A 72,089-nucleotide genomic window follows, 5' to 3' on the forward strand; every position below is an offset into this window, starting at 1 on the left:
CTGTAATGTACTGTACAGTATATAGTGCTGCTCTGTAATGTACTGTACAGTATATAGTGCTGTTCTGTAATGTCCTGTACAGTATATAGTGCTGTTCTGTAATGTCCTGTACAGTATACAGTGCTGCTCTGTAATGTACTGTACAGTATATAGTGCTGTTCTGTAATGTACTGTACAGTATATAGTGCTGATCTGTAATGTACTGTACAGTATAGTGCTGCTCTGTAATGTACTGTACAGTATATAGTGCTGTTCTGTAATGTACTGTACAGTATATAGTGCTGCTCTGTAATGTCCTGTACAGTATATAGTGCTGCTCTGTAATGTACTGTACAGTATATAGTGCTGTTCTGTCCTGTTCTGTAGGGATTATAATGGGCACTGTACAATGTAATAAATGATACTGTAGGTAATGATTGGTTGGTGCTGGAACAAATTAAACACATTTACATTATTTCCTATGGGAAAACACTGCTCGGTTCTCAAACTGCCTTCCAGAACCAATTAAGTTTGAGAACCAAGGTACCACTGTATATTATTCACTCTAAAATGCTGTATCACTTCAGAGGAATCATAAAACACCTGGGAACAAAGCTCCATGTCATCCGAGAGGCCCGTTGTGACTTTTGCGATGATTAATATATCTATCCCAGTTTGGATATATGAAGAGATTTCGGGAAAAGTTTCTGATGGACCATGCTCCAATTTCCCCCCCCTGTTGGTTGTACAAAGAAAAGCCCTGTATTGCTTCATATGAAATGGAGGACTATAGAGAATTAGTATAGTACTTGTTAGGCAAACCACTTACATCTATTCTGCTGTATTCTTTCAATGAACTTCTCTTGACTACAGAACCTCCATTGTCCAGTCTACTATTGGAGCAGCACATTTTATTTAAGAAATCTTTTTTTATCAGGTTGAAAAAAATATTATTTGAGTGTCATCAACTAATGTCTAGAGTTGTGCTCTAGGATTTTCTCTGATGGTCTACTGAGAATCCTCCGCCATAACCAATAGGGGTCCAGTCACTAGTAATTCGTTTTTTCTTATATTGTAGTAGTATAGTAGTATAGTAGAGTAGTTTGCCAAATTAGAAACTGGAGTAGCTGTCAAAAAGAAAACATCTGTTGAAAACAAGTTTCTTATTGTAACTTTATTGTATTGTAGACGTCATGTTGTCAATATTTGTTTATGGCATTGTTTCCAGTTATACCTACACTACAGGAACCAAGCTTTAATTTAATGAAGTCACCAAATTGAGGCAGGATGCAAAAATTGCTCCAGTGTGAGAGTAGTTGACTTAGGAATAGAGACAGGCCCGGATTGGTAATCTGCCACAGCGGGCAAATGCCCGCTGGGCTGTTAAGATTACCGATCGGAGGGCCGCCAGTCCCTCCGCACATTTGCGTCGGCCCTCTGCAGAGGCAGAGTGAACAGCGCGCAGTGCCGTGCTGTTCACTCTGCCTCTGTCAGGGTTCACTCAGCCTTTATCTAAGGGCTGCTGGCCTGCTACCGCTTTGTGGCCGCACTGCCCCTTTAAAATCCTTTGTACAGCAGACGTGCCGCGCGCAGGCACGTCTGCTGAACTCTACCCCTAACGGCTGACGTCACTTCCGGGCCGAGGAGCAGAGGAGCCTGGAGATCAAAGAAGATGCCGCCGCGCTCCAGTCCCCAGCAGCAGAGGAGCCTGGAGATCAAAGGAGAAGATGCCTCCGCAGCGCTCCAGTAGATAATAACTGGAGCGCGTCGGCGGCATCTTCTTTGATCTCCAGGCTCCTCTGCTCCTCTGCCCGGAAGTGATGTCAGCCGTCAGGGGTAGAGTTCAGCAGACGGGCCTGCGTGCGGCACGTCTGCTGTACAAAGGATTTTAAAGGGGCAGAGCGGCCACAAAGCGGCAGCAGGAAGAAGATTCTGCTGGGGACCGGAGCCAGGAGGAAGAAGAGGCAGCTGGAGACTGAGCCAGAAGGAAGAGGTGAGTATACTTTTTGTTTTTGTTTTTTACATGGGAGCTGCATAGCAGGGAGGTGCCTATTTTATATGGCTATAGTACAAAGGGAGCCTGGCTGGCTATGTTGTGTAGGGACTGCACAGAGGGGCCAGTATAATGTAATAATGTACTGGCCTTTTACTATGTGGGTGTGCTGCACTGGGGGCTTATACTATATACTGTATTGGCATACTATACTGTATGTGGGTACAGTAGGGCCCTATGCAGGCTCAGAGGGGGGTTTAATACTATGTGGGGGTAGCGACGAGGAACTCAATATATGGGAGTACAGGGGCCCAAACTACTATAGAAGAGGGGCCTATTACTATGTGGGAACACAGCACAGAGGAGGTCTATATGGGATACAGAGGGGGCCTGATACTAAAATACTATATGGGGGGAGGGGTGCAGAGGGGCCAGACTACTATTTGGAGGCACAAACTGAGCCTAACTGCTTATACAGGGACACAGAGGAAGCACAGTTACAATTTGAAGCAATACACTTGGGGAATTTTTATATAGATGTGGGTGATGCTGGAGTGAGGAGCCTAAAATGTTTGTCTGGCAGATCCTGTGAAGACAAGTCATGGCCAGAGAGAACTTCATTGTAGCCGAGCCAGACGGAGAGGAAAAGTAAAAGTGAACAACTTGAGAAAAAACATCACTTGCAATCCATGCAGAGAAGACGCCTCATGTGAGTGACAGAATGTAACTGCACTATAATCACTTATATGGTCTGCAGAACCTTGGTACAGTTAGGATCTACTATTATATGGTCACTGCTTGTTGCTATTACTATTGGTAATATATAGTTTATATAGTGGATTTTATTCAGTATAAGTATGGTGGTATTAGTCATTATATGATGGTAATGGTCATGGTGCGGAGGTATTATTTGTTACTTGTATTCTGGTATTATTGGTAATATTGGTCTTTGTTTACTGGTTATGCTTAGTAACAGTGTGGAGGTAACATGTATGGTCATAATACTTCCTCCTTGTATACTGGTATTATTGGTAGTATTAGTCTCTGTATACTGGGTTTTGTCGGTAACATGTATTGTGATATTTGCTTCCTGTATACTGGTAGTATTTGGTAGCTGTGACTGTTATTTCAGAAATATACAGTGTTATCATGCAGAGAAAATTGTCTTATATAGGTTAATATTATATATTTCTTTTTTTTTTTTTGTATATCCCAAATTTTTCCCTGAGGCCCTACACTTGTGATCGCTGCTGTAGCTGCATTGATATATAGATATGCGAGAGATCGATTAGCGATAGTTATGTGATAGATGAATAGATATGATACAGATATATAGGAGATAGATAGATAGATAGGAGATAGATGATAAGGATGAGATAGGTAGGTAGAAAGATAGATACTGTATGAAACAGATATCCAGCAGCTCTTTGATATCTTTGATTGCATATAAATTTACGATCCCAATATGACAATACAACTCTTCCAAAAACAGCACCTGCCCTTAGGTTATGTGTGGCATTACAACTTGGCTCCATTCACTTCAATGGAACTGAGCTGCAATACCACACCCAAATTGAGGAGGAGAGTGGCATTATTTCTAGAAGTAAGCAGCCATGTTTTTTCCCATTTAAAGGGAATCTACGAGGTCCGTACCAGGTATGGAGTTGTAGATCCCGGAAAACAGGTGTGGGGGAGATAAAAGTGGCATGAGCTTTAGTGCAGTTTACACTTTTATAATAATCCTTTTAATTACCTGCTTAAGTGTCATGACTACAGCTGCAGTGCTGCCCTGTATTAGTCAGAACAGGAGGTGCTGCTGTGGCTCGCCTCCGCCTCTGTGACACTTCAGCTGGTAATAAAAAGAAGGATTTTAAAAGTTCAGACTGGACTAAAGGTCCTGTCACTTATATCTACCTACCCCCAACACACACCCCTAAAACAAAAACATCAAATTCACAGCAGATTATGTTATCTTTATTATTATGTGTTGATGGCGGGGTTCACATATTTAAGGGAGTAGTGAGGAACTTGGCCGATTGAAGCAGAATTCGCTGCAACGTGTATTCTACACCGCTATCCATAATATATCTGGGAGAATATGGTATGTGGGCTGCTGAGGTTAGAGTGCCAGGGCTGATTTTTAGTCCCAGTCCGGCCCTGAATAGAGATGAGCGAACCTGGAGCATGCTCGAGTCGATCCGAACCCGAATTTCGGCATTTGATAAGCGGTGGCTGCTGAACTTGGATAAAGCCCTAAGGCTATGTGGAAAACATGGATATAGTCATTGGCTGTATCCATGTTTTCCAGACAACGTTAGAGCTTTATCCAAGTTCTGCAGCCCCCGCTAATCAAATGCCGAATGTTCGGGTTCGGATTGACTCGAACCCGGTTCACTCATCTCTACTTAGGAACAATTTTATTATCAACCTTCCTATGACTGTGAGCACACAAGCAGATGTCATCTGAATATGCTCTTCCATGTAAAGGCAACATATTACAAGTTTCAGTTCTGGTTTTCTATTAAAGATGTACATCAGTGATTTTTTTTTTTCAAATTAACTGGTGTCAAAAAGTGCCAGAGATTTGTATTTTACATCTATTAAAAATCTCCAGTCTTCCAGTACTGATAAGCTGCTGTATGTCCTGCAGAAAGTGATGTATTCTTTCTAGTCTGACACACTGCTCTCTGCTGCCGCCTCTGTCCATGACAAGAATTGTCTAGAGCAGTAGCAAATCCCTATAGAAAACCTCTCCTGCTCTCCAGACTGGAAGAGCAGTTGTGAATGGAACGGCAAGTCATGCATGGTACCATGGTATAGCTCCATAGACAAATAATAGAGCAGTGGTGAAGAAGCGTATTCAAAACTAAGACTGGAGGTACTGCTCTCAGAGTCAGAAATAATCCATTAAAATGCAGCATTTATACAGGGCAGTACATTCAGAACATAGATCTGCTGTATGTCAGTTTATTGTTTCAGTTTTTAATTCTACTACCACAGTCCTATGTAGCTTAGGTAGTCTGCAGCTACCCTGAGTGTTATTTAGTACCACTGGCTAGTGGACTCAAAATAATGTTTTAGTGGTCTGTGGAGTAGTGTTTTTAACATCACAATCTCACAGTCTTTTTTACATGATATATTAAAAGTTACGTTTCACTTTCTACTCAGGGATATCCAGGCTCATTTGGGCTTTTGGCCCTTTGTGTTGCCAAGTTAATGTCAAATAAGAGTCAATTCCTATAGTTAGGTGGAATTGTTCTGTAAAATGTAAGTTTACAGCTCACATGCCTCACCCTATGTTCTTTTCATACACAGCAATACTCTTAGGGCTCGTTCACACAGAGCAAAAGCAGCTGAATTTCTGCACAGAAATTTCAGCCGTTAAAATAGATGCAGAGCTAATTTCCATTGTGTTGAATGGAAATTCTGCTCTGCAGTTCACACGGTGGAATTTCCGCACTAAATGCTTCACGGCTAATCTGCTTTCCACCAGAAGAATGAACATGTTCATTTTTCCGCTAGTGGAAGCCTATACAAATCAATGGGGCTCTGATTTTCTGTTTGAGCGTGGAATAAGCGCGTATTCAGCGCGTAATACAAGCGGAAATTATGCGCTGAATCAGCGCGGAAATGGGGGGGAAAAGGGTGGGGAAATCCCAAGATAACCCAAAGGAGGTGATACCAGGGGCCCACAAGAAAGAAATGACAATGTCAGCATGCACACAGCATATGACCACAGCAAAAGTTTCCCCCCCCGAAAAACATACATACATACAGTACATACATACATACCTCTGAAATTAGTGCATCTCCATCAATTGCAAAGCAGTGATGTTTTGCCATTTCTGGTCAGCTTCTCTCTGCTCAGCTCAGTTCCATCTCCTCTGCCAGCTCTGAGGTGATCTGTTCTAGAAAATTCAGGTACCATATAGTCTAGTCTCCAAAGTCTGCAAAATTGTTGTTGGCACCTCCCTCTATTATTACTCACCGAATACTCGCTGAATTTCAGTGCTGAATGCATGTGGAATCAGTGCGGATTCCTCGAGTATTCCGCGCTGAAATACGCAGGGATTCCGCTTACATTCTGCTTACATTCTGCTCGGAATTCAGTGTCAGTTGATTTCAGGCAGAAATATTTTCTTGCGTAATCCGCCCCTTTTGCTCTGTGTGAACGTAGCCTACACACCTTGTTGTCTTTTATTTTTAAAGACTCACATTCTTGTTTATGTCAACTTGTTAATGTTTATCTGTATGACACAGGAGAGAAATGTGGTGATAAAGCTTGTCATACACATTAAATGTTGCTTAAAATGGTACTAAATAATGGAAAAAAATGTTTTTAAATCAACTGATGCCAGGAAGTTATACAGATTTGTAAATTACTTCTATTAACAAAAACAAAGCTCAAGTATTCAGTACTTATCAGCTGCTGTATGTCATGCAGGAAGTGGTGTATTCTCTTTGGTCTGACGGAGTGCTCTCTGCTGCCACCTCTGCCCATGTTAGGAACTGTCCAGAGCAGGAGAGGTTATCTATAGTGATTTGCTACTGCTCTGGACAGTTCCTGCCTATGTGACATACAGTGTGGACCCAGCCTTACAAACAGGTAACTTCCAGGAAACACATATGAGTTAACATAATAGTGGCTATTATTTTAGACTTTTGGAATTAATAAAGTGGAATTTTTATATGAGCTGGAGGAATCAAGTTTCGTTTTTTGCCTATGAGTTAACACACCCGGATATAGTAAAACATATTACAAACCTCTACCTGACTGTACCACCTGCCCCTGCACACCATCTACAACCCTATCTAATATCACAAAATATGGTGCATCCTACATAATTATCTTATGATAAGCGTATGATATTTTCAAAACACATTTATTTTAGAGAACAAGCCGAATGTGTATTTCGCCGCACAGCTGTCATACCTGTGATCATTTCCTTTTGTACGTACTGTAGCTCATGGCACTTTTTGTGAATCCAAGTGATTAGAGACAATTTATTCCCTAGGCAACAAAACAAACACAATGCCAGGAACTCAATTAGCTAAAATGTCAATACATCAATCAAGATACATAAAAGACAAAACTGACCTGATAAAAGTTACTTTCAGTTTTTGTGGCATCTCCTTTGTTGGTTGAGAAGCATTCCTCTGCGGAATTAAACTCACTGGGTGTCTTCCTAATTAGTTGCCGACATACCACCTAAGTGCCTCAAATTCCTCCTTTTAATCTGTGCAGGAGGCGATTGGGATAAGTAGCAGCTCTCTTGGGCTCTTAATTAACAGTGCTATTCGTCTGCACGGTACTCATACACGGTGGAGAAGAAAACTTGTCGGAAAGTGTAGCAGAGGTATGCATCGCATTCTGTCTTTATAGAACAGGGAGATCTTTTTGGAATTGGTACACCAAGAGAGATTCGTAAAATACTGTGCAGCTGTGCATCACTCTCTAAACCGCTGCAGTGTGTGCCAAATTTATTAACATGAACCTTGCAGTGTTTTCGAGCAATTTATAAATAACAAATCTTACTGGGGCTTTACACGTTTCCGGCATCATATTGATCCATGATGCTGGGTGGTGACTTATTCCAATACACAGCAAAATTGAGGTGAGGCGTTTTATATAATATCAAGAGAAAAGATGAGGAGGGTATAAAGAGTTTTTATATGCAAAGCAATGAAATTATACAACGGTCACTCTCTACCACTTGTTTAGATGGTTACATATCATGACCAATACAAAATAAATATTTGATAGAAAAAACACTGCACAAATATTAAATATAAACATTGAAAAATAAAGTGTTTAATAATGATACAATGTAGATGTGTCAATGACCAACACTAAAGCCTGATTCACACGTTCAGTGATTTTTTTAGGTCCCCATATACGTCTGCTATTTTCACTACATTATCCGTGAAAAAATTCCTAATTGCATCCACATCGGCAAAGATGTTGAACTGGTAAAAAAAAAAAAATTTAACTAATTTGCTTAAATTTGATCTGTGTTTTTAATGGACGTCACAGATGAAACATCCATGAAAAACACTGATCCCATAGACTTCTATTGGCTTATTGTGATTCTTCATAGGACATATACTTTTTTTAACGGAACGGATTGCAGATCCGCATAATGTGTGAATAGCACAATAGAAATCAGTGGCCACTTACGTTGACCCATGAATGTGGATCCCCCTTGGGCCCAATAGATGTAACCTGGGTTATAATCCTATGGTTGTGCTATAATGAGGAATGCTTCATAATCTGGATCTCTCAGATCGTTTATGCACTGGATTATAGGAATTTCATTGCACTCAGATACAAAAAAATAATAAAAAAAAAGCAGAAAGTAGAGCTCTGCAATTGGGCAGAAGTATGAAGAGCTTGCTGTGACTCACACATGGGTGAGGAAGAGGCAGCGATAATGGTAAAGGCTCATTTACTCAAACAAATTTTTACTTTGGGTTTCCCTCTGTTTTTTTAAGCTGGAATAGAAAGAAAGAAAAAAATGTAAAACATCCCCCCTCCCTGCTGGGATCTGTAGTCAATTTTCAAAAAAAATATTGAGGGGAACTTAGCACTTGTGTAAACAAACCTGTAAGAATGTGGTACAGATATGTACATGGTGGGGAGCTAAGCAATCAGAATGGATTATGGTCATGATGACGGTTACAAAGAATAGGAGCCTAGAGTTTCACAAGAAAGGACATCAACAAAAGGCAAACATGAGTCAATGCAAGACCCCAATGGGAATAGGAGCCCGTGACTCTATATTTATCAGGCTGAAAAGTCATCTGACTATCACTCAAGATAGTCCATATTTACCTGTAGATAGCCCGGGTAGGATACATTTTGTTTGCACATTCACAGTAGTCAATGAGGCTAACAGAACTTGGAGTTTACATAAAACTCTAAATTGAAAAAGTGCCAAAAAAGATTTCTTTGTTGCACTACAGGAAATGATTCTGAGAGACCACATCCATCAATGAAGAACGCGCACATTCATTCTAAATTGCTGTTTAATCTTAGTTGTTATCATTGTGCACACAATATCAGCAATACAATCTAATTATAAGGCCATTTGTGAGGCCACCGCTTAGAAATATACCCTAGTGGCAAGTAAATGGCTCCAAGGTCAGTTCCAAATGGGCCTGTCTTCTAGACCTCTTTTTTTTTCCAGGTCTGCGGCCACCTGAGGACTGATAGAATTTTGATGGATGCAGTTAGGACTAGAGGTCATAATCACAACCAGGCCGCTCTTGTAGGCCCTAAGTCCCCCATGCTTTATGAAAAAACACTAACACTAATGTATCATACTAATTCCAGTGTGATCTAATCATGCCATACTGTTTAACTGTAAAGATGAATAGAGTGTTTTATAATGCATATCCATCCTATACAACATGATGTAATCATAGGAGAATGCAGAGTTGTTATTTGTTAAATGGATGGCCCATCTATAGCTCTGCTCCAGACTTTTAAACTATGTCACTTTAAAAAAAATAACATTTCTAGCTCTTACTTTTGAGCAAGTGATGTTGATGGCTATAGGAAAATAGATAAATTCAGATTACAAAGTGACCGTCTATACTATTTATGTTACAGGTCTGTATCTCATCAGGTTAAATGCCAGTCACAAGCACTTTTATGTCCTGGCAATATGCCACAATGGCAATCTGCATAAAACAGAGAGTGGATAACCCAACAAACAGAATACAGTTAAAGGGCTTTTCCAGGTAAAAAAAATAAATAAATCATATCCTATCTACAGGTTAGGCTATCAATAAGTAATTGATGGGGTGTCAGCTGTTGGATAGGAGCTGAGGCTGTTGTACCCTGATGCTGCCACTACATAGGGAGCAAAGCCAACTAGTTCCAGCTCTGTTCTCGGTGTACTGAGAACAGCAGGGGTACCAGATACCATATCCCACTAATCAACTAATGTTAGCCTATCTTGTCAGGTTAACAAATGTCCCCCCCTCCCTCCCGAAAAACCCTTTAGAGGGAACCTGTTACTATTTTTGTGCTCCCTGTCATAACGCTCTATCACTCGCACTGAATGGCTGTTCTATATTAGTGTAATTATGGTTTTATCGTTTTCTGGGAATAGGGCTCCAAGTAATAGGGACGGTCCCCAATCCTGATTGAGCTCTCTCCCTACATTAAAGTATATACAGTCAATTTAACATGCTGGATCCTGCTTACGCTGTACAGTAAACGACAAACTGCTGGCCACTCGCTTTTCCCATACACTATAGCATGACAGCAGCTGTCAAAATCTGAAGGATCTACAAAAACTTTTTAATGTTTATAGGCCACTTAATATATTATTACATTTCATAGATACAAGTGCTTCATTTTCTGTCCTAGAGGCCTAAATCCTATGAATAGTCATAGACTTAAAGGGGTACTTCGTAGAGTAACACTTTTTTTCAATACATCGCTTTATTAAAGATATGTTACTGTGTAATATGACTTCTTTAAAATAAATGTATTTATTTAATATATACATCATTTCACATTGAATGACAGCAGTAAGGGGCCATACAGGGCCCTTTACTATCACCAACGTTCATGTAGAAACTGCAAAGCTGCCCAGGTCCCTTCTTACATGCTCCGAACCAGTGCTGCCACATAGCACTGTTGTTACAGACAAGACCACCCCCCCCCCTCCGCCCCCTAAGTTGTATAGTCTTATTATAATATACAATAAATGGGGGGCCTGTCTGTGTGCTCAATAGTCTCTGCACAGCGATCAGTGATTACTTTCCCCGCTTGCATTGCTAGTAAATCTAGCAGAGCGAGAGCAGTGTTTTTTCCATACAGCCTGCAGCCAATCACTGGTCTATGCCAGGGCAGTTTCTAGGTCATTTTGACAACAGGGCGGACCTTACTTGGAGGAACATGATGAATAAGCGGAGTGAGGGGGTCAGCTGCTCACTAACTATTCATTTGTTATCTTAATCTTCCTTACAATAAAACTACAGAGGAAACACAAGTTCAGCGAGAATTTTCTGTTCTCTTTCACTATTCCCACAGCCTCATCCTGGTGTATGCGTGTCATGCACTGTCCGCTCTGATGTGCACGCAGTGACGCCGGCTCCGTGGCGAGGAACGGATTAAATGCAGTCACTTGTAGAACACGATTATATTACAAGCTGTCATTTAGAGCTCGATGTAAATGATATAAAGCAGCTGAATCTCAGCTCCTTCTGCAGCTTTTACCTTCATCTGTCAAAATTTATGCTGAATAAGGAAGAAAATAAAACAAACATAAGAGGTAACCAGCAAAGGCGAAACCAGCACTTAATGGGGGGGCGGTCATTCATCACCAGTCCAAGCTGCTGTGACCATCATACATTGCGAGATACTGCAGATAGATATTGAATAGACAGAGAGATATGTATGATAGACAGAGAGTGCTTCCTCGTCTCTTATAGGGATGGCGCTGTTTTTGCAAGAAAGTAGCAGTGTTTTTTTCTAACCCTTGACAACCCTTTTATTCTCTGTGTAGATGCCATAGCACACGATACTTAGATCACACTGTGTCACAGTATCTACAGTATACCAAGTCATCCAGGAGACCAGATCCAGAGACCTTCTGGAGAACCATTGCTAAAAGATTGCCCTTCCCTTGGGCTTAAAGGGTCAATACCAACCTCATCAAATAAAAATAGCTTAGTACATTGTATCAAAGATACAATGATATCATCTTCCAGTTCCTCTAGATAAGATTAAAAACATATCACACACACACAAAAACATTCCCCCTAAAACACCATCCTGCGGAGTATTTTTAAGTAATTTTTCTAGGGCTGCTATATATAAAAAATAAAAAAGACTATACTTACCTTCCCCACTCCCCTCACCACCACTGTCCTGACAGAACACTGTCCTACAGCACAGGACTGCCAGACGTTGGAGTATTAGGGTACTCGATGGTACAGTTCAGCCCTGGGGAAGGAAGGGGGGCTTTTATCAAGATTCAGACTACTAGGAAGAAGCAGTGTGTGTATTGCGCCATAGAGCAGTGTTGCACCCCTACTAAATAATGTTCTACTGAATACAAAAACATCATTCAGGGACTGACAGGTGATCTGAGGCGTCACTTTTCCTTTTCATCTGGCCCAGGCCTCCATGATGATTTCTTCCAGCTACAATTTTTCTCTTCAGAACCTGCCAGACAAACATCTCAGGTTCCACATCTAACATCTTCCTTCCCTTTTCCCACCCATTGTCTCCCAAACCGTAGTAATTCTGCTTTTTGGTGCACAAAAGTCAGTAGGTATGTAGGTTGCCCACTGTATGTAAGATCCCCTGCTGCGCCCCCATATAGGAATAATGTCTCCTGCTGTCCCCTCCATTTAGTAATAATGCCCCCTGCTGTACCCATATAGTAATAATACCCCTAATAATACCCCGGCCCAGATAGATCAGATAGGTCTAGAGGGAGGGATGGTGGGTTCCAGGGTCTGTTCTACTGCTGGGGTGGGGGGTGAGAAACGGCCGTGGTCTATGCAGTAGTTTGCATCCTGTGGGTTTGATGGTGTGGATTTTGTGCTGTGGATTTAACAATAGGAATATGCAGCATCAAATCCGCACCAGATTTAGTATTTGTGAACATACCATTAGGCTATGAACACACAGCCAAAGGCAGAAGTGGGTCCAGCTGGAAGAAGATATGTTAAAGGAGGTATTATACTTATAATTGGAATATTACGGGTCAGAGCTGCTAGATATTTTTTTTTTTTTTTTTTTTTTTTTTTTAGAAAAGAATTTATTAACAAATCGCTTATACATACAAAGATCCACATAAAATTATTAGAGGCTTGTGATGCCCATCCCCTCCAAGGTTACTTAAATTAGGTGTAGCTTAATTCACTTGTTTCCATCAATATTGCATTATACAGTATTTTACTATCCATGGGATGTATCTCCACCCAGCTCTAGACTGTGTACTTCTATCTTTTACCCTCTCTTCTATATTTGTCGTTCTTACACTAATAACCATCCTTCAATTGGATTGGAATAGAGTGCCCCAGTAGACACACGGTGTCGGCCCCACTGACCCATTCACGCCAGTCCCCAGACCAATACTCACGACCACCCAGAGTCAGTTCTCACCTGGAAAGGGAAATCTTTACCATTACGCCCTTACAATTACCAATAACATTATGTATAAAGTTTCAAAGAGACTGTGCAGATTTTTAGCATACTGAATCCATTGAGCGAGTCAGACCATTTACAGGCCTCCCTCCCTCTTGCAGATTCTTTCTCATTCACTCTAATGCTCTGGGCCACATTTATTATGCAATCCAAGAACATTTTCCTGGGGTAGACTAGAAACTACAGCGTCCATATACCATATTTTTTCTGTCTCACCCCAGCATCCATCCATCCATTCAGGAGAAACAGTCGTCTTTTGTATTTCACACTTTCTCATGTTGAACCACTAATTACTTCTTATTCATCTATTAATCTCTCTTTTAGTTACCCTTCCCAGGTGAGACCAGACCCCCAGGCCAACAAGCTCGCTCCAGGGGCTTGGATCAGGATCAGAGACCCCCCCGAGCTCTCCAGGGTCACTCCCAACCAATCCAAACCTGACTATTTCTAGACTCTAATGTTGTGATGGAAATCTCAATGCTCGGGGAGTACATCCCTAGGTAACAAATAACTGTTTAGATATATCAACCAAATTACAGTATTGGACCTCACTAACACCTAATATATAACACACTCTTTCTTTATACTCCTCAGAGAGCACAAGCCTCCAACCTACTCCTTTTCCCTTTTCCCCTTCCCTCTCTGTCCAACCCCCCAACACAAAAACCCCCCAAAACAAAACAAAAAAAAAAAAAAAAAAAAAAAAAAAAAAAAAAAAACGAAAGACAAAAACAAATATATCCTCACTACCTCACTTCTCCACCCACTCTCCACCAGAGCTGCTAGATATTAATTAGAGATAAGCCAGTGGGGTGTGGATTACAGGCCTACTCATTCACCCATGGATCACTTGCCATGAGAAGCATAACTGCTATTGGGGAATGCATCTTTACAAAGCTCTTCTTCCCCGTGTGCTGAGAAGAATGGTGCTCACTACCAAGACATAAAATATTCTATCTGTGACTATCAGCTGTTAGTGGCTCTCTTCCCAGAATAGAGCTCTTTCCATGCACTCCTTGCGCATCTAGTTACACACAGTTAGAATGTCACGTGCCAGACAGAGTGGAAAAAGCATACTGGGTTCATTTCACGGTAACTTAAAATAAGTACTTTGGAAACTAATGGGCCAGGTAGATCAAAATCCTTTTATAAAGGAAATCTGTAATACTTAATCTGAGGTCCCATAGGGCACAGCTGTAATACATTCTAATTATAAAGATTAAGGGTTTTTTTTTTCTATTTCCAATTATTTTTTGGGTGCTGTCTGAGTTTACTATTTTAGTACTTTTAGTACAATTATTATTATACAACCTACTTCTTCAAGGTATTAAAAAAAATCTGGTCTGGCCAGTCCATTGTAAATACAGCATTTTGCTTTCTTTTCAACATCAATCCACATCTCAAGTTTAGACTTTCACCATTCTCAGGCAGGCAATGTTGTATGCATATATCACTAAAATAATAGTATATTACTCTCTCCATCCGGATGAGGAGATAACCATTGATGAGAAGTGTATTATATATTGACTTAATATGCCATATGTGCAAACATGACCTGATAAAGTGGCTGCGCAAAGAGTTATATTTTTAAATCCTACCAAGCTTGGCAAAGTAATATATTTAAAGTGATCCTGACATGGGTCATTATTTTTCCATTTTGACTTCTCTAATTTTAGTGAAACATTCAGTAACAAAGCTATGGATGCTTAAAACGGCCCTACAATGCAGTATTCAGTATATACTACCGTGTTTCCCCAAAAATAAGACATATTATTTTCCACTCACAAATAGGCCCTATGGGAGAGATTTATCAAACTGGTGTAAAGTAGAATTGTCTTTGTTGCACCTAGCAACCAATCAGATTCCACCTTTCATTTTTCAAAAGCTCTGTGAGGAATAAAAAGTGGAATCTGATTGGTTGCTAGGGGCAACTAAGACAATTCTACTTTACACCAGTTTGATAAATTTCCCCCTATGTGTTATTTTTGGGGGATGTCTAATTTCTCTGCCCCTGGCTCTCAACCCCGGTTCAGTCCCCAGCTCTTACCTCGGCTCAGTGCCCGGCTCTCACCTCAGCTCTCACTCCGGCTCAGTCCCCAGCTCTCACCCCAGCTCAGTCCCCGGCTCTCACCTCAGCTCTTACCTCGCCTCAGTCCCCTGCTCTCACCCCAGCTCAGTCCCCGGCTCTCACCTCAGCTCTTACCTCGCCTCAGTCCCCTGCTCTCACCCCAGCTCAGTCCCCGGCTCTCACCTCAGCTCTTACCTCGCCTCAGTCCCCTGCTCTCACTCCGGCTCAGTCCCCGGCTCTCACCCCAGCTCAGTCCCCGGCTCTCACCTCAGCTCTTACCTCGCCTCAGTCCCCTGCTCTCACTCCGGCACAGTCCCCAGCTCTCACCCCGGCTCAGTCCCCGGCTCTCACCTCAGCTCTTACCTCGCCTCAGTCCCCGGCTCTCACCTCAGCTCTTACCTCGCCTCAGTCCCCTGCTCTCACCCCGGCTCAGTCCCCAGCTCTCACCCCAGCTCAGTCTCTGGCTTTCCCCTCCAGTTCACTCACCAACCTAGGAGAGGACCAGGAGTGTGCGGCGGGACGTGCAGCGGAGCGTGTGGTGGAACATACATTGGATTGTACGGCGGATGTACAGCAGAGCATGTGGCAGGATGTGTGGCGGGTGACATGCCGCTGGCCAGCGCGTTGTTGATGGTCCACAAGGGAATAAGGGAATTAGGTGAGTGGTGAGGGGTTGCGCCCTTATTTTTGGGGGTTGCATTAATTTAGGGGGGGGAGTTACTTAATTTCAGGGGCATGTCTTACTTTAGCCTAGTTGGTAGGATAGTGGGGGTGTCTTATTTTAGGAGGATGTCCTATTTTCAGAGAAACACGATATGGTTAAATTCACATGAAGCAGAAATCTGAGGGGCTATAGAGAAGTAATTTTGCCAACTGACAATACAATCTGCCTCAACATGTGTGACATCAAAGTAAAATTCCAAGTTGAATTGCTATTTAAAGGTTTTCTTTAAAACAGACATACAGTACTGTACACCTATGGCGTGTCCCTAATGTATCTTTATAAAAGTAATATCAAGTGCTATTTCTTAACATGCATCAGATAAATCATTCATTATTTTTTTAATTACGTGAATAACGTAAATAAATCAAATATTTCAATACCTGTCATACAAAAAGGATTCCACCCTTTAGTTAACAATAGTAAATTGATACATGTACGTAAATGCTTTTTACACTGGACAGTGTGACAGATGAGTACACAAGCACTTACAAGAGCACTTCTGTGAACCTGCTAAATAATCCAAATACATCAGAAATGTATAAGTGGTGCTTCAGTTACTAGAATGGCAAACTCAAGTACACTCCAGTGCTGAGCAATACTGTGTGGTCTACTCACACCTGCACAAAGTCACTGTACATTGTTGTGTGCTGCAGACTCCTAAAGGAGTGATTCCTTCAAACCTCTAACCTTAGTTTATTTTGGATGACTGCATAAAGTGACTATTATTACTGATTTTAAAGGATATTATACTGATATATGCAAGAAGTGATGCTGTGAGGTCTACTCACACCTTTAAGGCTATGTTCCCACAACGTGAACACCCGGCCGTTCCGTGACCCCGGGCGGGTCACGGAACGGCCGGTCTAAGCCCGGATCATCCCAGACGGTACTTAAGTATCTTTCTGGTCACGGAGCTCTGATGCAGGGGCTTCAGCGCGCTCCCGCATCAGAGCTTCCCACAGCCCACAGTGAAGCAAGCGGCCGGAGCCGCTTGCTTCACTTTGTGAACTGACAGGTCTTTCTGCGGCCGGAATTCACTGAATTCCAGCTGCAGAAAACTGACATGTCATTTTTTTTCCGGCGCCGCATGGGATCCCGGCCGGAGTGCATACGATGTGTGTACGCTCCGGCCGGGATCCCATTGAAAATAAGGCTATGTTCCACCCCTCACAACTACGTCCGGAGTTCTGCGGCAAGAACTACGGCCATAGTTTAACGTAGTGTGAACATAGCCTAAAGGAGAAATCCGGCGGTGGGTGGGGGATCATTACGGGCAGGGGGTGGGGGGAAAAAAAAAAAAAAACTATGCTTACTGCTCCCCGAGCCCTCGGACCTCCCCGGCTGTAATCTTCTCCCGGGTTTTGGGCTCATCACAACCCGGGTTCGACGTAACAGATGTGTGGGATTTAGCCGCTTAGCATATTAGTGACTGCAGTGGTGTCCTGCCCCAGAGGGGAGCTTAGAAGATAGCTGGCAGGGACCAGGATCTGGACGTGGCTCTGTGCGGACACCAGGACAGGTGGCTATAACTTCTTTTTTTATTTTCCCCCCCACCACCTGCCTGTCACTGTATAATTCACTGATTTCTGATCTCCTCTGCATTAATCTAAAATGACCACCAATTTCTCAGAATACTCTATACATTGTGTGCATTAGTAGACCAAAACATGGTCCCATGGACCACTGATGATGATCATCAATTCTAGTCTCAGACTACTGAGGCTGTGAACAGGGTAGTATGAGAAAAAGGTTTAATTGTTTAAGTAAATGGCGGAGGAGCTGAAGTAACCAGACAAGACTACTATACAGTGAATGGATCCAGCTGTGGCAGTCCTATGGGATGACCAGCAGGGCATGCCATATCCTGAAGACAGGTCGAGACAGAGGAAGCTGTCTGAAATACCGGGTGACTGGTGGTGGTTGGCTGTGGAAGAAAGGGGAGGTGTGTGTACCCCATGGGCAGAGCCAGGGGCACCAACAAGAGCATGGCCAACCAATCAGACACTTGGCTTTCTTTATCTGGCCCTTTGTGTGGAATGGTGGGAAAACTCACATGTTTAACTCAGGGGCGGATTAACTTTACCATAGGCCCTGGGCTGTTCACCAAGCCCGGGCCCCCCACCCCACCCCAGCTGAGCTGTGATTGGTTGCTGTGGGCAGTTTAAACCAGGTGTATATTTATACCCTTTCATAAATCTCCCCCCAAATGAGGGCCATCCAAAAAAAAACATCCATCCAAATATAAGCTTGGTGTTTCCAGTAGTAAGTAATAGAAGAATTTCACTGCAGTATTGTAAATTGCAATGGAGCCTAATGTGTGTTTTTACCCCTAGGGTCTTCTGATGACTATATGCAGGTTGATAAATCACCTTGTAAACGTCATTTTCTTTCCTTTCCATATCCTTTTATTACTTGTTATTGCATGCAAGTTAGTTTCCATATCTCATGTATATTAAACTGCAGTATTTCAGAATACTGAGTAACTTTATAAATAATGACACTATCTGTAATAACCCCCCATACAGATACATGCAGATATCCTTCTTCCAAGGGCTGTTATGTTTGGAATTGCGTTCACCGCTTTCTGTTGGCAAGTAAAAGTTATACACTGTAAGAACAAAGCTTCCCTTATAATGTTGGTCTTTTATTTCTTCATTATAAAAGGAAACCATACACTATGGACAATAATAAAATGATCTTGTGTTCTGGACAGGGAAGTGATACCACTGCTGGTCTCTGGAGCTTTGCTATAAAGTTCTATCCCCTGGTTTCATGTTCATTGAAATGCAGCTGAGAATGATATTAAACATGAAGGATGATATTGAGGGTTTGCATTCAAACACAATGGCCTAGTCAGCTTTTCTTGTGCTAAATCTTATGCTGAATACAAAACCATCTCCTTAGTGCCTATTCTGTAACACACTCGGTATCCTGATTTCATGGTAATTATATTATTCAGCAAGTTTAGCATTTCCTATGCCTATTAAGAGCCCTGCTGTACTGTCCAAATAAATATGTTCTATTATTCCATTATACTTTGTTTTTATTGCATTTCCAAGAAGTGGATCAGACAAATCACTGGAATATGAAGATGCTGATTGTCATTGCATTGTAGTAAAGATGGCAATTTGGGTTTCATTGACTTAATTGCATTGGTTTTTTTATATGATTTTTTTTTACTGGCAGTTTATTAGACTATACCAGTGCAGTAACTGGGATGTCAGAAGTTCATCAGCTGCTCAGTCCTCTGAGGCCAGTAAAAGTCTAACACCATAAGGCTATGTTCCCACTAGGTAAAAAAAAAACAGCGGGCGTTATTAATGATCATAATCATTAAAACCGGTCGTTGATTTGCATCACTGGCCATTAATTACCTTTATTTTTACCAAGTGTGAACATAGCCTAATACTCAGTTACAGTCAGCCTTCAGGTTATCCCATTATATATATTTATTGCACACACATTTATATATATATATATATATATATATATATATATATATATATATATATATATAAAACACCAGGGTGGGTCAGCGGAAAACACTTGCCAGATGCACAGTCCTCACGAGGTCCGGCTCAACACCTCCATAGATAAGTGAAGAAATGGGTTGAAGACAGCATCAATCTCAGGTTAAGATTAGAACTTTATTGTGCCAGTTCGCATATACAAAAAAGTGCAACGTTTCAGCTCATATCCTGAGCCTTCCTCAAGCATGATATATATATCTGAAATCCAGGTCCAGTCTGCTGAAGCTTTTTATTCTTGTCCTGGTTGAAAAAAAGAGACTAAACGCAGGAATTCTGGCCAGTACAGAGAGTCACGGCTCAATGTGTCCATCAATCACATGACTGCCTTCTCTGTGAGCCTTTAGATGACCAGGACTTCCTGCGTTTAGTCTCTTTTTTTAGTCTTATTATATGACACCTTCATGAACAAGTGAACCGGGGCATCTGCATGCAGTCACACATGAGGTAATATCATAGTGTAGTGTCACAGTATGGGGCCATTAAGCTTTTCGTCAGGTGCCACACCAAGAGCTGGGAGCTGTGATTTTAGGCTCCAACCACTAGGTGTCTCACTCACCCCTGTGCACTTATTATGGGAAATGCGCATAAAGGGGGACATTATGAAACGTCCACCCAAGGCGTAAACCAGGGAGAAGGTGCAGATTCGCCCTTTCTCCCTGGCGTACGCCTGCTGTATGCCCCGCTCACCCGATGGGAGGGCTGGGGGAGCTTGGGGGGGTGTGACAGGCGTAAATCATGATCCAAATCTACACCTGCTGGAAGCAGGTGTAGATTTAGTATGCTGGGCGCAGGTTCGTTTGTATTGCACTGAAGTTTCTCGAGTTAAAGAGGACCTGTCACCCCCCGTGTTGGGGTGACAGGCTCCCCACCCCCTGTTAGATCCCCTATACTTACGTGATCCCGCCGGGTCCCGCTTCCTGATGCGGTCGGGTCCCGGAGATATCAGCTCCCGAAGCCCGGCGCGCGCGCTGAGAGATGAGTCCGATGCCCATAAAGAATGACGGAGCATCGGACTCCCCATTCATTCTCTATGGGCATCTGACTCTGCTGTCAGCGCGCGCGCCGGGCTTCGCGCGCTGAAATCTCCGTGACCCGACCACATCAGGAAGCGGGACCCAGCGGGATCACGTAAGTATAGGGGGATCTAACAGGGGGTCTGGAGCCTGTCACCCCGGCACGGGGGGTGACAGGTGTCCTTTAAGCATCAATTCTTGGTTAGGTGCTAGACTCTGTCACCTCTTTTGCAGCGCACCTGCACTCTCACACCTCACTATTGTTCTACCAAAGGACCTGTGCCTGTGTGTCCCAGGGTGGTAATCACCACCCCTGGCCACTGTGACAAAACCAACTCCAAACACTAGAAGTCCCCCAGCAGCCACAACACCAGTGTGCAGCACCCGGGCCACAGCAACTGTCTTAACTTCACAGTGTATCATGATTATGTTCAATATGGTTCACTGGACGTGCACTTTGCAATAGAGTATCAGACTATGTAATAGCAAACTCATTGGAGACTTGCTGTCCATTAGCAGGGGTTACAGGGGTAGTTCACCAAAACAAAACAAAATCTTTTAAATCAGCTGGTGCCAGAAAGTGCCAGATATTTCCAATTTCCTTCTATTAAAAAAAAATGTTCCAGTACTTATCAGCTGCTGTATGTCCTGCAGGAAGTAGTATTCTTTCCAGTCTGGAGAGCAGTAGAGGTTTTCTATGGGGATTTGCTACTGCTCTGGACAGTTTCTTACACAGACAGAGGTGTCGGTGCGGAGCACTATGTCAGACTGGAAAGATCACACTACTTCCTTTAGAGCATACAGCAGCTGATAAGTACTGGAAGACTGAAGATTTTTTATTAGAAGTAAATTACAAATCTCTGGCACCAGTTGATCTAAAAGAAATTTCTTTGGGTGAACTACCCCTTTAATAAAGCATTGATAATATTTCTGAAGTATTGTGTTGCTTGGGCAGAGGAACAGCATACATAGGGCCCTTAGGTGGGCATATGGTCATTATAGGATTATATTAAGGGACTTGGTGTATGGTGTATTTGCTTTAAGCAACCCCCCCCCCCCCCCCCCTCAAAAAAAAAAAAAAAAAAATTGTGAACTTTACACCCGTCATAGAAAAATAATGTCTATTATAAAAACCACAGAAGTTATTTTGCCTAAAAAGACATTGCGGGAACATAGCTTGTAGAAGGCCCTGCACTGCCATAACAATAATTCTCATATGATTGGAGCGTGGGGAACCAGACTAGCATCCCCCAATGGCACCTAAATTTGCTGTTTAAATGCTGCTGTCACGTTTAAACCATCCAGCATTTAACTGGTATTTCCCCAGTTTCAGTAGTCTTGTACAGGCTATTAAATACCAACCAGCATAACAGTTCAGGACTATTCAAAGTTTTGCCCAGTTGGAGGGCAGTATAGATGGCTGGTTGGTTTGCAAGTGTTCATTATATGGTAAGAAAACAGGATCTGGTTTCAGCCATTAAATATCTGGCTTCTACTCTGACATACAGAAAGATAATTGCTTTTGCAGTGAATTCGATAGATTATTATGGCTGAATATTTTGGCACAGGACACAGTAATATATTATGTTTCTAACAAGCAAAAGACAAGATGCACAAGATGTGCTTGCAGCCTGACTACAGTACAGTAATCCCGATCCACTCAGCCAAGTGAGAAGTGACTTGGGGGATATTAGTGTCCAAAGGATCTCATTTTTACATTGTATCATTGAAATCCAGGGAGCAGGAACGGGAATTCTATGACCTAATCTTAGGATGGCTCCAAGACAAAGTTCAATGCCAAATGTCTGTACACGTGGAAATAATAGATCATAAAAGGGTCCCCCCCACCTATAAAAAAAAAAAAGCTTAGGTGGGAGGTTTATCAAGCAGTTTACAGTAAGATTTTCTGCATTGCCCAGAGCAACACCAACCTTTAACCCCTGCAAGACAGAGCCCTTTCATGCCTGGATGTCCTGGTCAGATTAATGCAATGTTTCTCCTCACCTTCTAAGAGCCATAGCGCTTTTATTTTTCCACTGTAACGAATGGGGTAGTGGATCCTCTGTACCGTCACCAGCGATGGCTTAAACCGCACCAGGGAGCGGAGTCTAAGGCGGGATGGGCTTGCTGCGGCAGGTGACCGCCAGGTCGCTAACCCTGGCTTGGTTTGCTAGTGACGGCGGGCAAGGTGAAGCAGGAGCAGTAGGCAGGAGAACGTGCAGACAGTGGTCTTAGGCGAGACCGCAGGAGGCAGAGCCAATGGACAGGAACTACGGACAAGGGCAGAGGACAGGAACAACGGACATAGGCAGCGGACAGGAACAACGGGGAGCTGGGCCAAAACGCTATGGGAAGCATATAGAGGCTCCAACATGAGGGACAGGGCATGCTGGGATTTATAGGGAGTGATTATGTGCAACTACCAATTAGGGGCAGACTGGCCCAGTTAATCTGTGACAACCGGCGCGCACGCCGGCCGGGACAGACGGAGACAAGAGCGTTGTGAGGTAAGACGCCCCCGGGGGGCGAACTAGTCGCAGCGCCGGGTCACTGCATCTTGACACCGGCGGCTGCTGAACACAAGGAGGGGGTGCGGCCGCAGCCCTGACATCCACCTACAGGGCTGGTTGGGGTGTCATTTTTTGCGCCATGACCTCTAGTTTTTATTAATATCATATTGGTGTACCAAAAAATTTTGATTGCTTTTTTATTAATTTTTTTCTGATATATAATTTAATAAAATCAGCAATCCTGGTGTGTGTTTTTTTTCCCTTCCATTTACGCCATTCACCGTGCGGGAACAATAATGTTATATTTTAGTAGATCGGACAATTCCACACGCTACGATATGTAATATATTTATTTATTCAAATAAATGGTGGTGGGGTTAAAAGAGTTCTTCAGGATTAGATCCCCCACCACCACCACCACATTAAGTGCTTTTGATGTATATTTCAATATCAATTTTTGTTGACTGGCAGCAGCAAGAGCTAATGTGGGCCTCTCTGCTCCCTCCAATGTTTGTGTTCAGAACTGCAGGAGAAAAATACAAAACTAATCTGTCTCTTTGTGAAGTGTGCACTTTAATTACATGGGTACTTTTAAAATAGAACCATCTTCTCAGTGTGGTCTTTGTAACCTTCTAACTCCACACAATGCAGTGATACATCGTGTATGCAGTTCAGATGTAGATAGGAGATGGGTACAGGGACACTGCAGAAAGTTTTGTGTTTTCCTGATTGTGGCTTAAAAAAGATGTACCACCAGGTAAATCCTCTTAATCTGAACCGAGGGATCGAACGGCGCTTTCACGGGGAAACCGGTGCCACGGTCTGTTTTTCGGACCGCGGCCCGGTTCCCGTGCACGGCGCCGTTCTATGCACCGGAACCGCCCAGGGCTCAAGCACAGGAGGTAGGCCGGCCTGCCCCCAGTGGGAGGGAATTCCCTCACCTCCATGACATGGCTCCATTCATTCTAATAGAGCCACGTCATACAGGGGAGGGAATTCCCTCCCACTGGGGGCTCCCCGGCCTACCTCCAGTGCTTGAGCACCGGCCGGTGTATAGAACGGCGCCGTGCACGGGAACCGTTTTTCGGACCGCGGCACCGGCTTTCCCGCGACTGCGCCATTTGATCCGTCACTTCAGATTACAGAGGATGTACCTGGTGGTACATCCTCTTTAAAATATGGCCCAAAAGACTATGTACAAACAGACTTTAGTCATTGAGAACTCAGTAGTAAGTTCCCATATGTCAATAGGAGTTGATAAATCAATTACCAACTGACCGCATGGTACTGCCTCCAGTATATATCATAAGGTCACTGAGCACTTACCAGGGCAGATCCTACTCCTTATTACTAGGTCAACATGGTATACACCGAAGTGATCTAATTGTTCTTAAATACCTACATTGTGTTAATTTTCTCTTTTATCAAAAGTAGTTCAATTGACTTTTCATTGTAATGGATCTTTAATGGAGATGAGCGCAACTTAAGCACGCTCGGGTCCAATTGTACGGCATTTGAAGGCTAGTGGCTAAAAAAGTTAGATGCCTCCCTAGGGATGCCTGGATAACATGGATACAGCCTATATCCATGTTTCATTTATTTATTTTTTTCAGAACTCCCTAGGGATGCATCCATCTTCTTCAGCCACCGGTAGATCAAATGGCGAACAATTGGACCGAGCATGCTCCTGTTGTGCTCAACGCTAATCCTTTCCTTTAACATATTCATTTATTTACCACAATATACTGTAATGTCTGCACTGCCTACCACTCACCATATGGCCAATTGACAAAAACTGTTAACTGTAAGATTTTTAATTCATAGTTATAAAAGTCTCCAGGGTGATGTCACCTTTCCAGCTACTTCTCAGCTTTATCATTTCCTGCCAGAACATTAGTATTTACAGAGCAGAAGTCTGATAGGTGTGATATCTGAGGGTGAGACCTGAAAGTGTCAAATGTAACAGGATTTTTGAAGATATGCTGGTGCAAGGAAGATTGTACTATGGATTTCTTACAGTTGGTCGAAGAATTTCCCAGGCTTAGACCGAATACAGGGAGTTTTGGAAAATGTACGACCAATTCTTACACCACTGTATGCCACAAAAATATTATTCAGGCTCCTTTCTTCCCACTCATCTCAACTCTCTAATATATTATTGATCATTATCCCTCTGCTATCCCCACCCCTGTAGGCATTCCCGCTTTGTAAAACACAAAAAGCAACAAACACATATACTTATCTGGTTCTCAGGACAGCCCCCCACGACTACCTTCTTCTTCAAGCTCTGTGAGCGTGCAAATGACATAACTTGTGCTACGATAAGCTGGGGGAAGGAACAGCTTCTTGTGACCATAGGCATAATGATGTCATCTGCCACAAAGGTGGCTGGCCCTAGGCATAATGATGTCATCTGCCACAAAGGTGGCTGGCCCTAGGCATAATGATGTCATCTGCCACAAAGGTGGCTGGCCCTAGGCATAATGATGTCATCTGCCACAAAGGTGGCTGGCCCTAGGCATAATGATGTCATCTGCCACAAAGGTGGCTGGCCCTAGGCATAATGATGTCATCTGCCACAAAGGTGGCTGGCCCTAGGCATCTACTGGGAGACTGGCTTGAGGACAAATCTGATGCTGGTGATGTGCAGAACAATAGCACATTATCAGGGGACAGACCAGACCGGCCCATCTGGCATTATTCCAAAATGCCAGATGGCCAGTTCAGACCTGCAGTCAGTTCTTTATACACTGTCATGGCACAAATAAAAGCTGCTATTGTCACAACTACATCCATTATAAGTTGTCTGTAATTATAATTATATAAGCTGTAATATGCAACTTATAAACTATGCACCTATGGGGATAGAAGATTGGGTTTGCCAGGTCACAAAACGGCGGTGTTAGTGAAGATCATCCGTACCAGCCGGATGATCTTCATTTGTGCTGAATTGGGATGTGGGCACATCCGTGTGCACCCCCATCCCAATTTACCATTGAACACAATGGAGAGTATGGCTGCTAGCGATCCCGGCTGGAGTGTATACTAAATGTATACACTCCGGACGGGATTCCCTCAGAATGCAGTGCACGTATGTTGTGTATTAATCATCGCCGTTGTTGCACATCAGCAACAACGGCCGTGATTAATACACAACTTACGTAGTGTGAACATGACACTGTTAGACATGGGTACTTACTGGCCCAAACTACGCAGATTCCTGAAACGGCACATGTTGTTCCCAGTCATTTACTCACTTACTTTCTGTGAATTGCAACCACAATAATATAGGCAAGATGTACAACTGCATCTACGATTCACAGGGAGTAAGTACTTCACAAGAGACACTCACCACTCTGGGAATCTGCCCACCTGTGAGTTCGGGCTTCATATGAACAGTGTAATTGCCACAGCTACTGTCAGGGGAGGGTGGCACATTTTATAATGGGGGCAGTGGCACAATATATAAAGAGGACAGTGGCACAGTATATAAAAGGGACAGTAGCAAAGTATATAATGTGGATAGTGGAACAGTAAATCAGGGGGCAGTAGCACAGTATATAACTGGGGCCGTAGCACAGTGTATAAGGGGACAATAGCACTGTGCATACCTATATTATTATATACATATGCAAGCACTCAAGCTAAAAATCAAATAATATAAAATAATACCCAAATAATACATTAAATGTATCCATGTTTTCACTCAATGCTTACTGTCTCTCCTTTATTTTTCCACTTGCCATGGCTTTGTCTGAGCCATGTTTACCAAGATTATCCTGAGAACAATAGAACTGTCATTCGGATCCCCACCCATTATTACAATGTTACTTTACAGATAGCATCTTCTTACAGCAGTAGTAAAGTGACAAGAGTTTCCTCTGCTACTTAGTGGATTAAAGCCTGACTGGTGGGTGTCTGAATAACTACATATGTATATTAGGGTATAAAAGAGTAAAAAGAAATCCTGGGATCCCAATGTAATATTAACTCAACTCCTTATAAATGCCATGTAACACAACACCTAGGGGACATTGATCATCAGTCTTGATACATGTCCCCCCTGGAGTACAGGATTCCGTTTTGAGCTCCACACTGTAAAAAAAAGATATAGGAAAGCTGATTAGGTTTTAATGGTGGGAACTATTTAAGGGAATGTGTCACCTAAATTTTCTTTTACTGATTAGAGTCAGATACTACAACATGTTCTTTTATTCTAATCTGTTTCTATTTTCTGAGTTTATTTTTTTTCACTCACTTTTTGTATATTGCCTGGTCTGTTCTTAACAGCATTTAGTGACATGGTTTACAGCAAGACTCATGGACATAGACTCATAGACTCATGGGCTCTGTCCCCTTGAGATGAATGTAAAACATCATTGAGCATGCTCTGTGACCTTTGAAAAGGTCATTCCACAGGGAGCTTCTATTGTCTTGTATTGATGCTATCTACCTACTGGTGTCACATAATGCTGCAATGCTGAACAGATCACTTTACAGCAACCTCCTCTTATCACTACAGATAGAACAGGAAGTCTCAGCTTAGTTTTGGCCCCAGTGGTGAGAATGAAAACTTGAAGATTTCCAGATTATTTTATAATATAGATAGAAAAATGGAAAATTGGAAAGGAAAAAAAAATCACCAAAAAATTCTTTAAAAATATGTTTAACATAAAAACATTATATGTATAACTATAAGTGGGCAATACAAGGATTGGCATATGATTTATTTTCCCCAGAGAATTTACAAAGGATCAGGGGGCATTTACTATGTGTGGTGGTAAAGAGATGTAGAAATCAATGTTGGAAATGATTCTTATAGTTAATAGGGAATAATATGGAATGTCCAACCCTAATAAGTTATAATGGCACATACTATGTCAGCATGCAAGAAGGGCAAATTTATCTAAAAACAAATTACAATTAGGGTTGTAGGTACTAATAATAATATATAAATGATAATTGATAATGTATAAATGATCAACACAAACAAACAAAAAATAACCAATAGATTGTATTGCAAAAATTGGAAAGGGTCCCTTTTTTATTTTTTATGTCCCATCAGTAAGTGTACCGTACCTCATTTTGGAGATGGGCCTTCTTAGTTGTTGGGTCCATAGCGAATGTTGTGCCAGTTACCCTGATAGTTAGATATTACTGTTGTATTTATATATCTAAATGTGTGACAATTCCACAAGTATTTTCACATTATTGTAACAATCAACTGATGCATGCAAATCCTATAAACATATAAACAATTAGCAACATTTGAATGAGTTTTTCATTTTGATCGGGTTCTGTGTAGGTCAATTATTTGAACTGTGGGGTAGTTGTTCATTTCTAATAATAATTATGAATCAGATTTAAGTTTATTCTATCTGTCCTGCTTTCCTTGGCTGCTTTCACATTATTTGTGCTCCGTACGTAGTTATTATTAGGAGGACTCAGAAATAACTTTTTTAGGATAAAATTTTAAAAATAATTTTTTTTAGGATAATACTGTTAATAGAAGCCAATTAATTCTCAAATAGTCCTTTTTTCCTGCTTCAGGAAAAAAAGGCTTTTGGTTTGAAAAAAAAAGTAGATGCAAAATATAGTAGTTGCACAGTTTCTGTTTTTTCAACCAACTCTTCACTCTACGTTTTGGTTAAAAAAAAAAAAAAAGACTGACCAAAAGACTGATGGAAATACTATGAACCTAGCCATAGGGGGAGATTTATTAAGGGGTGTAAAATATACACTGGTGCAAACTGCCCACAGCAACCAATCACAGCTCAGCTTTCATTTTACCAGAGCTAAAAACTGAGCTGTGATTGGTTGCTGTAGGCACCACTGTATATTTTACACCCTTTGATAAATCTGGGCCATAGTCTGCACTTAAGGTGCCTTTCCAATAATAAAAAAGACATGCAAAACAAAGAAGAAATGTAAACCTGTCTGATTCTTAGGCAGTGTATACTTAAAGTGATATTGTCCCCTCCCTTTCCATATAAGGAGTTCTCAGCAACATTCTTAAGCTAATATTCACATCTTACCGTATAAAGGATTTCTTGGTTGTTTCTCCCCTCAAAAATGCATGTTATGTTGGTGGACCGTCATTGCTAAACAAATTTTGAAAGTGGAAGATAGTTTACCTGGAAGAAGGTGAAAGGGAACATGGTTGATAACATAAGAAGGAAGTGGTTTTGTCTGATAAGATATAATACAAATTTTCCTAGATTCACTTTTACTATTAATCTAGGAAAAAGTTTGCTGAAACAACAGTGTTTATTTTAGACATGCTCCATTTCAATTAAGTCTCGGCCCTTGAAAAAATAATTATTGATATTGGTACATGCAATTTTATTTATCTTCCCATGACTCACAGTAATAAAATATAGCATTGTTGCAGTTCACAAATGGCCTCAGTGTTTCTAATTTGTAAAAGAATTATTAGTAAGAAAAATATTTTAGAATTACTGCAATCATTCTTAGCCACAGCCCACAGGAACACTGCAATTTTACCATGATCACCCCTTTAAATATCCTTGTTTACAAGTGATCACATTTCATCGGTTGATATTCTTGCCTATCTTACTGTTATAAATTGTGTGCGAGTAGTGTTTGTCTTAGTCTTTCTATGCTGTATTGTTTGCATTGTATAGATCATAAAGTACTGTTTTAATGTTTGAGGAGCTAAGTACTAAAGAATACTTATCAGTGGACAAAAAACCTTTGTAGATTATTAGTTGTTAAATGTAGCAACGTACATGATATAAGAGACAGCCAGAAAACTGAAACAGCAGGTAAAGCTGGCTGGCCATGATAAAAGAGCTCATATATGAAATGGTGATAAGTCATATCATATTACTATGTTTGTGTTGGATAGTGCTGTGAACACTGTGTATTAGTCCACAATGACACCTCAGAAACTGATGTGCACGCCTCTGTAATTCAACTGGGACATCAGGGGAGGCATGCCTGGGTGCATCTAACACGTCCAAGTCGCAATATTATGCCGCTCCAGCCTCTCCAACAATACACTCCAAACACAATATAACCTCTATTTAGGCTACGTTCACACTACGTAAGTTTCCGGCCGTAGCGCGTCCTGTGAATAAGCGGCCGGAAACTTACGTAGTTTGCGTACAATGGAAAGTATACGATCTACGGGCGCACAGTTCACACTACGTACGAACTTACACCCGGATCGTATGCGGCACTGTAAAAAATGAACCAGACCATTGTTTCCGGACGGAAATGCCGTAACTTACGCCCGTAGCGTAACATGCGGTCCCGTACGTAGTGGTGATTTCTTCATTTTGCCAGCTTTTTGTTCCAATCCAAAAGGTTCTGTGGGGTGTCCGGGGCTGGGTGAAGATTTCCAAGTAAAAGACCGCTGTTAGATCGCTACGAAGAGCGCTCGGGAAGCGTAAGTACGCTACAGGCGTAAGTTCGCGGTCCGTACGTATCCAGCCGCAACTTGCGTACAGTCCCGGCCGGAGTTTCATACGTATATGTCCGACCGCAAAAAATATTTTTCGCGGCCGGACATATACGTAGTGTGAACCTAGCCTTAAAGTGGAAAAAAATAGAAGGAAATCTCCTTTCCTCTACATTAGCATGGACAGAAAGCCAAACTGTAAGCAAAAGAAAGATTTTCCTGCACCCCTTTAAATTACATGCCTATGATAACCATAGATGTATATCTCAACATTTACGTGTGGCAACAGGCGTCAGGTGTGTTACTGCTTTCATTGAGGCGCATAGTGCAAAAAAAGATCTGCAACACTTTATTTTTTTTTTTTGGCTCAACTGTGCCTACACAGGCGTATATAATATATCCCAACATTTACGCGCGCCAACAGGCGACAGGTGCCAGGTGTTTTACTGTTTTTAATGATTATCCACAGATAAATGCTGTGCTGTGTATAATTGTAACCCTAAAAGGGCTTTCTTGCCTTCAATCAGCTAAATTCTCTGCAATCTCTCTCCCTGACTATCTGCAAGATAGCATCAGACGACGAGCAGGAAAAGGCAAGTTCTTATACTCTGTAGGCCACATAAGTAAGCCAATGAATGTAGATGCTGTTCTTGCAATGCCAGTGTGCTCCTAGGGCCTGTCACACACACCCTTTGTAGTTATTGGCTAGAAAAAGGCGCCATAGTGTATTAATTGATCGAATAGCTACACGATCAAGAACTACTCACTCATCTCTACTGCCGGTTATGATAACTAAGCATCTTCTTCCATTGTGTGCTGAATTTTCTTAGATTCAAACTACAACAACCAACTTTACTAATAATGGCTAATCTTAACTTCTTTAAAATCGCCAAGAAAGGTATTCGATATTGTACTCTAAAAGCAATTCATCACAAGAAACCACTCATATCAGTGTTTAACCTTGGAGACAAATTTTGTCTTTTCAGTGTTTCATCCTCATCCTTTAAGACAAGTATGGGGAACCTTCAGTTTTGCAACAGGTGGAGGGCCTAAAGTCTTCCATTCCTATTCTATTAGCTAAACTTTTTTTTATTTTTCCACTTCCATAGTCATATGAGAAATAGAATATTTATTATCCAGTATAAAACTACAATGGAAACATGAATGGGTTAAACCAATTTAATACCTACAAAGGAATAATAAAGTACAGTCATTTTCTCATCATGGAGCTCCATTAGCTTTTTGCCTGTATGGTGGTCATTCATCTTTATATGCTATTTTGAGAATCATTATATAAATCAATGTTCATCTTAAGGAACATTACATATATCATTTCATTAAAAGCACTTTCTGCAAAATAAAAGTAATTTCTGTAAAATACTCCCATAATTTCTCTCTATTACAGATCCCCTTCCACCAGCCCTTTGATCATACTCCTATAATAACATGATCTGTCTTTTTTTAGTTGTTTGTTATCTGTAATCTTCGAGATTAGAGAGACAAGACATTGACTGCTTAGAGAAGATACTCAAAATAATGTGGGTCTTGAGGTCAACCTTATTACGAAGTAATGCTTTTTTCCATGAATAATGTATTTTCGTCACAGAAAACTCCATATCTGGTAACAAAGCCGTGGGGCCCAGGACAGGCTGATTATAAAAATAACCATTTGATATCATGGAAATATCTTTCAAACAAAACTCTACACTTTATTATTTTTAACTCTCCACGGCTTATAACAATGAGTAGCTGACAATTTATCATTTCTATATATTTTATAGTTTATGGGGCACATATAGGGCACCATTACATGGAACGATAGTCAGCCGAATCGGCCCTATCCGGCCGATTATCATTCCATGTAATAAACACGATGATCAGCCAATGACAACGATCATCGGCTGATCGTAGATATAGCTTAAACCTATAATTGTCGGACGCCGATGGCTGACGATTTGCAAAGTGCATACATTACCTATCCATGGTCCAGGCCTCCTCCTGCGCTCTGCTTCTCCCCGGGTCCTGCACGCTGCAGCTTTAGAGCGGCCTGTCTTAGTTGACAGGCCTCTTAGCCAATCACTGGCCGGGACTGAAGCTGGACCATGGATAGGTAATGTATGCAGTTTAAGCAAGGGCTGCAAGGACATCGGTAACGATGTCCATGTAGCCCTTGTTAAACGATTATCGGGCTGTGTAATAGGCCCACTAAACGAGCACCGACCTAGCAGATCAGCGCTTGTTTACAGTTATTATCGGGCCCCCATCAGGACATGTAATAGTACCCATAGTTAATAGTAATAGTACCCATAGTGCCGAGTCTTGGATGTTTAGGGTGCGGTAAATAGCAAGGAATAATAATAATAATAATAATAATAGTAGCAGAGAAAAGAAATAAGCAAAGTTAAGGTGTCTGATCCAATCACCATGTTCTCTGACAGGTCCAGTATGATTAGATTTTACAGAACCACTAACTTCACAGCCCTAGTAACAGTCAGCTGACCAGGTCCCTGCCACTGGGTGGCTGAGCATCAGCCAATCAGGACCTGACTTATGCTCCGCCCCCACCTGCTCAACACAAGCTGCAGGAGGGGTAAGAAGATGCACAGGGCATGTGTGCCCACTACAGAGGCGGGAATAAAGTAGAGGGGGAGGTATACAGTATGGGGGAACAACTACAGAGGAGGGAGGAAGGTATACAGTATGGGGAACAACTACAGAGGAGGGAGGGAGGTATACAGTATGGGGAACAACTACAGAGGAGGGAGGGAGGTATACAGTATGGGGAACAACTACAGAGGAGGGAGGGAGGTATACAGTATGGGGAACAACTACAGAGGAGGGAGGGAGGTATACAGTATGGGGAACAACTACAGAGGGGAAGGTATACAGTATGGGGAACAACTACAGAGGAGGGAGGGAGGTATACAGTATGGGGAACAACTACAGAGGAGGGAGGGAGGTATACAGTATGGGGGGCATCTACAGAGGCGGGAATAAAGTATGGGGACTACCTGCAGAGGGAGAGGTATACAGTATGGGGGAACAACTACAGAGGAGGGAGGGAGGTATACAGTATGGGGGAACAACTACAGAGGAGGGAGGAAGGTATACAGTATGGGGAACAACTACAGAGGAGGGAGGGAGGTATACAGTATGGGGAACAACTACAGAGGAGGGAGGGAGGTATACAGTATGGGGAACAACTACAGAGGAGGGAGGGAGGTATACAGTATGGGGAACAACTACAGAGGAGGGAGGGAGGTATACAGTATGGGGAACAACTACAGAGGGGAAGGTATACAGTATGGGGGAACAACTACAGAGGAGGGAGGGAGGTATACAGTATGGGGAACAACTACAGAGGAGGGAGGGAGGTATACAGTATGGGGGGCATCTACAGAGGCGGGAATAAAGTATGGGGACTACCTGCAGAGGGAGAGGTATACAGTATGGGGGAACAACTACAGAGGGGGGAGGTATACAGTATGGGGGAACAACTACAGAGGAGGGAGGAAGGTATACAGTAAAAGGACTACCTGCAGCGGGGGAGGTATACAGTATGTGGGAACTACAGAAGGGGAGGAAGATATACAGTATGATGACTACCTGCAGAGGGGGAGGTATACAGTATGGGGGAACTACAGAGGGGGAGGAAGGTATACAGTATGGGGACTACCTGAAGAGGGGGGATGTATACAGTATGGGGGAACTACAGATGGGGAGGAAGATATACAGTATGTGGACTACCTTCAGAGGGGGAGGTATACAGTATGGGGGAACAACTACAGAAGGGGGAGGTAGGTATACAGTATGGGGACTACCTGCAGGGGGGATGTATACAGTATGAGGGAACAACTACAGAGGGGGCGGGAGGTATACAGTATGTGGACTACCTGCAGAGGGGGAGGTATACAGTATGGGGGAGCAACTACAGAGGGGGAGGAAGATATACAGTATAAGGACTACCTGCAGAGGGGGATGTATAAAGTATGGGGGAGCTACTACAGAGAGGAAGATATACAGTATGGAGGGCCTTACTGCAGAGGGGGGATGTATACAGTATGGAGGGCCTTACTGCAGAGGGGGGATGTATACAGTATGGAGGGCCTTACTGCAGAGGGGGGATGTATACAGTATGAGGGAGCAACTACAGAGGAGGGGGAGGTATACAGTATGCAAGACCTTACTGCAGAGGGGGTTGTATACAGTATGTGGGAAGAACTACAGAGGGGTGGAGGGAGGTATACAGTATTTGGGGGTGCTTACTGCAGAGGGGGGATGTATACAGTATAAGAGAATAACTACCATATAGCTTGGCGCTGCAGTGTAGGGGTATACCATGTTTCTCTGAAAATAAGCCCTAGCCCCTTTTTCCAGAGAGAAAAATAATATAAGACTTTAGTATGTCATTCCTGTGCACTACAGTAAACACAGTGGTACTTATTCTAGAGCAGCATGTTTTTATAGTGCTGTAGAATAAGGGCTGGGTGTTTGGTGCCAGTTGGAAGGAGTTCTTGGATGTCTAGTGATACTAGAGCTGTAACAGCTAGGATTGGATTGGATTGATTAACCCCTTGTATGCAGAGGTCAGCAGTGACTGAGTGGTTTTACACAGGAAGGGGGCTCCTACTGTAAGCAGCAGAATGACTGCAGTGTGCCAATGGGTTGTCATAGGTGCCTAACAAAGCCCCTAGGTCTGCCATAAACATGAACCGATTAGGCTCTAGGCTGACTTTTAGTATAACATTCACAGAATTTTTGCAGTGTATAGCAGAAGTACAATACACTACAGTCCTATTCTGGGACCAGATATTATAGTATTATTGTACTGCATGGCAGGGGTGATCCTCCATCTGCTCCGTGCCGGGGTCCGCGCCGAAATGGCGCTGATCCCGACTCGGCATTCTATTGCTTTCGGCTGCAGCAGCTGAAAGCAATAGAACATAGATCTCATTGATCTATGCAGTATATCTATACTGCATAAATCTCAATGAGAGATCAGAGCAGTCATACTAGAAGTCCCCCAGGGGGACTTCTAGTATGTGTGTGTAAAAAAAAAGAGGGTTTTTTTTATTAATACAAAATCCCCTCCCCTAATAAAAGTCAGAATCGCCCCCCTTTCCCCATTTTATAAAAAAGAATAAATAAACATGTTTGGTACTGCCGCGTGCGTAATCGCCTGGGCTATTAAATTATCACATCCCCTATCTTGCACGGTAAACAGCAAGTTCTGCAACTCAGCATAAAAAAATGGAATAAAAGAGATTCCAATAATCCCGAAGCTTGTTTTTAGACCAATTTTATTTTATTAACTATCTTTACTAGGTGAGGTCTCCAGAACTGGACATCAGACATCATATTCCAGATGTAGTATCACTAAAGCTCCATACAGTGGATCACAAGATTTTTTGTACAAGTTTACAATATTGTGTGTATATCTGTGTTATGTCTATTGCTATTTGCATAGCATACCCAGATAGAGATTACATTGAGGACAGCTATACATTGCATACAATGTTAGGGCATTATAAGGAAGCAATGATCTTGCTAAATGTCTCCGATGACTTGCCATTCACTAAGATGTGGTCAACATTCACCGAGATGGGAAAATAAAGACAGAGGATACATATATAGAAGAAATCATACATAGTGACTAATTTACTATTCGAGTCCTGCTCAAATCCTGTCTGGGTGACACAAAAGGTAAAACGGGGGTTCAGAGGGGGTTAGCCGTGCCTGCTAATTAAGTATTTAGATGCAGCTGTAAAAGTTGACAGCTGCATCTGAATACTTGCTGTGTCCCAGGTGGTCTAGTGGGGGGGATCGCGTCGCGATTGCGGAGGGGTGATCCCTGCATCTGCTCCGTGCTGGGGTCCGCGCCATAATGCCGCTGATCCCGGCTCGACATTCTATTGCTCTCGGCTGCAGCAGCCGAAAGCAATATAACATAGATCTCATTGATCTATGCAGTATATCTATACTGCATAGATCTCAATGAGACATCAGAGCAGTCATACTAGAAATCCCTCAGGGGGACTTCTAGTATGTGTGTAAAAAAAAAAAAAAAAAAAGTTTTTTTATTAATACAAAATCCCCTCCCCTAATAAAAGTCAGAATCACCCCATTTCCTCATTTTATAAATAGAAATAAATAAATAAACATGTTTGGTACTGCCGCATGCGTAATTGCCTGAACTATTAAATTATCACATCCCCGATGTCACACGGTAAACAGCATAAGTGTAAAAAAAATTCCAAAGTGCAAAATTGCGCATTTTTGGTCACATCAAATCTCAAATTTTTTTTATAAAAAGCGATCAAAAACTTGCATATGCGCAAACAAGGTACCGATAGAAAGTACAGCTCATGGGACAAAACAAATGAAACCTCAAACAGCTATATAGACCAAAGGATAAAAGCATTATAAGCATGGTAATATTTTTTTTAAAAAGGTTTTAATTTTTTAAAAGCCATCAAATAAAATAAAAGTTATACAAGTTACATATCATTGTAATCGTACTAACTTGAGGAAAAAGTTTTACCCTAGAACGAACAGCGTAAAAACAAAACCTCCCCAAATAAAAAAATTGTGTTTTTTTTTTTTAATTTCTCCACACACATAATTTTTTTCTGGTTTCACTTCATATTTTAGTTAAAAATTACGTCTGCCATTAGTACAAGTTCAAGTACAAGTACAATTAATGGGGCAAAAATAAGGGCTCATCTGGGTCTCTAGGTGCAAAAATGTATGCGCTATGGCCTTATATACACAAAGAGGAAAAACGAAAGCGCAAAAATGAAAACTGGTTGTGTCCCCGCAGCCAGACAACTCTGGTGGCAGCATATCTTAGAACAAAGGGGTTGGGCAGTAACATCGACAATTTATACTGATGTTGGCAGTAGGTTCTGCCTTCAAAAGTTTACAATATGTGGAGACCTATAAGAATAGTGGAGTCAGTTGACACAATGTAAAAAAAGATGTATGATGAATTTATTTAAATATATAAATGACCCTTACAAGAAATATGGGACGAAATATGGGGAAAATATGTTACAGGTAAAACTGGCTAAAAGGAAAAGGGGGCACTGCCTCGACCTGGAAAAAAATAGGTTCAATCTTCGGGGGTGACAAGGCTTATTTACCATGAGAACAATGACTCTGTGGAACAGTCTACCCCAGGACCTGGTCACAGCAAAAACAGTAGAGGGCTTCGCTACAGGCTTAGACAAGTTCTTAGAACAAAATAACATTAATGTATATGCATAGAACCTACCCATCATCTGTCCCCCTTGCCTCCATCCATCCCTTCCTTGGTTGAATTTGATGGACATGTGTTTTGTTTTTGTTTTTTTTAACCGTACTATGTAACTGTAATATTAGGGCACACTTAGATGTTGAAAATTAATTTGATTATACAAGGGTAACACATTCCAGGAAAATCGAACAAGTTAAGTCTTGGAGACAGATGTAGGAAGTCTGCATTAAAGAGGTACTTCCATCTCAGTTTGTTATCTCTATCCACAGAGATCAACTGAAAATTCTCCCTAGAATGAACAGAGCCCTGCAATCTGATGGGCGGCCAGAACTCCAATCATTCTTCATAGGGACACCAAACACTTTTGAGCACTAAACTTGGAACTTCTGCAGCCCTATATAAAATGAATAGAGCTGTGATCCCAGGCACACAGTACACTCCTTTCAGGGGCGTAGCTAAAGGCTGATGGGCCCTGGTGCACAATTTTAGCTTGGGGCCCCCCCTATGCCATCTGATGAGGCACAGTCAGGCAGTGAAGTTTGTTGGTTTGGCTCACATAGTAACATAAGGCTTGATCAGCAATGTGGCTGACTATGTATCTATCTAAAAAACAAAGAGTGGTCAGCACTCACAACATAAAAGTCCCTTTAGATGGAATGTGGTGTTCTTATTATGGCTGTATGCCTCTCCACGAGCACGCGAGAAAAAAACCCCGGACCCAAGGGCATCCAACAAGGTATAAGCACGAAAGTACTCTCCAGCTCGCTTGATTACTTTTAAACCTTTATTGTATAATGTTTAAAAGGCCGACGCGTTTCGGGCTCTCTTGCCCTTATTCATGGCTCTCTGTCAGGAGGTCCCGAGACGACCCATGAATTAAGAAGTCGTCACCCAAAATATAAGGGGGGACTATTCCCTGTCCATGCCCTACAATGATAAAGGAGAAAGGTGAGCAGAGTGGCGTCAGTAGCCCCGCCACAAGAACTCTCTTGTGGCGGGGCTACTGACGCCACTCTGCTCACCTTTCTCCTTTATTATTGTAGGGCATGGACAGGGAATAGTCCCCCCTTATATTTTGGGTGACGACTTCTTAATTCATGGGTCGTCTCGGGACCTCCTGACAGAGAGCTATGTATCTATCTATCTATCTATGCTCATTATCATCATATTGTTAGGGCCTGTTCACACAGAGCAAAAGATGCAGAATTTCAAGCGGAGTCCCCACAGGAGACGCTGCTTGAAATTTCGCCTGTCCCATTGTCCTCTCAAAGAATTGACAATCAGGCATATATATATGTGTGTGTGTACAGAGTATATGTACTGTATATGTGTGTCTCTATGTGACTATGTCTTACACATACAGTCACATAAGTACATATGGTCAGGCACGTATATACCCATTTAGAGACGCATATGCTATACACACAAGCACATACATATTACAGTCACATATATACCAATACACATACATGCTGTACACAAAGGTACGTACATACAGTCCCATATACACATACGGACATAGATATACATAGAGACACATACAATTACATATACACAGGCACATATAGTCAAGCACATATATAAGCATACAGAGACACACAGACGCTGTATAACAGGCACTTACATACAGTCTTATGTACACATACAGTCAGGCATACCCATACAGGGGGGGGGGGCATGCATGCATACATACTGTACACAGAGGCACATACAGTCTTATGTACACATACAGTCAGCTTCATAAATACTCATACAGGGACAGAGAGAGAGACACACACAGCCACATTATATATATATATATATATATATATATATATATATATATATACTCATACAGACACACACACACAGCCACATATATATATATATATATACATACCTCCCAACTTTTGCGCAGAGGAAAGAGGGACAGTCACGGCAATGTGCCACGCCCCATAGCCACGCCCCTCATAACCGCATCACCTGTTACCATTAAATAAGAAACAAATAATATCACCAGATCTTCACCACATAGTGACTTATCCCCCCCCCATACTATTACTACATAACATCCACTATACACAGAGCAGTTCTCTCCCTCAGCACTGACCATATAGCGGTAGATGAGGCCGTACACCTGCTGACCTTATAGGTGATTGTATTGCAGGTATTCGGTGACTCACAGGGGACTAAGGGACACAGAATGTCCCTTAGAAGGCCCCTATGTTGTATGCCTCTTAGTATCCCTTTAGTATGCCCCTCAGTACCCTCTTAGTATGCCCCTTAGTATCCTCTTAGTACCCCCTTAGTATGCCCTTTAGTACCCCCTTAGTATGCCCCTTAGTACCTTCTTATTGCCCCCTTATTATGCCCCTTAGTACCTTCTTAGTACCCCCCTTAGTATGCTCCTTAGTACCCCTTTTAGTACCCCCTTAGTATGCCCCTTAGTACCTTCTTAGTATGCCCCTTAGTACCTTCTTAGTATGCCCCTTAGTATGCCCTTAAGTACCCCCTTAGTATGCCCTTTAGTACCTCCTTAGTATGCTCCTTAGTACCCCTCTTAGTACTTTCTTAGTACCCCCTTAGTATGTCCCTTAGTACCTTCTTAGTATGCCCCTTAGTACCTTCTTAGTATGCCCCTTAGTACCCCCTTAGTATGCCCCTTACTACTCAATCTCGTGGAGCTTCTGGTGCAGGCTTCCATAGCTACCAACAGTATGACCCGGTAAGCCCCGCCCCCATCGCGGTAAGCCCCGCCCCCGGCACCCACCGCAGGGCTAACTAACCAGCAGAGTACACAGGGCCAGAGGAGGAGAGACGCCATGGACAACTGGAAATATGGTAAGAGACTGACCCATTGTACTTACCATATTTCCTGTTGTCCATGGCGTCTCTCCTCTGGCCCGGTGTATTCTGCTGGTTAGTTAGCCGCGCGGTGGGCGCAGGGGGGCGGGGCTTACCGGGTCATACCTGTTAGCAGCTATGGGCTTCCTCTTCCAGCTCCACAGCGCGGGGCTGGAAGAGGAAGCCTGCACCAGAAGCCTGTGCATCACCTCCTCAGCGTCAGGAGGGACATACGCCCGGCCAGTAGGTGTCGCTGTGAGCGCTCATTAGGAGCGCTCACAGTGTAAGGGCTGCAGCTGCCGATACGAACGCCGGGGCAGGGGTGGGTGACAGCGGGACACATGGGGGCCGTTCCGGGACAGCGGGACATGACCCCAAAACCGGGACTGTCCCGCTGGATCCGGGACGGTTGGGAGGTATGATATATATACTCATACAGACACACACACACAGCCACATATATATATATACTCATACAGACACACACACAGCCACATATATATATATATACTCATACAGACACACACACACAGCCACATATATATATATACTCATACAGACACACACACCCATATATATATATATATATATATATATATATATACACTCATACAGACACACACACAGCCACATATATATATATATACTCATACAGACACACACACACACACACACACAGCCACATATATATATACTCATACAGACACACACACACAGCAACATATATATATATACTCATACAGACACACACACACAGCCACATATATATATATACTCATACAGACACACACACAGCCACATATATATATATACTCATACAGACACACACACCCATATATATATATATATATATATATATACTCATACAGACACACACACAGCCACATATATATATATATATACTCATACAGACACACACACACACAGCCACATATATATATATACTCATACAGACACACACACAGCCACATATATATACTCATACAGACACACACACCCATATATATATATATATATATATACTCATACAGACACACACACAGCCACATATATATATATATATATATACTCATACAGACACACACACACAGCCACATATATATATACTCATACAGACACACACACAGCCACATATATATATATACTCATACAGACACACACAGTTCTTTACACTGAACACTTACAAAGTCCTCCTCTCCTGTATTTTCTAGGTACTGTGTGGGAGGAGCTTCTTCTGCAGGGGACAGGACTGCTCTGTAACCCCCTGTATGCTGTATCCTGTCCTCTCCCCACCGATCAGCATGAGATATGCAGCAGCAGATTGTTCCTGTTCCTCCTCCTGGAGCATGTAACAGGGTCGGCCGGGGCCTCCTGCTGCTGCACAGTCAGTGGAAGAGTCTGTCAGGGCCCTCAGCATCTGCTTTAGAAAGCAGGGGGCCTGGGAGGGAGGGTGTCCGCTGCACTGCCTGTGAGTTTTTTAATATGCAGCCTGATTAATGCTGTTCTCAAAACCCGCCTGTTATTATCGCAGCTGATTGGGGAAAACTGTGAGTGACAGGGGGTGGGGAGGGGGAGTCGGCGGGCCCCCACCGGCGTCGGGCCTGGTCGCCATGGCGACCCTGGCGACCACTATAGCTACGCCACTGACTCCTTTCATTGCCAAGCACAACTTCCCTTTTTCCTCTTCATAGGTGGGGGTCCTCTATATATATTGATAGGGAATATCAAGCTGAGATCAGAATACCACTTTATGGAAAAAATTATGAGTTTTGTGGTGATTATTGCCTTACGTAAAAAAAAAAAAAAAACAGCAAATGGCCGAAAAGAACCAGTGCTCATTAGTTGGCTGGGATGCTATTCCCCCAAAAAATTACTGTCATAAGCATATCTCTCCTTGTAAACAGGATATTTGCAGCTGAAAATATTATAAATGAATGCCTGCTCGAAGGATTTATGATCCTTAACAACAGCAGAAGGCTAGAGGTCATACTTACATTTATAATCTTAATGACAGGTTATAACATCAAAGCACTGTTGACCCTTGTAATGTTTCGCTGATCTAATAGGATGGTGTACCTAAAAAAAAAAAAAAAAATTATGATAGTAATAAAAATTATCTCGCTCCATAAATGTACAAGTCTTAAGACTTTTTTTCAAAAGTTCTAGTCATTGACTTTAAAGGGAAACTCTGGATAAGAAAAACTTGTTTTCTATTAAAAGTACATTAAAAGTTAAATATATGTGTCTATACAGTGTATTACCGTACCTGTACAATTCTGCCATACTGGAAATTCAGGAAGTGAAAAAAAAAATGGCCGCTGTGCAAATCCACATTGTTTCCCCCCTTAGGAGACAAATCTTCCATGCCTCTGTCTCACATTGTGTGTTTGCTGAGATCAGGCTGATGATGCAGACGGGGGGGCAGGGCGTGATGTCACAGGAGGCTTGGCTGGATCCCCCAATCCCCTGAGTGATTCACCATCTCTGACCAGAAGCAGGTGTTGCACTGATTTCTCTGATTGTGCAGAATTGTGCAGTGAAATTAGGGCTGTGTTCACACATGTTGGAGTGTCATTGCAGTACTGCGCGTATTCACAAAAATGATGCAGTAACACAAGTAAATGATGCAAAACGGCAGAGGGGATCAATGCCTTATTGTGGGGCTAAACTTCAAAGATAACAGATGCTTGATCATAATATGTGCATGGAAATAAAAAGAAAAAAAAAATTCAAAAAGTTCTTTACTTTATTCCAATATCAGTGTTACAGGTAGAGAATACAGCGTGCTGTGTGGGGTTACAGACAGAGAATACAGTGTGCTGTGTGGTGTTACAGGTAGAGAATACAGCATGCTGTGTGGTGTTACAGGTAGAGAATACAGTGTGCTGTGTGGGGTTACAGGTAGAGAATACAGCGTGCTGTGTGGTGTTACAGACAGAGAATACAGTGTTGTGTGGTGTTACAGGTAGAGAATACAGGGTGCTGTGTGGGGTTACAGGTAGAGAATACAGCGTGCTGTGTGGGGTTACTGGTAGAGAATACAGCGTGCTGTGTGGTGTTACAGGTAGTAAAAGTGTGCTGTGTGGTGTTACAGGTAGAGAATACAGTGTGCTGTGTGGTGTTATAGGTAGAGAATACAGTGTTGTGTGGTATTACAGGTAGAGAATACAGCATGCTGCGTGGTGTTACAGGTAGAGAATACAGCGTGCTGTGTGGTGTTACTGGTAGAGAATACAGTGTGCTGTGTGGTGTTACAGGTAGAGAATACAGTGTTGTGTGGTATTACAGGTAGAGAATACAGCATGCTGTGTGGTGTTACAGGTAGAGAATACAGCGTGCTGTGTGGTGTTACAGGTAGAGAATACAGTGTGCTGTGTGGTGTTACAGGTAGAGAATACAGCGTGCTGTGTGGTATTACAGGTAGAGAATACAGCATGCTGCGTGGTGTTACAGGTAGAGAATACAGCGTGCTGTGTGGTGTTACAGGTAGAGAATACAGCGTGCTGTGTGGTGTTACAGGTAGTACAGCGTGCTGTGTGGGGTTACAGACAGAGAATACAGTGTGCTGTGTGGTGTTACAGGTAGAGAATACAGGGTGCTGTGTGGGGTTACAGGTAGAGAATACAGCGTGCTGTGTGGGGTTACAGACAGAGAATACAGTGTTGTGTGGTGTTACAGGTAGAGAATACAGGGTGCTGTGTGGGGTTACAGGTAGAGAATACAGCGTGCTGTGTGGTGTTACAGGTAGAGAATACAGCGTGCTGTGTGGTATTACAGGTAGAGAATACAGCATGCTGCGTGGTGTTACAGGTAGAGAATACAGCGTGCTGTGTGGTGTTACTGGTAGAGAATACAGTGTGCTGTGTGGTGTTACAGGTAGAGAATACAGTGTTGTGTGGTATTACAGGTAGAGAATACAGCATGCTGTGTGGTGTTACAGGTAGAGAATACAGCGTGCTGTGTGGTGTTACAGGTAGAGAATACAGTGTGCTGTGTGGTGTTACAGGTAGAGAATACAGCGTGCTGTGTGGTATTACAGGTAGAGAATACAGCATGCTTCGTGGTGTTACAGGTAGAGAATACAGCGTGCTGTGTGGTGTTACAGGTAGAGAATACAGCGTGCTGTGTGGTGTTACAGGTAGAGAATACAGTGTGCTGTGTGGTGTTACAGTTAGAGAATACAGCGTGCTGTGTGGTATTACAGGTAGAGAATACAGCATGCTGCGTGGTGTTACAGGTAGAGAATACAGCGTGCTGTGTGGTGTTACAGGTAGAGAATACAGTGTGCTGTGTGGTGTTACAGGTAGAGAATACAGTGTTGTGTGGTATTACAGGTAGAGAATACAGCATGGTGTGTGGTGTTACAGGTAGAGAATACAGCGTGCTGTGTGGTGTTACAGGTAGAGAATACAGTGTGCTGTGTGGTGTTACAGGTAGAGAATACAGCGTGCTGTGTGGTATTACAGGTAGAGAATACAGCATGCTGCGTGGTGTTAGAGGTAGAGAATACAGCGTGCTGTGTGGTGTTACAGGTAGAGAATACAGCGCTGTGTGGTGTTACAGGTAGAGAATACAGGGTGCTGTGTGGTGTTACAGGTAGAGCAGGGGCGTAGCTAGGATTTATGGGGCCCCATAGCAAAAAACTGTATGGGGCCCCCCTCCCCTACACACTATATGTGTGTATATATATATATATATATATATATATATATGGTGATGTGGCCAAAAAAAAAATTATCTTGTGGCCAGAGGCTGAATCCTATGGTTATATACATAGGTGCAGGAGCAGACTACCTTTTGCTTAACCTTTTATTTACTGCAGTGTGTACGTGACCAAGTGTTCTCTTACATGCTGCAACTGAAAAAAGGGTTAATACAGAAAACAATTGGCTCTCTCCTTCACTACTCCTGCACTGATAACCCCTGACCTCTGCAGGAACTCAGAGAACAGAGGTCAAAGGTTATCAGAGTAGTCAGGCAGAGAGCTAATTGTCTTCTGTATTAACCCTTTCTTTGTTTTGCAGCATTTTAGAGAACACTGGGTCACTTACACACTGCAGTAAATAAGGGGTTAAGCAAAAGGACACAGAAGGCTTTTATCTTCCCTGGACCCCCTCCCTCCACGGGCCCCATAGCAACCGCCTTCCCTGCCTCTATGGTAGCTACGCCACTGAGGTAGAGAATACAGCGTGCTGTGTGGTGTTACAGGTAGAGAATACAGTGCGCTGTGTGGTGTTACAGGTAGAGAATACAGTGCGCTGTGTGGTGTTACAGGTAGAGAATACAGCATGCTGTGTGGTGTTACAGGTAGAGAATACAGTGTGCTGTGTGGTGTTACAGGTAGAGAATACAGTGTGCTGTGTGGTGTTACAGGTAAAGAATACAGTGTGCTGTGTGGTGTTACAGGTAGGGAATACACTATGCTGTGTGGTGTTACAGGTAGGGAATACAGTGTTCTGTGTGGTGTTACAGGTAGAGAATACAGCGTGCTGTGTGGTGTTACAGGTAGAGAATACAGTGTGCTGTGTGGTGTTACAGGTAGAGAATACAGCATGCTGTGTGGTGTTACAGGTAGAGAATACAGCGTGCTCTGTGGTGTTACAGGTAGAGAATACAGCGTGCTGTGTGGTGTTACAGGTAGAGAATACAGCGTGCTGTGTGGTGTTACAGGTAGAGAATACAGCGTGCTGTGTGGTGTTACAGGTAGAGAATACAGCGTGCTGTGTGGTGTTACAGGTAGAGAATACAGCGTGCTCTGTGGTGTTACAGGTAGAGAATACAGTGTGCTGTGTAGTGTTACAGGTAGAGAATACAGCGTGCTGTGTGTGTGGTTGGGACAACAATGAAATGTTAAAGTACTGCAAATAATTCAGTAACACAATGAAACTGCAATGTGTGAACACAGCCCTGATGTTCTGCAATAGATTTGGGAGTCGAATAGGCAGGGCGGAGGACTGTGATGAACAGCTGAGGGAAAGCATTGCATTCTGGAACCTGTAGTCCTGTGTACAACTGATAAACCAGGAAGTGCAGAAACACAAAACAGAACAAAACCCCCCAAACAAATGGATTTTTGGTAGTTTCAAAAATGGAATAGATAGGTAAGTAATGCTTTATGCTTCTGCAGAAGTTTCATTTTTTTTTACCTCTACCTGGAGTTCCCCTTTAATTTTGTTCATTGTATAGCACCATCTTATTTCACAGTGCTACAGAGATTATTTGCATGGGTCCCCATACCTACTGGGGATCACAGTCTAAATTAACCTATACGAATGCTTTTTGCATCTTGCAGTGATTAAAGTGAAAATGGCCGCATTATTTGACTTGGCTTTATAGTAGGTTGTAAGTGAGTTTTACCGCAGCCAGTGTCAGCACAGGGCTTATCCGGGCATGTGCTGGGGCCCACAGGGAGAGGGGCCCGGTGTACTAATGTTCAGCCCGCTCACTGTAGGGCAGGGTAAGCAGACTGAACATCAGAAAACACAGGAGAGGGAGCAGGACCTACAAAGTTAGAGAAAAGGGTGATCACATGACCCTAAGGTCCTCAACCTTACATTGTAAAGAGCAGCCCGGCAAAGAGGAAGAGGGAGAAGACTAAGCCGTAAGTGCTATGTGTGTCTGTGTCTGAGTGTGTCAGTGTCAGCCAATCAGTGTCTGTCAGTCCGTCAGTTTCAGTCAGTCAGTCAGTGTCAATAATGTGTGTTTGTGTATGTTAGTGGTGTCTCAAGTGGTTGTGTGTAAATGATGGGTGCCTAGTGGATGGATGAGGGGCCCGCTGAGACTCTATCGCCCGAGGGCCCGCAGAAACCTGGAGCCGGCCCTGAATTCTATGTAATATTTCTCCTGAAGTGACCCCACTTGAACTGAGTCCATTGTCAGAACAGCACAGTCATGCTGGAAATCTGAGAGGGGGATTAATCGCTGGACACAAATAGGCTGTGTAGAGTCTTTGCCAGAAGTACCGTTGCCAGTATAAAAAGTATTCCAGGCACTTATTCCTCCCTCAGCATCTTACATGTACCTGCAGTCCTGCAGACTGTGCATTTGTGCCTAACACCAAAAACACTAATTACATAAAAAACCTAAGTGCTGTGGGTTTAATGAGGGTAAATCGTATAAAAGTAATCTAATTCATTTCTTCAACTATGTCACCAAAGTCCTGGATGAACATGGGGCCATTGATATATCATATCTGGACTTCAGCAAAGCCTTTGATACAGTTGCACACACAGTAAAAAGCTCATAGATAAGTTATTGAAAATTGGACTTAGTCTCAGGATAATTCAGTGGTTTGCAGATGGATGAAGGATGGATATAAGAGGTTTTCAATGTTGTGCATTATGCACTACATGGTATTTTTCTGCCTACAATCTTCTATGTTTCTATGATAAGAACACTTTAAGATGTAGCTTCAAAACGGATCAGTTTTTTAACATACACAAAAACTTAGTCAACCTCATTTTTGCGTCCGTTTAACCCCTTAACGACCGCGGGCGTAAGTGTACGCCCCCAAAACCCGTGCCTTAACGCAAACCGGCGTACATTTACGCCCGCGGTTTTCCCGATCGCTGCGTGTACACACGCAGCGATCGGGGAAGATGGCCTGCTATAATGTATAGCAGGCCATCCCTGCTTGTCGGCACGGGGGGTGATTAACCCCTCCCGTGCTGACGATCGCCGCTATTGGCTGATCAATTCAGATCAGCATATGGCGGCGATCTGCAGCTTTCCGGGTCACCGGTGACCCGATGGCCCGGAAAGCAATGGCGGTCGGTGCTGTCCGAGGGCGACACCGACCGCCATTACTGTTAAAAGTAACGGTGGCCACGGTGCCACGTCCCGATCGCCGGGACCGGCCGGCCAGGAGCGGCCGGCCGATCACAGCGATATAAGTACCCCATGAAAGGGTTAAATACCTGCTGTGGACACCTCAGCTAGGTAGCTGAGGTGTCCAGAGCAGGTATTGACCCATACTCACCGGATCCAGCGTCCCGATCGCGTCTTCCGGGTTCCGAACGCGACTTCCGGGTTCCGAACGCGTCATCGTCTTCGTCGGCGTCTTCGTCTTTTTCCGGCGGTCCCCATCGGTAATCATCGGCTCCAGCGTCGTCAAACTTCGGCTTTTTCCGGAATTGGCGTTCTACTGCCCCCTAGCGGCTGATAAGTGTATATAATACACATATCAGTAGCTATAGGGTTGAAGAAAGATTTTTTTTTTTCCCAATTTTTTTTTTTTCTATTTTCCGCACCCTATCGCCGCTGAGTGCTGATCAGCATCGCACGTAAGTGCGCCGCTGATCAGCAACTCCTCCTTTTTGGCGTAGAGTGTTTTTTTCCTATATCCTACAGCCACGGTCTGCTTATAAGTGCCGCACATAAGTGCGGCATTTATCGGCAACTCCTTTCTTGGCGTAGTTTTTTTTTTTATACTTAATGTTAAAAAAACATGTAAAAAACACCATTACACTACACGGAATAAAGTTTTACACTACACCACTACATACCCCATATACCAATCCCCATATAAAGATGACCCCCAGGGTGTTTTCGGTGTCGGACGCATACGCTATTATTGCCTCCGACACCGAAACAGCCAGTGAGGATGAATGGGGGGTCCTTTGTTCCTCCATTCATCCTCATCCTCATCATCCAATGACTTATCTGGGGGTAGCGTAGCGTACGCTGCCCCCCAGACACGTCTTTTCCGCCAGTACCGTCCCAATAAGAGATCACGGTATGGCGTGAAATTCTACAAACTCTGTGAGAGTACCTCAGGGTACACTTACAGATTTAGGGTACGTGCACACTGCGGAATGGCGAAGGATAACTTTGTGCATTCCGCAGCTGGCACCCACCGGCAGACTGATGCAGGCGCGCGTCTCCACCCGTGTCATAGACTCCATGTTATGCACGGGCGGATTCCATCATCCGTCCAAAGAATGAACACATTTGACGGAGAGCGGAATCCGCCCGTGCATAGAATGGAGTCTATGACACGGATGGAGACGCACGCCTGCATCAGTCTGCCGGTGGGTGCCAGCTGCGGAATGCACAAAGGGTTATCCTTCGCCATTCCGCAGTGTGCACGTACCCTTAGAGTGTATGAAGGAAGGGACACCCAAATCCAGCCCCCAGATGCCCCCCCCCCATCCTCGGAGTTAGTGGGGAGATCGTTCGGGAACTGATCTTTCCACTGCTGGATAAAGGTTACCACCTGTACGGGGATACTTTTTATACCAGCACCCCCTCTTCCGGTCCCTCGCTGCCCTGTAGCTTGCGGCACGATCCGAACATATCAGAAGTAGTAATAGCGCCCTAATATTTAGCAGCCATGGAGCGGACCCAGCGCTTCTGGATATGAAGGACCCCGTATCGCACCAGGACAACATTTTCCAGGTGACGTCCCCCACACTGGAAAACAGGAGACCCAAGAAAAAGTGCAGAGTGTGGCGTAACAGGGGGATCAGGAAGGACGCGATTTTCCAGTGTGACGCCTGTCCTGATCACCCCGGCCTCTGCATACTGGATCGCTTCAAGGCGCACCACACGTCACTGGGGTTCTACATTATCTAAATTCTGTCCCTTATTCCTATTTCAGGGGTCACGTTGATCCAGGGATTATTCTGATCGCCATTATGGAGTCGGGAAGGAATTTTTTCCCAGTGATGAGGCTACTGTCGTCTGCCTCACGAGGGGTTTTTGCCTTCCTCTGGATCAACACAGGTTGAATTTGATGGACACCTGTCATTTTCAACCTTATAAACTAATAATTGGCCTAATACCCCCAAATAAATTAGAATTGTCACTTTTTCCCCCAGCTAAATGGGTATGGCCGCCATTCCCATTAGAGGATGCCATGATGCAATTACAAAGCCTCTGTGCGGCCAGGACAGTAGAAACCCCTGACAAGTGACCCCATTCTGGAAACTACACCCCATAAGGAATCTAACAAGGGGGGCAGCGGGGATATGGCCCCCTGGTGACGGCCACATTTGGGACGTGAAAATGAAAAAAATTGTATTTTTTATTTTCACGGCACATGTTCTACATATGTGCCTGTTACCAGTGGGGTCCATATGCTCACTGCACCCCTTGTTAGATTCCTTATGGGGTGTAGTTTCCAGAATGGGGTCACTTGTGGGGGGTTTCTACTGTCCTGGCAGCACAGGAGCTTTGTAATTGCGACATGGCCTCCATCCTCCATTCCAGCCTCTAAATGGCACTCTGTCCCTTTGGTGGCTTGCCCTGTGCCCATATGGCACATTATGTCCACATGTGGGGTATTTTCGTACTCAGGGGAAATTACCCTACACGCTTTGCGTTTATTTTCTTTTTTAACCCCTTGTGGAAATGGAAAAAAATCAAGGCTAGACCAACATTTGGTGTAATTTGTTTTAAATTTTTACTCTAAATCATTAATCTTGTCTTGATTTTTTCATTTTCACAAGGGGCTAAAAAATAAAAAAAACACAAAATTTGTAGAGCAATTTCCCCTGAGTACGGAAATACCCCACATGTGGACATAAAGCGCCATGCGGGTGCAGGGTAAGCCTCCAAAGGGAAGGAGCGCCATTTGGTTTTTTGAGGCTGGATTTGGCTGGAATGAATTTCGAGGGGCCATGTTGCATTTAAAAGGCCCCTGTGTTGAAACCCCCCACAAGTGACCCCATTATGGAAACTGCACCCCTAAAGGAATGTAACAAGGGGTGTAGTGAGCATATGGACCCCACTGGTGACGGGCACAAATATGGAACAATGTGGCGTGAAAATGAAATATTACATTTTTTACACTATAATGTTGGTCTAGCCTTGAATTTATCATTTTCACAAGGGGTTAAAAGAGAAAAAAACACACAAAATGTTTAGAGCAATTTCCCCCGAGTCCGTAAATACCCCACATGTGGACATAAAGCGCCATGTGGGTGCAGGGCAAGCCTCCGAAGGGAAGGAGCGCCATTTGGATTTTGGAGGTTGGATTTGGCTAGAATGGATGATGAACGCCATGTCGCATTTATAGAGCCCTTGTGCTGCCAAGACAGTGGAAACCCCCCACAAGTGACCCCATTCTGGAAACTACACCCCTCAAGGAATCTAACAAGGGGTGCAATGAGGATATGGACCCCTTGATGACGGGCACATTTGTGCCGTGAAAGTGAAAAAATGAAATTTTTCACTTTCACGTCACATTGTTCCACATTTGTGCCCGTCACCAGTGGGGTCCATATGCTCACTGCACCCCTTGTTAGATTCCTTGAGGGGTGTAGTTTCCAGAATGGGGTCACTTGTTGGGGGTTCACAGTGTTTTGGCAGCACGAGGGCTCTGTATATGCGACGTGGCCCTTGAAATCCATTCCAGTGAAATCCAACTTCCAAAAGCCAATTGGCGCTCCTTCCCTTTGGAGGCTCGTCCTGCGCCCGCTTGGCACTTTATGTCCACATGTGGGGTATTTCCTTACTTGGGAGAAACTGCGCTACATGTTTTGTGTTTTTTTTTCCTTTTATCCCTTTGTGAAAATAAAAAATTGAAGTCTAGAACAACGTTTTAGTGTAAAAAATACTTTTGTCTTTTTTCACGCCATATTGTTGGGAAAATCTGTGAAGCACCTGTGGGGTCCAGATGCTCTCCGCACCCCTTGTTACATTCCTTGAGGGGTGTAGTTTTCTGAATGGTGTCCCTTTAGTGGTGTTTTTTAGGTTTTGGCACCCCAGAGCCTCTGCCAAGCTGAAGTGATACAGTCAGAAATGACCAAATATAACGGAGCCATTGAAATGCACTAGGCGCTCCCTTATATCTGAGGCTTGTGGTTGCGTCAAATAGCGCAATAGGGTCACATATGGGGTATTTCTATAAACTGCAGAAACGGGGCAATAAATATTGGGGTGCATTTCTCTGGTAATAAGTTTATAATTATGAAAAATATTGGATTACAATAAAATCTCTGCACAGAAAATTAAAATTTTCAAATTTCTTACACACTATGGGAGGCATTTATTAAGTCCGGCGTTTTTTACGCCGGACTTAAAAATGCCCCCGCAGCTCCGGCGGTACGGGGATTTATGTAGAGGCGGACTGCCTGTACATAAATCCTGTGCGCGCCGGTGCGCACCGCCGAAAACCTACGCCAGCTGAGGACTGGAGTAGGTTTTCGGCGTACATTTGGGCGGAACGGATGATAAATCGTTCCGCCCACTTCCCGCCTACTTTCCGCCCCCTTTCCGCCCCCTGGCGTACTCGGCGGAAAGTGCCGATTTGTGAATATTTTATTCGCAAATCGGCCATTTGCGTATAAAAAAAATACGCAAATCGGCACTTTCCGCCAAAAATCATCCGTTCGCCGGATGATACATGTGGCCCTTAGCTTTTATTTCTGTGACTCCCCTAAAGGGTTAAAAAACTTTCTGGATCTGCTTTTGCAGAGTGTGTGGGGTGCAGTTTCTGAAATGGGGTGCTTTGTGGGGCTTTCTAACATACAGGCCCCTCAAATACACTTAAGTAAACCTGAACAGGTCCCTAAAAATATCTGATTTTGAAATTTTACTGAAAATTTGGAAATTTGCTGCTAATGTTTTACGCTTACTATTGTCTAAAAAAAATGAAATATAGTTTAATAAATGCTGCCAACATAAAGTAGACATGTTGCTAATGCTATTTAATATATAATTTATGTGGCATAACCATTTTCTGTATAAGCAGAAAAGGTTTAAAGTTGGAAAAATGCATTTTTTTTACAATTTTTCACATTATTTTGGTTTTTTTCATAAAGATTCGTTATAAGTATCGACTCCAATTTACAAGAAATGTGAAGTACAATATGTCACGAGAAAACAATCTCAGAATCAGCCGGATAGGTAAAAGCATCCCGAAGTTATTAATGAATAAAGTGACACAGGTCATATTCATAAAATTTGCTCCGGTCCTTAAGGCCATTTTAGGCCCGGTCCTTAAGGGGTTAAAAAAAAAGGATCTGTCTTTATCCTTTCCTTTTATAATGAAAGTCAATGGAAATACTGATCAAATGCATCTGTTTCTTTCATCCGTTGTTTGCAAAAAAACAGATGATAAAAACGGATTGCAAAAACGCAGTGTGGAACCAGCCTTAGGCTGCGTTCACATCAGCGTTTGACCATCCGGCACCATTCTGTCTACCTTTTCCGTTTTGGAGTAAGCAAAACGGAAACTGTCGGATCCGTTAAAATCCCCATAGATTCCCATGATATTTTAGTGTGCTCTGTTTGCCCTAATTGTGCTCCGTTTGCATGCAATCCGTTCAAGATTCGTTTTTTTGAACGGAAAAAAAAATAGTGTTTGCAGTATTTTTCTTTCCGCTTAAAAAAACGGATCACAAGCGGAAAGTGCACTTCCGGTTTTTTTTACATTGTAGTCAATGAGGACGGATCTAAAACGGAAGGTATTTCCGTTCACATAGTTTTTTTTTTCATCCGTTTTTGCACTGAGCATGCGCAGAAGCAGCAAGAAACCAAAGAAGAAAAATAAACGGATAGAAAAACGGATGCTGACTGATGCAAACGGATGCAAACTGATGTGCAAAAGTCAGTTTTTTTAAGCCAAAATACAAACGGACCATTAAAAAAAGATGAACATTTTGCAATCAGTTTGCATCAGTCTACTCTTCAGTTTATGCTCATCCGTTTAATTAATATAGACGGATCCGTTAGAAACAAAGAAAAACGCTAGTGTGGCCGAGCCCTTACAGATAAATACCACCTTTTCCGAAGTGCCAAGTAAACTTCAAGCGGAATTTTAAGCGTGGGTTCAGCAAGGAAATTCTTCACCTTTTGCTCAGTGTAAACTGGCCCTTACTGGGAAATAATAATTCTTCTCTTTTCTGTTTTGATTCCTGTACTTGTACGAGACACATGTTTGTATTACCTTTTCCCAAAAAATTGGAAAAGTTACAGTATTTGCCTTTCGTAGCAATGTATGTATCTTAGTTTTATAATAAAAAGAGATTGGATAAAAAAAACTGAATGGAAATATACATGCATTACATGCTTACATCTTCTTGTCTAATTATATGATTCTTAAATACTCTAGAACTAAAATTTCAAATAACTAGAAAATAATATTCCCAGCTTCACTGTGAGGTACGGTACTGTGTAAAAGTTTCAGGCATTCATAGAAAAATATTGCAAACATGCCTCCGATCACAGAGTTTTTATTCTACAGAAGAAAATCATCCAGCCAATGTCATAGCAACCCATCACAGCTCAAGCCCGATTTTAATTCTGATTGGTTTCTATGGGCAAATCAGTCAGTTTTGATTTCAGGCAGTTTGAAAATTCCACACCGATGATTTCTGCCTATGTCATAGAGCCCTATCACTCAGACGTCAACAGTTAATTATTAGTTATTATGCTGCTTTTGATGTAATAGGCCCGTTCATCCAATCAGCAGTGGTTTCCCGCCTCAGCCACTGATTGTGATGTCATATCCCCGAACCCAGAAGAATCACACTGGGGGGCAAGAGCTACATAATACTGGCTGCAGTGTGGGAGCAAGCAAGGTGAGGGTTGTTTATTTTTTTTACCTATCCCAATCATATACCTAAGAAGTGCCCTACCTAGACAATCCCTGTTAGTTTTTCATCTTATTCTCTAGAAGAAATCTATAGAACTGAGGTGGCATTTGCTTCAGTCTTAATCTACTTAGTATCGTACTACAGTTATTTTTTTCTAGTTAAAATGCCCTCAATGCATTCAAAGGAAGAAAATGGAATTGAAACATAAAATGAAAACATTTAGGGTCTAAGAAATTTTGGGGAGATATCTGAAAGTGTCTAAAAGAAAAATGTTGTTTTTGTTGCCCATAACCAGAGCCCATTTTAACGCCACAGTTTAAGAAATTAAACTGAGCTCAAAACTTTCTTTAATTAGGTACAGTTTATCAAGATTTGTAAAAGCAACACGGAAATCAGACAAATGCCCCACAACTCCTGCTATTCCCCATTTAGAACTTAAAGGGGTAGTGCGGCGGTAAAGAATTATTCACAGAATAACACACATTACAAAGTTATACAACTTTGTAATGTATTTTATGTCTGTGAATGGCCCCCTTCCCCGTGTCCCCCCCCCCCACCCCCCGTGTACCCGGAAGTGTGGTGCGCTATACATACCTGTCACGTGCCGACTCTTCTCTGATCATCAGTCAGCAATGTCGTCTTCGGCCGAATCCCTCCGTCCGTCCTGAGTGCCGGCCGCCCTCTGCCGCGTCATCGGCTGCTCAGCCGCGATTGGCTGAGCCAAACTGTGCTCAGCCAATCGCGGCTGAGCATCTGATGACGCTGAAGAGGGCGGCCGGCACTCAGGACGGACGGAGGGATTCGGCCCGGCCGTCCGAAAACGACATCGTTGACTGAAGATCGGAGACGAGTCGGTACGTGACAGGTATGTATAGCGCACCACACTTCTGGGTACACGGGTGGGGGTGGTGGGACACGGGGAAGGGGGCCATTCACAGACATAACATACATTACAAAGTTGTATAACTTTGTAATGTGTGTTATTTTGTGAATAATTGTTTACCGCCGCACTACCCCTTTAAGGTGTCATTGGCAGAATAGACCTCAAAGCCTTAGGACCTCTTCAAAGAATATAGGGGTAAGCTCTGCTGTGCTGTTACTTGGCAGCTGTAAAGAAAGTCTTACCCCAAATAGTGAATAAAGTGCAGGGATAGAGGGGTTCAGGTGACATGTAGATCTTTCTTGCACAAGAGGCTTAGTCAGGGCCGGCTCCAGGTTTTTGTGGGCCCTTGGGCGAGAAAGCCTCAGCGGGCCCCTTTGTATAGCACACCTCGGGGCACACGTAGCATACCTCGGGGAATGTCCCCTGCCCCCATAGAAATGCCCCCTGCTCTGTCCCCATAGAAATGCCCCCTGATCTCCCTCAGCACAAGAAAATAAAAAAATAAAATCATACTCACTAATCCGGGCGGGGATCTTCTCCCTTGTGTGCGCCTTGTGGATCCACCAGCAGGCGTGATGACGTCATCGCTGTGTGCCTGCTGGTGAGATCGGATCCACGCAGAGACTAGAATGGAGGTGCTAGAAGGAGGTCGTCCCCCTGGAGTCTGTATTCTAGCTTGTTCACCATAGAGCAGGCTAGAATGGAGTTACAATCAGGAGGCATTACATGAGGTATACAAGGGGGAACTACAACTCCCAGCATATCCAGCCTGTTATTATGGGAGATCAGAGGACATTACAGGAGGAGATATAATAGGACTACAACTCCCAGCATATCCAGCCTGTTATTATGGGAGATCAGAGGACATCACAGGAGGAGCTATAAGAGGAGTACTACAACTCCCATCATGGACAGCCTGTTATTATGGGAGATCAGAGGACATCACAGGAGGAGATTTAAGAGGAGTACTACAACTCCCATCATGGACAGCCTGTTATTATGGGAGATCAGAGGACATCACAGGAGGAGGTATAAGAGGAGTACTACAACTCCCATCATGGAAAGCCTGTTATTATGGGAGATCAGAGGATATTATAGAAGGAGATATAAGAGGACTTCAACTCCCATCATGGACAGCCCGTTATTATGGGAGATCAGAGGATATTACAAAAGGAGATATAAGAGTAGGACTAAAACTCACAGAAAGAAGGTATAAGTGAGCCCCGCCTCCTCCTGATACATGACAATGATCACAGGTCCTTCATCCACCTGCATCCTCTCCCGTTCTCAGCCCCGCCCCCTTATGACGTCACCGCAGGTCCTTCCCCAGTGCAGCAAACACAGCAGGTCCTTCCCCAGCCCATCCAGCCCTCCCCCGGACTTGGGGCCGGCAGTACCCGCCCCCCCGGGTGTCCGGGGGTCGGTGATGTGGCGGGCGCCTGGCTCACTGCTCAGGCAAGTGTCGGGGGCCCCTTGGGCGGCCGTGGGCCCTGGCACTTGCCCGAGTATGCCGGGTGCTGACGCCGGCCCTGGGCTTAGTGGTTACATCTTCTGGCACATCTCTTCAGGAACAGTTGCAGAACAGCAAACAGGATTGCCAACTGTGGCAGATGATGTCTGTTATGGCTGGGATAGCTGTTACTACCTGCTGGCTAAGGCTGGATGCTCCCTAAGAAGGCTCATGCCCTGATTTCATAAGAGTTTTTAGCCTGCTTCTAAGGCTTCCTGTTGCTAGCAGACTGTCCCCTAAACTCACTACTCTATGTGAACAGGGCCCTTATACATATAATACATAAACTTTTTTCTTAAACCCCGCTACAGCCGCTGACTGGCTGAGCGGACCTGACACGTCATAACCTGGGTCGGCACTCAGACCAGGAAGTGACCGGGGACCCGGGAACTGGAGCGGAGGACAGCAGGCCCCCAGTGCTGGAGCCGGGGAGGTAAGTGCATGTTGTGATGTTCAGCCACCTCCTCCCCGCCTCTTTTGGGGAAAAAAATCAGAGCCCGGACTTCTCCGTTAATGTAACAAATCCACTGCGGTTTTCAAAAATCTTTTGAAATAAAAATATGCTTTACAATACACAGCTTTACATAAAGAGTAAACCATATAACTATAACAAATATCTAAAAATGATCCTATTATAAGGTTATAAAACACTTCATTTCATTCCTGGTAGAATGCCATAGATATTAGGTATAATTTTGTACATAAACTGTACAATAATATCACACTAAAGTATACATTGTGAAACCATTGTGCTACTGTGCTAACAGAATCCAATCCACCTATACACCACAACCTGTCTATTCATGCTTAGTTCTGTACTGACATCGATCCTGTATGAAATCATGCTTTGCTACATCAGTTAAGAAAACAGAAAGCTGATGCATGAAAGCAGCTGCATGTGACAAATATGTCTGTGCTTCCTTACTCATCAACAGCAAGTAGTGAATAGAAATAGAAGAAAAGACAAATATAACAAACACTGAAGTTTCTTGACAAATATGAGTCATAGAATAAAAATGCTGCAATATGCTGTCAGGTAGATTGACAATTACAGAAAATGTTACTACTTTCACGGTCTGTTTTATATGATGATCAAATTGATTTATCATTAGAAAATATTTTCAAATGAAGTGGACTTAACTCTTTCCCTTTCTACAGTGACACAACGATCTTTTCCAGACCCTTTTCTTTGTATGGGACAAGTTTGTAAGCACGCTCTGTGACCTGTGCAAAGGTCATTTTACAGGAGAGGGGAGGCTGAGCTGCATGCTTGATTTTTGTGTCTATTCTTTTTCTTTTATATTGATACAGTAGAGGAGAAACATTGTAAGCGTGTTCAGGACAAGTGCAGTTTGGAATAGAAGAGCTAGGAAAGAAAATCTTTTTTTTTTTTACAAAGCATGGAAAAAGGTAATTGTCAATGCAGGGAGGTTACTGATTCACTAAGAATGGTGAATAGAAACAGGAGCCACCTGAATGGATGAATGGGTTAATGACTATGTGAAGTACAACACACTCCAGGAGGTAACATGCCGATGCCATGAGGGACAGCCTGAAAGAGCTTTATGGCAACTTTACACATTACTTGTGTTGTTATAGTGATCTGCACCTTTCAGCACCTACATAGTGAGCTCATATATGTCATTAGTCCGACACCTGCAAGATCCTGACAAATGTCACAATCCTGGAATATGAGGCAGGGGAATGAAAACATACTTTACATAGTCATCCCACAAATTAGCTCCTCATTTACTAGGACATGTTTTTCATAGTCTTAGCCGTTTCCATAGAAAACAGATTTGTGGTGAGATCAGACAACAGGAAGGTATTTTTGTCAAGAACATTAACCCTTAGGGGACACAGCCAGTTTTCATTTTTGCGTTTTCGTTTTTCCCTCCTCGTGTATATAAGGCCATAGCGCCTGCATTTTTCCACCTAGAGACCCAAGTGAGCCCTTATTTTTTGCGCAACTAATTGTACTTTGCTATGGCAGATGTAATTTTTGCCTAAAATGTGCCGGGAAACCAGAAAAAAATTCAAAGTGTGGTGAAATTGAAAAAAAAAACGCATTTCTTTTATTTGGGGGAAATGTGTTTTTACGCCATTCACCCTGGGGTAAAACTGACTTGTTATGCATGTTCCTCAAGTTGTTACGATTAAAACGATATGTAACATGTATAACTTATATTGTATCTGATGGCCTGTAAAAAATTCAAACCGTTGTTAACAAATATACGTCACTTAAAATGGCTCCATTCCCAGGCTTATAGTGCTTTATCCTTTGGTCTATGGGGCTGTGTGAGGTGTCATTTTTTGCGCCATGATGTGATCTTTCTATCGGTACCTTGATTGCGCATATATGACTTTTTGATCGCTTTTTATTACAATTATTCTGGATTTGATGCGACAGAAATTGCGCAATTTTGCACTTTGGGATTTTTTTGCGCTGACGCCGTTTACCGTGTGAGATCAGGAATGTGATTAATTAATAGTTTGGGCGATTACGTACGCGGCGATAGCAAACATGTTTGTTTATTAATTAATTAATTTATTTTTATTTATAAAATGGGGAAAGGGGGGTGATTCAGACTTTTATTAGGGGAGGGGGCTTTGTGTTATTAAAAATACATTTTTCTTTTACTTTACACATATACTAGAAGCCCCCCTGGGGGACTTCTAGTATATGCACTCTGATCTCTCATAGAGATCCATGCAGTATAGTTATACTGCATGAATCCATGAGATCGGTGTTCTATTACTTTTGGCTGCTGCAGCCAAAAGCAATAGAATGCCGAGCCGGGATCAGCGCCATTACGGAGCAGACCCCGGCCCGGGATGGATGCAGGGATCGCCCCCCCGCAATCGCGCCGCAGGGGGGCGATCCCCCCACTAGACCACCAGGTATGAATAAAAGCAAGTATTTAGAAGCAGCTGTCAACTTTGACAGCTGCTTCTAAGTACTTAATTAGCGGGCACGGCGATCGGACCGTGCCCGCTAATAGCCGCGAGCCCGGGCTACACGCGGCACCCGGGATCGCGGCAGTTCAGAGGGTGGTCGCCGCGCGACCCCCCTCTGAACTCCCATAGCGGCACGAGGACGTTCAATAACGTCCTGGTGCAGCTATGGGTTAAGGGATTTTCCACCAAACTAGGACTATTTTATAATCTGAATGTAATGGGGGGGGGGGGGGGGCTGACATCGCAACCCCTAATACGCCATACGCCTCTGATCAGGGCCGGCGTCAGCACCCGGCATACTCGGGCAAGTGCCGGGGCCCACGGCCGCTCAAGGGGCCCCTGACACTTGCCCGAGCAGTGAGCCAGACGCCCGCCACATCACCGACCCCCGGACACCCGGGGAGATGGGTGCTGCCGACTCCAAGTCCGGGGAAGGGCTGGAGGGGCTGGGGAAGGACCTGCCGTGTTTGCTGCACTGGGGAAGGACCTGTGGTGATGTCATAAGGGGGCGGGGCTGAGAACGGGAGAGGATGCAGGTGGATGAAGGACCTGTGATCATTGTCATGTGACATGAGGGGGCAGGGCTCACTTATACTTCCCTTCTGTATGCTGTGAGTTTTAGTCCTTCTCTTATATCTCCTTCTGTAATGGTCTCTGATCTCCCATAATAACAGGCTGGATATGTTGGGAGTTGTAGTCCTCCTCTTATATGTCCTCTGATCTCCCATAATAACAGGCTGTCCATGCTGGGAGTTGTAGTCCTCCTCTTATATCTCCTCCTGTGATGTCCTCTGATCTCCCATAATAACAGGCTGTCCATGCTGGGAGTTGTAGTGCTATTATATCTCCTCCTGTAATGTCCTCTGATCTCCCATAATAACAGGCTGGACACGCTTGGAGTTGTAGTACTCCTCTTATATCTCCTCCTGTGATGTCCTCTGATCTCCCATAATAACAGGCTGTCCATGCTGGGAGTTGTAGTCCTCCTCTTATAGCTCCTCCTATAATGTCCTCTGATCTCCCATAATAACAGGCTGGACACGCTTGGAGTTGTAGTACTCCTCTTATATCTCCTCCTGTGATGTCCTCTGATCTCCCATAATAACAGGCTGTCCATGCTGGGAGTTGTAGTCCTCCTCTTATAGCTCCTCCTATAATGTCCTCTGATCTCCCATAATAACAGGCTGGACATGCTGGGAGTTGTAGTACTCCTCTTATATCTCCTCCTGTGATGTCCTCTGATCTCCCATAATAACAGGCTGGACATGCTGGGAGTTGTAGTCCTATTATATCTCCTCCTGTAATGTCCTCTGATCTCTTATAATAACAGGCTGGACACGCTTGGAGTTGTAGTTCCCCCCGGTATACCTCATGTAATGCCTCCTGATTGTAACTCCATTCTGGCCTCCTCTATGGTGAACAGACTAGAATACAGACTCCAGGTGGAGGACCTCCTTCTAGCAACTCCATTCTAGTCCATTCTAGCATGGATGCGCTCTCACCAACAGGCGCAGAGCGATGACGTCATCACGCCTGCTGGTGGATCCACAAGGCGCACACAAGGGAGAAGAGGACCCGTCCCTCGCCCGAATTAGTGAGTATGATTTTATTTTTTTCTTGTGTTGAGGGGAATTACTATGGGGGCAGGGGGCATTACTATGGGGGCAGTGGGCATTACTATGGGGGCAGGGGACATTACTATGGGGCAGAGCAGGGGGCATCTACTATGGGGGCATGGCAGGGGGCATTACTATGGGGACAGAGGGCATTATTACTATATGGAGGGCACAGCATGGGGACATTATTACTATATGGGGGGCACAGCATGGGACCCACAAACCTCCTTACTTTACTGCACATGAGTGGAGTTACTACTGTATGGGAGCCTATGGGTGGGAAAAAGGGAAGGAAGATGCTGGAAATGTGCGGAGTCTAAGATGTTTGTCTGACAGGTCCTGAAGAGATGAATTGTAGCTTGAAGAAATCATCATAGTGGTCCAGGCCAGATGGAGAGGAAACGGAGAGCTATCGCCTCAGATTAAAGAAGATGTCACCTGTGAGTTACTGAATTACGTTTTTTTCTGTATTTTGTCAAACTTTATTTGGTAGGTGTGCCCCGAGGTGTGCCCCGAGGTGTGCTAGGTGTGCCCCGAGGTGTGCTAGGTGTGCCCCGAGGTGTGCTATACAAAGGGGCCCGCTGAGGCTTTCTCGCCCAAGGGCCCACAAAAACCTGGAGCCGTCCCTGCCTCTGATGGTCGGTGTGTTACAGGGCCACATGACCATAACTAAATTCCCTCCTGTTGGCTTGCCCGGCTCTGAAGTTTCGCAGCAGTCCAATGCTCCTGTATGGACTTTCCATGTCTCCTTAGAGATAAGAAAACTTTTGAAAGGTTTGGCTCTGAACCAAATAATAGGATTATATATAGGACTTTTAATTTATGTTACTTTTAATTGTGGCCACGGCCCTGGCAATCTTACCTTCATACTAGACAGTAAGCTAAAGCTGCTTTATACACAGCTTTGGCTTGCTCGCGACAAACCTGGGGTTTCCCAGGCAAGAATAAAAAATTTAATTGTGGCACACTGTGGGCCAAAAACTGTCTTTACTAGCAGACTGAACCTCAGATGTAGCTGGAGAAGAGGGATGATTTTTTTTTAACTTTTTTTTGTATAGTAAGAATACTGGACTACTTCAGAAATAGTTTTTTTTGTCATTTTTAAGAAAATGGTTAATGGGGGTTGTCAAGGAGTCTTTATTTCAATAAAGTTTTTTTTTTTTTTACCCTTTATGTGCCTTATTCAAATTTATTAAGTGGAATCCATCTAATAGAAGGCATCCATTACTAAGCCATGGCTTAGCGTTAGCCCATAAATAAAACCGCTAACACTGACCCAGATTAGTCCCTTAGTACCCACCACCACAAAGGGAAGAGCTGTGTGCTAGCTCTTCCCTCTGAATCAAAAACTGGATATTATTAGGCTGACAAAGACCAAAATAAATGTGACTTGCCATCCTGGTAATGCCAGGCTGCTTCTGCTTGGGTTTGTATCTGATTGGTTGGGGAAGATAGGGGGCACCCTTTTTTTATTTAGCTGCATCTGTCTGGTATCACCAGGGTGGCACAGGTCATTTATTTTGGCCCCAGCCTTATAGTACAAGCCTGCCACTGCCCAGTCCTGAACCATTCTTTTTGATTTTGCAGACCTAATGGTAGCCGACTCCTCCTGTGGCAGTGGTTACTGGTAGTAATGGGGGGTAGCATTACCCATTTTACTTCATAACAGTAAGCCCAGCTTAGTAATAAATGTCATCTTTCAGACGTCTTTCACTATTAAGATAAAAGTAAATTAGAAAATGCTTTTAAAAAATAAAATATACAATTAAAATAAAGACACCTTTCAAATCAGTTTATTACACATAAATTACAAAAATCTGAGGTAGTGCAGTCTGCAAGTTATTAAATAAAAATAAAAAAGGAACACAACAAAAAGCATACTTGCCTCTTTGGTGACATCTGTTAGTGATTACTGCCACAGGGTTTCCCAGGCAGAAGCAGAACATTTCTTGGTGCTCATTGCGCTGCAATTTGCTGCATAGAATGCCAAAAACTTTTACTCTTGCCTGGTAAACCCCATGGCAGTCAACAGCAAGCCAATGCTGCCTACAGCTTACTAGGTAGTATAAGGGGAAAGATTCCCTGGATTGGACATGCTGCTGAGCGCCCCAACCCAGCAAATATAGTGAGTGATTGGTGATGCATATAGCACTGTCGCTCACCTCGGGACCTCTGCACACATTTGGAAAGAGAACCTGACTAACCAGAGAGAGAGAAAGGGCTGCTGGATGGGAACTGCTTCACCACCTGTATTAGATACAGCAGGCTCCCTGAAGGAACACAACCCACCAAGAAAGGGGCATTTATGACTTTCTGCCCTATGTGATTGCGCTTTTAGGGATTTCCAATAAAGTGTTGAATATTTTTGGATGTGCCGGACCTTACTTTGTGTTTTTCCAGAACCAAGAGAGATATTTTTCATGCTCTCTATTTACGGCCATAATTATCTAAATACAGCTGTATTTTCACCTCAAAATGACAGCCGTTCTAAAATACATTACAGAAAAATGTGGTGTGAACATACCCTGATACTGTAAAGTCATTAGTACCAGAGTTACCCAAGTTAAAAAAAAAACATATGTCTATCAAGTACAAGCTGTCTCACACCTAGCCGATTGATGTAAAAAAAAAAAAAAACAAAGCAAAACCCCCTTGGCCATCTGTGCTTATTTCCTGGCCTCACATATGAGTTCACTAATTACCCTTTTTCCAACTGAAAATAATGTTAGTTTTATTATGGTTTACTAGGGTATCTGTTGACATGGTATACCCCCCAGTGGGGTAGAGGTCTCAGCTGAACACCACAAAAATGGAATGTTCACACATGGCAAATTTGTTGACTTAAAATTCATTAAACTTATCTTCACTTATCTTATCTCTATGGGTTTTGGCAAATGTTAAAAATTTTAATGAAATTTTACAATCACTTGGATAATTAAAATTGACCAAGTTATTAGCACTGAAAACAAGACTGGACTGGGGAGTTAAGGGACTAATAATAGCATTAAGTGAGGGGGGGGCGTGGCGAGCCGCTGAGGAGAATGGACGTGCAGTGAGGGAGCTCCTCAGCCACACAGCTGCATTACAGGGACCCAGACCTGCCTTACCCGACCCAGCACCCCCAGCATATGTGGAGGGGCAAGAGGGGGACCCCCAGACATCGGCCGCCTCCAGCGGGACCGGATTCCGGGGCTCCGTCGGCGTCCCCGTACCTCACACGGGGCGCCGCTGCTAACACGCCGCGACCGCGGCCATCTTTCCCCGCCGCTCCGGAGGCCCGAGACTCACCTGGGAACCGGGGGCCTGGAGACCCGCTCCCATTCGCCGGCCTTTCCGCTGAGCCACAACCGCAGGCGCTGTCTATCCAGACCCTGGAGCCACGCTGCCCCGCAGAGTCCTCTGTGCAGCCTGAGGAGGCCGCGGCGCCATCTTGCTTTCCGGAGCGCGCCTCCGGCCTGGTGGGTGAGTTAACCCCTTCCCTGCGGCCTGCCAGCAGCCAGAAGATATCCCTGCTTCATCCCACCCCCGAGACTCTCCATCCCAGTGCCTTAGAACCCCACCATCCTCCATCACCCCCCAGTGACCTTACAGCCAAATCTCACGGGCTCTTAAAGGGCCAGCAACGCATTTCTGCCTACATGATGGCGACCCCAAAACCGCCTAAAAAGGACAAAACTAAGGCTGGCAATAACAACCAGGATGTCACCCTGCCTAGAACCTCTCAATCTGTCGCCCGATCTGGGGTCCCGCGTAATCAGGGGGGACGGCACTCTGACTCGGACTCTGAAGCTTCCCTACTGGGGCCTGCATCCCCCCAGGGTGTTCGGGACATGCTCTCACAATTGCCTACGAAGAGTGACCTACTAACCCTTATCACTGAAGTGAAAGATGCGTTAAGGGTTGAAATCGCCGCTGTCCGGAAGGACATTCAGCACATTGCACTAAGGGTTGAAACCCTGGAGGATGACCATGACTCTACCCGGGCATACATTTCTAGCCTGCACTCCACTGCCTCCTCACAAGCTTCTGCTTTGGATGATATGCAGCGCCACATTGAGGATCTCGACAACAGAGGCAGGCGCAATAATATCAGGGTCAGGGGTCTCCCAGAGGCGACACAGGACAATGACCTAGAATCTACCCTGGAGGGCCTCTTCAATATGCTTCTGGGCGAGCCATCTACCCACAAAATTAAGTTTGATAGAGCTCACCGGGCCCTACGACCCAGGAACTCTTCCGGCCCACCTAGAGATGTCATCTGCTGCTTGCATGATTATACATTGAAGGAAAGCATCATGGCCAAGGCCCGTTCCCTCCGTGAGCTGGATTTCTACGGTGCCCAAATACAGCTCTTCCCGGATCTCTCCTGGATTACCCTCCAAAAGCGACGGCTCCTGCGGCCTCTGCTGACTACCCTCAAGGACCATGATGCTTCCTACAGATGGAATTTCCCGTTTGGCCTTACTGCAAGACGGGATGGACGCTCTGCTGTTCTCCGCAGTCTGGTGGATTTGCCTGTGTTTTGTGACACCCTGGACCTTCCAGTCCCCAAAATCTCTGACTGGACGGTGGCTCCCCCCCCCCCTCCCCCACCATCCATCTGGCACTCGGCTAGCCAGAAGAGGCGACGTCCCAGATCCGAGAGTTCCCTCTCCCCCCCTGGTCCTACTGGCTGAGGGAGGATCCCCCCCCCCCCCTCCATGATCTGTTATAGTGATTTACATTGTTGCTGATATTCTGGGTCCCTTCTTTTCGTTACTCATTTGTTATATGTAGCTGTGTGGTCGTATTTGACCCTCCTCTTCGGAGTATTCCCATGTTCTTTGTTCCCCTCAGGTGGCGCCCTCTTCCCCCATGGGGCTGCCAGTTGACAGCCATGGTGCTGTTTTGGCATTTTTTTCTGCCTCGTTGCAGGCCGCTTAGGCTTGTTTTTTGGGCCTTGCGCCCTTCCTTTTCTTGGTTTCTCGTTCCTGTTTTTTGTTGTGTATATGTGTCTCTGTGTTTTCCCTCTTGTTTCCTCCCCCCCCTTTTTTCTCCTTTGCCCCCTAGGGTTCCATGTTGGCCGATGCTGCTCTGGAGACTGCTTCCTTTCACCCACTGGGACGGAGTGAGTACCCTCATCTGCGTTAGTATTCTTTTATCCCCTCCCAATGGCTAAGTGTATATCCCTCAATGTCAAGGGCCTAAACTCTGACACCAAAAGACGCCTTCTCCTGAGGGAACTCCGCAACCTACATGCAGACGTTGCCTTCCTTCAGGAGACGCACTTTGATCAGGAGGCAACTTTTAGGTTTGCACGCCATTCCTATCCCACTGTTGCTTCGGCCTCTAGAGGCAATAAGACGGCGGGAGTGGCCATCCTATTCTCTCACAGGTGCCCCATACAGATTTCCTCCTCCTATTCTGACCCGGGGGGGAGATATGTTATTGTAGACGGCACCCTACAAGGCCGCCAATTTATCTTCTGCAACGTTTATGCCCCTAACCGCTCCCAGATACCCTTCCTCCGTAGGGTTCTCAACCGATTGGCAAAGTACCCTCCGGCTCCACGGATCCTTGGGGGAGATTTCAATTTACCGTTCTCTGAGATAATGGATAGGCACTCCGTAGACGGCCGGCCTACCCCTACAGAACAGGCTAAACTATCAGCAGAATTCCGCAAGCTCATACGTGCTCATAAGCTCTATGACCTTTGGCGGCTTGACCACCCTACGGAGCGGGGGTATACTTTCTTTTCCCACCCCCACAAACTCCACTCTCGTATTGACTACCTCTTTGGCAACATTCCCACTGTCCGACTGCTCCAGAGTGCGACCATTGACCCCATTTCCTGGTCTGATCATGGCCCTGTGATAGTTCACCTCAAGGCCATTCTCTCCCCTACGCGACACTGTCACTGGCGTATGAATGACACCCTCTTAAAAAATCAGATCACCAGAGACTCTATCAAGACTAGTATCTCTAATTACTTCTCGGAAAACGAGGGGTCTGTAACCTCTGAAGGGGTTCTATGGGAGGCCCACAAAGCAGTTGTGCGGGGTCATTGCATAGCGCTAGGTTCCCGCCAGAAAAAAGACTCCATGTTAGCCATTCAGAATGCTAAATCCGCCATAGCTTCCCTAGAACAGCGTCTGGCCCGTCGACCCTCCCTGGGTGTCCTGCGGAGGCTTGTGGCGGCCCGTGAACAACTCAAAGATCTTTTGCTGCAAAAGGTGGAGAAGCTTCTCCTCTACTCTAGGCAACGCTTCTATGAAAAGGGCAATAAGGCTCATACCCTCCTGGCAAGGATGCTCAACGACCGGGCTGCCGCACAGTCTCCGCAGGCTCTCAGGGATGGAAAGGGGACCCTACATTATCACCCTAAAGACATCTCCTCCATTTTCCACCAATTCTATTCTAAACTTTACTCCCTCCCCTCAACCCTACCATCGGACCCGGAGGCCCGAACCCGATGCCTTTCTGATTTCCTGAGCGAGTGTAATCTGCCTTCCCTGACCGCTACTGCGCTCGAGGAACTGAATGCACCGATTACAGTGGAGGAACTTACAGAGGTCTTTAAGGCCCTTCCATCGGGGCGGACACCTGGGCCGGATGGCTTTTCCTACCTCTACTACAAAACCTTCTCTTCTGAACTGTCCCCTAAACTACTTTCCCTCTACAACTCCTTTCTCCAGGGTTCTCCTATCCCTACTTCTATGTCCCACTCTTTCATCACTCTTATCCCCAAACCTGGCAAGGACCCCCTGGACTGCTCCAACTACCGGCCGATCGCCCTTCTAAACTCAGACTTTAAGATATTCACTAAATTGCTGGCTACTCGATTGGGGTATTGGCTACCTTCCCTTGTTAATGCAGACCAGGTGGGGTTTGTGCCGGGGAGACAGGGTGGGGACAACACGAGGAGGGCCATTGACCTCATTGATGTCGTTAATCAACAAGAGGAGAGTGCCCTTGTGCTGAGCCTGGATGCGGAAAAGGCCTTTGACCGCCTTGGGTGGCCTTTTATGTTTGAGGCATTGCAATGCTATGGCTTCTCTGGGCCCTTCCTAACAGCGGTCAGGGCCTTATACTCCAATCCCACAGCAGCACTTAAATTCCCTAATATGTTGTCTGAGACCTTTTCCCTTTCGAATGGCACCCGCCAGGGCTGCCCTCTGTCACCCCTTCTTTTTGTCCTTTGCATTGAGCCCCTGGCGGCGGCGATTCGAAACTGCCCGGACATCAGAGGTGTGTCGGTCAGAGGCAAGGAGTTTAAAATCATGTTATTCGCAGATGATGTCCTCCTCACCCTGTCAGACCCGCTCATCTCCCTCCCGAACCTGCATTCCCTCTTGGGTACATATGGTCGCCTATCAGGGTACAAAGTCAATACCTCTAAATCTGAAGCTATGCCTCTCAATCTGCCGGCCCCCTTGATTGCCCAGCTTAGCTCAAATTTCAAATTTAAATGGACCTCTACCTCCATTAAATATTTGGGTATCCGCCTTACTCCCTCCTATCCGTCCCTATACTCAGCTAACTACCCAGCCCTCTTCCGAGATATACGGAACCTCCTAACTAAATGGTCCCCCCATTACATTTCGCTCTTAGGCCGTGTGGCGGCAGTAAAAATGACCATTTTGCCTAAACTTCTATACTACTTTGAGACGCTCCCAGTCCGTATTCCTCTCTCAGAGCTGCGAGGTGTCCAAAGAGCAGTATTTAAGTTTATTTGGGCGTCCAAGGGGCACCGGATCCCCAACTCGGTAATGATGAGTAGCAGATCTCGAGGAGGGCTGGGGGTCCCTAACTTTCTTCACTATTATTGGGCGGCGCACCTACGCCAAATCACGGCATGGTCCAAATATTTGGCGTATAAGAAGTGGGCGGAAATTGAAAAAATATGGCTAGCTCCCTTCCACCCTAACTCTTTCCTGTGGCACTCCTCACCGCCTAGCTCCTCACATCTCTCACTCCTGGGACCTATCCGTTTCACCCTCCACATATGGTCCTCGTGCTCTGCCAGGTTTGAGCTCACTTCTTCTGCTTCCCCCCTGAACTCTTTTTTGCTCTTCCCGAACTTCCCTCCTGGTCTTCAGTCCCATACTGTCAAGCTCTGGGGTTCTAAGGCACTCTTTCAGTTTGCTGACATCGTTGATCCCATATCTCGTACACTCCTCCCATATGATAAATTGACTGACAAATATGCTCTCCCTCCCTCGGCGCACTTTATGTACCTCCAACTCCGACACTTTATGATGACACGTCTGGGGGCTCTCACAGTTTCTAAACCTTCAGCTTTCGAGCAACTAGTCAGAATGGGGACCTCCACTTCGGGCCTTATCTCTGACATCTATCGCATCCTTGGCTCCCCTGTAGAAGGAACCCTGGTGCAGCATGCCTATATGTCTAAATGGGAAACGCTATTAGGGAGGACTTTGCCTCCGGAGTGCTGGGCCACTATATGGGACAGGGCTGCCACCTCCTCCATATGTACTACCTATAAGGAGTCCCACTATAAAGTCCTGATGTTCTGGTACCGCACTCCGGAGGTGTTACATAAGTTCAATGCCTCAATATCCCCTCACTGCTGGAGATGTGCTAGAGAATTAGGCTCCCAGTTCCATATATTCTGGGAATGTGAGCTTATCCGACCATTCTGGAGGGAGGTGTGCGAGATATCATCCACTATCCTCAGTGTTACAATCCATAGGGACCCAGGCCTCTGCCTCCTTAACCTTTTCCCTAAAACTATCAGGAAAAAACAAGCCAAATTGCTATTGGTCCTCCTGACTGCAGCCAAGTCCCTAATCGCTAAAGGTTGGAGGCAATCGTCCTCCCCTTCCATTATACACTTTAAGGCTAGAGTCAGGGAGCTACGCTCCCTGGAGCGCCTTACGGCATCCCTGAACAATCGGCTGGAGGCCTTTGACTCTATCTGGGCCCCTTGGGACTTGTACTCCTCCCCGGCGGCATCTGCCACTGGTTCATCCTAGGTTCCCTCCCTAGTCCGTCTCTTCCCGTCGTTGTCTTCCCCTGTGCTTGTCTCCCCCTCCACCCCCTCCCCCCCCCCCCCATCATTTCTTGCTCCCTTCTTGTCCCGCGTCTATGTCTTGTCCTGTCTTGTTTTTGCTACTGGACTAGTATGGTCTCAGAACCCTACCCATGCAGACGTTGTTCTCTCTGAACCCTGACCGGGATCTGGTAGCTGCTGTTTTGCTACGGTTTATTATTCTGAATTTCCTGCCTGCTCCTGTGGAGGGGCTAAATTGTCTTATCGACATTTATTTTACGTTATGCATTATAACAATGTTCTGCTGCCTCTACATATGCATCACCCAGTTTGTACAATTTTATGTCTGTCTGCCTTTTTGTTGGAAAAAAAAAAAAAAAAAAAAATTACAATTGTTAAAAAAAAAATAGCATTAAGTGAGCATGCTCGTTCGAGCACCTTGTGGTGCTCAGGTAAAGGAGGCCATATACCTTCAATAGCTGGTGATTGTTTGGTCATCAGTTATACTGTATCTCCCACCTGCCACAGTAGCCAGTTGCCGGTAACCTATTACATTTTTTATTCTAATTTTTATATATTTAAACATCCCTTCAAGGAACATAATAGACAAAAATTCCGTTCTGCTGCACAGGGAGCACCTGGTTAAATGTGTCCCATTGATTTTAATGTGGTTCGTTACCTAAGTGGAGCACTCGCGCATTAAAAAATACTTGACTTGAGTACCGAGCACCTGTATTAGAGTACGCAAGAGCTGTAGGCAACTATGGAACATGGAAAGTCCTTGAACTGGGAATGGAGAACATGCTAGCAATATATACTGTGTATAAATTGATGACATTTATTGGATATATACTAGAGATGAGCGAACCGGGTTCGGGTTCAAGTCCATCCGAACCCGAATGATCGGCATTTGATTAGCTGGGGCTGCAGAACTTGGATAAAGCTCTAAGGTTGTCTGGAAAACATAGATACAGCCAATGACTATATCCATGTTTTCCACATAGCCTTAGGGCTTTATCCAACTTCAGCAGCCCCAGCTAATCAAATGCGGAACGTTCTGGTTCAGATGGACTCGAGCATGCTCGTGGTTCGCTCATCT

At 44.1% G+C, this 72,089-nt stretch overlaps 1 long non-coding RNA gene and 1 other non-coding gene across 3 annotated transcripts; one reads left to right on the top strand and one right to left on the bottom strand.

The window, feature by feature from the left end:
* Nucleotides 1-19,377: 19,377 nt before the first annotated feature.
* On the top strand, nucleotides 19,378-19,530 carry LOC138768506 (small nucleolar RNA snR85). Its single transcript, XR_011359151.1, has one exon. It is a non-coding gene; the product is annotated as a small nucleolar RNA snR85 (small nucleolar RNA).
* Nucleotides 19,531-26,718: 7,188 nt separating this feature from the next.
* Nucleotides 26,719-32,897, bottom strand: LOC138767926 (uncharacterized). 2 transcript variants are annotated; one of them, XR_011358881.1, is made up of 3 exons: nucleotides 32,837-32,897; nucleotides 29,026-29,124; nucleotides 26,719-27,085 (listed from the first exon to the last, which is right to left on the bottom strand). It is a non-coding gene; the product is annotated as an uncharacterized lncRNA (long non-coding RNA). The 2 variants fall into 2 exon arrangements; XR_011358882.1 differs by lacking the exon at nucleotides 32,837-32,897 and adding an exon at nucleotides 32,718-32,781.
* Nucleotides 32,898-72,089: the final 39,192 nt, after the last annotated feature.

This window comes from Dendropsophus ebraccatus, chromosome 11, assembly GCF_027789765.1.
Source record: "Dendropsophus ebraccatus isolate aDenEbr1 chromosome 11, aDenEbr1.pat, whole genome shotgun sequence".
NCBI lineage: Eukaryota > Metazoa > Chordata > Amphibia > Anura > Hylidae > Dendropsophus > Dendropsophus ebraccatus.